We start from the raw sequence: 63,583 nt of genomic DNA, 5'->3' as shown, positions 1-63,583 counted from the left end.
AGTGAAAACAACGATGGTCCAATGATGGAGAAACCAGAATTGCCACTTACTCTTCGAATGAATGGGTTTATGCTTTTGTAGATTTGAATGAAAAAGCAACAGTGGTGATGAATGTGATTGTAATTTTTGAATGATTGGGTCTCTGTTTTTGAATCTGCGTTTCAGGTGTTGGCTTAGCTTTTAGCTTTGCTTTGATTAGAGGTCATACAATAATGGAGAAAAGGTCGTTAGTGCGATGAAGGTAAATGGATGTTTAGGTGTTGGACGGTGTCGGAGAAGAAGACATAGTACTCATAATATCATATTCAACAATATCATAGCAGAACTCAGAAATGCAATACTATATAGCAAACTTTTAGCATAGACAAATGGATAAAATTACCGCTTAGAGCTCCTAGCGTTAGCCGCTGGTGTCTCTGGTACCCGTGGATCAACGATTGTAAACTTGAAATGGTTGTTCGTTCCTCAAGATGAAGATCGGAAATAAAAGCACCAAAGATGATGATTGTCCACTCCAGTCAAGATAATTTCCTCTCCTTTTTTTTCTCTCAAGCTCTCAGTGATCTTTTTCAAAACCTCTCACCCTCCTTTGCTTCTCCGTGCCCACCAAAATCTTTCTCTAACGGTTTTTCTTCCAACAATCCCCCAAAACCAAATCCTGCCCCCTCCACGCACACACCTTTTTTTTTCTCCCTCCAATCCAGCATACCCTCTCATCATCTTACACGTTTTTTTTTCCCTTTTTTTTTTCTTTTTCTTTTGTTTTCTTTTCTTTTCTCTATTTTCGTTTTCTTTTTTTTATATATTTTTTTATATTTTTTTTTTCAAAAAGAATATAGAAAATCAAATTAAATAAGATAATAAGAAACTAAATCATAATAAACTAAGAATAATAAAACAAAAATAACAAATAAAAATAAAATAAGACAAAAATAAAAATAAATCCTACTATTTAGTCACCCGGACGAAATTGGGTGTTGACAATAGGCCCTTGAATCGGTTCTTGGCTTAGGCATAAGTCATCATTCCCTCCCCCTTGAAAACGAATTTGTCCTCAAATCTGGATGGTCGACTTAATTTTTCAAAAATATAACTTTATTGTTGAAGAAAATCCTATCAATCTTGGGAGCATGCCATTTTTTAATGGCTTTATTTCTCTTGTAATCCAGATGAACTTCTCTTGGATCAAATGTCATTCTGCAATAGCCATAAAATAAACATTTAATAAATTCTGATTCCAGAGACAACTATATTAGAAGAAAGCCTTCTTGTTTTTTGGCTCATATCTTTGATAAAAGTTAGAAGCTCTTCTTTATGAATATTCTTGTGTTCATCTTGACTTTGTTGTTTCCTATGAGGCAACATTAACTCAAAATGTGACTTAAAAATTTTCTTGAGGAGTTTAAAGCCATAAATAATGAACTTGAAATTTTTTTCAAGAGAAAAATGAGGAATGAATGTTGAAGACTTCATGACAATGGAAGAAAAGTTGAAGGAATGGACAACTCCTTTTAAAGTTGTAATTGTAGGAGTGGAAGATGCGTTCAGTAGCTCTGCCTCCTTGAATAAGATTTCTTCCTTTTCTCTTTTATCAATTTCTTCCTTCTCTCTCATTTTTTTTTTACTTTCTTACCTTTGTCTTTTCTCATTTTCATCTTTTTCTTTCTTTTCTAGTTCTTCCTTTACTCTTTTATCTTGCTTCTATTTAAACTTTTGTTCTTGCATTCATACTTGATCCTCAACTACTTCAGATGGTGCCAAAGGATGAAGTACAAATTTCTTAACTTTTTGAAGGATAGTAATTTCATTAGAAAGAGCATTATGTATAGTTTTTCCATCAAATTGTCATGGTCTCCTAATAAAATATGACAAGCCTCCATGTAAACTACATCACATAGAACTTCATCTTTTTAGTTTCCATTTGAAAATTGTACTTTCACTTGATGTTTAATTTTGATATCCCCATCTCTGTTTAGCCAATAAAGTTTGTAAGGTTTTGGATGAGGTATTATAGTTAAATTTAACTTTTCAACCAACTTAGTGCTACAGTAGTTACAACAAGATCCATTATGCATAATGAGAGAACAAGTTTGTTTCGAATTTGACATCTTGTGTGAAAGATGTTCTCTCTTTGGGATATGTGTAAACCACTTGATTGATTGCCAAGTACTTTCCTTACTATGAGAAGGTTGCCTTCACAAGGATATGTGTCCTCTCCATGGGTTTCTTGATATTTCTCACTTTCTCTCTTACTAGATGCAAACTCACCATCACTGTTATAAAGATCAATGCCCCTCATAATGATGGTTCTTTTGGTGGGACACTAAGCTGCTATGTGTCCTTTTCCTAGACATTTAAAGCACTTAATATCACTAGTGCGAGTGTGTGTACATGACTCTTCCTTGTCCTTCTCATGTTCTTTGACTAGGCCTAAAGCTCTCTTTGTCATAAGAACTAACGTGAGCTTGAATTTTCTTTAAAGAAGTTTTTCTTAAGTTTTGTTGTTCTACCTTGATACATATTTGAACTAGAACATTCAAATCTACATAAGTTAGAAGCTCAACTCTATCTCTTATGTAAAAGTTAAGACCACTTAAAAATCTAGCCAAGGTAATCTCTTTCTTTTCAACTATGCTTACCCTCATCATGTATAACTCCATCTTTTGTTTATACTTTTATGTTGAAGCCTTTCGAGTTTATCCATGAGCTTTCTATTATAATAGGGGGCAATATGTCTCCTCCTAAGGGCAGACTTGAGATCATTCTAATATTCAATAGAGGAGTCATTGTGACGACGCCTCTCTTGGACTAAAGAAGTCCACCAATACATGGCATACCCTTGGAAGCTAAGGGTAGCCAAAGAAACCTTCCTATCTTCACTAACTTGGTGGCAAGCAAAGATTTGATCCACCTTTATTTCCCAATCAAGGTAAGCTTCTACATTATCCTTGCCATGAAAGTATGACAAATCCACTTTGTTTTCTCTTGGGTGGGGGGCAGTTCTCTTCTTTGCCTTCTAGAGGAAGAAGGTTGGTTGTAATAATCTCCTACTCTCAAGCTTTCTTGTTCAAATTGTGATTCCTTACTTCTACTTCCCCATAACCTCTCCTTTTGAATTTGTTCTTCTATTAAAACCCTTAGGTCATCTTGAAGGAGAACAATTTGCAATCATTTATCAATCTTGTCTCTTTTTCTCATTTTCTCCTCCTCCACTCTCCAAAAGTTAAGTTCTCTGAGTTATTTAGAAATTTCTTTAAGGGTTATAGATTTATGAAAGTCACTTATCCTTGCAGAATTACGCCAAGACATCTTTTAATTTCAAAAGTTTTCTTGACTCAAAAGGATTGATTATAAGTTTTCACCGAAAGCCAAATCCTAGGTAAGAGAGGTGAGTACAACACCACTTAAAAACCAAGTGTTACCTAACAAAAATTGTCTTACGCTACATGTTTTTATCACTTTTAAGACAAAATTACTTTTGAGTTCAAAAGATGGACTCAACATAAATAAAGAACAAAGTTAAAAAGAAACTAGACACCTAATTTCAAACCCCTAATGTGATAAGGATTAGAGTTTAATCTCTTGTAGCCTAAATTACTCTAAAATGTGAAAACAAAATCACAAGCAAGTTCGATTTCCTAAGGTGAGGCTTGAAACTTTGATTTCAAGACACACTCACCATCTAAGGTTCAACTTTAAGCTTGCAATTACACATAAATGGTTCAAGTGAAGGAAGAACACCAAGGATTCTCCCTAACACTTGATTTGGAAAGTCCTTGTTACACAAAAATATCAAAAACAAAAAACAAAACAAAACCAACTTTGTAGCTTAAGAAAGCACTCTCTCGGTCAAGGATGAAAGGCCCTAGGTTGCCACACACGAGTCTCGCAAATGCATTTTTTTATGGTGTTTGTAACTCTTCAAACTGCCTCACACAGATGTAACACCAATTCTCAAAACATTATTAATTTGTAGTAGGTTTTCGCTACTGCAACCACCAATTCGGAGAGTGAAAACCAATCTCCACCCCTTAAGATGCTACCTTAGGTTTGGACAACTGGCAAGCACCAAATCTGCACCATAAAGAGGTGAAATAATACCACAAACCAAGCCAAAAGTGACCAATGGGACAGTAAACCGAGAAGAAGAAATAAAGCTAAAACAGATTTTTACAATTGACAAAACTAGAATTCCAATAAGGACAAACAATGAAAAAAGGAATGTAAGGAAGTTAGCACTTAATAAAAAACGTAGAATGACTCTAGAATAGATGATAAAAGAAACAAAACTAACTAAAACAAAGAATGACAGAAAATGCACGTTGGACTTGCCGTTTTGACGAGATAATGGCNTTTTAGCTTTTAGTGCAATGGTCAAAATTTGATCCACTGCAAATTGCAATTTCTAGTCAAAGAAATCCACTTAAACAAGTCCAAATACACTNGTTACTGCTACTGCAAGTCAGAATTACACATTCTAATGACTTTTTCCAATTCTACTTATGTTGTGACTCAATTTCGAACGCCTTCTTTTTTTCATTAGAATTCAACTAGAAAATTCATATGTTGTTTTTGACTTTAACAAGTAGTAACATTTTATTTAAAGATATTATTTCTGTAGAATGAAATTTAGAAAGAAAGTTTAGCAATGACTCGAAGAAGTTTGGATGTTTAGCAATGATCTAATGCTAAAACAACATGCACACACATATTAGACACTTGCTAGGGTAACTCAGTTTTGGTGAAAACTGTTTTTAACCAATTCTACTACAAGTCTTAAAGCTACCGAGATTTGCTAGACAATTCATTGCTTTTATGGCATGCTTAGACTACGTGGAAGCAGATAGAATGAAGCATGAACTGAATTTGAATTTAGCAGATCAAAAACTCAATAGAAAATTGAAATAAAATTTAGCAAATGCACCAAATAAAACATGAAAGCTTATGATAGCCTATCATAGAAGCTCATTCCATAGCTTATTTTTAATTAGACAAAACTTACACCATATCATTCTTCAACATTAAACCACAAATTAACAATAGAAGTAGTTTTAAACTCAAAATTAAGAACAATTCAGCAATGCATCAGATTACACCTATACACATGACCAAGACATGGCANAATTTGATTCAAAATGAAAATGACTCAATACAAGTGATTTCACCGAATAAAATAAAAAATTTAACTTGAATCAAGGCATGAAACACTCAACCAAGCATAAAAAATCCTATTTGATACAAAAGCAATTAAATAGTGAATGAACACTTAATACAAAAAGATAAGACATAAATGTGAAGCAAACAACACAGATTGTGAAGAGAACTTATTTTAAATGCGTGGAGCTCAACCAAAGCTTTGAATACCCCTTGATTGAAGTTGCGGAATAACACTAGAAGGGGGTGAATAGTGTTTTGGAAAACTTTTCGCTTGTGACGCTTAACAACTTTGGTAGTGGCTGGACGATTTATATTAGTTGTTAAACGCTTGACAAATAAAATGTTGTTTGAATCAAAATGTTTAAAGCTCAATGCTTTTCAAGCTCTTAGAAGAATTATTGCAGCGTTCAAAACGAATAACTCTTTGAAGGAAAAGGCATTTGGTAATAAAAGCATTTAAAAATGGTTGACTTTTGTGAACATCTACAATGTTTATAAGTAAGGAGTTTGTGCAGTTTAAGACAATATGCACGTAATTGTTTTATACCAGTTCACTTAACTGAGTTACGTCCAATTCTCTTTTAAAAACATTTTAAAGGGTTTCACTAGATTTTAAATGAGGTTACACTTTCAGTATTGGCACCACTCTTGGTTTCCACTAGACAATCCACACACAATAGGCCTAAAAACATACAATCACAAACAACAAGTACAAGAAATATTCAAGTAAAACTAACAAAACACTGAGCATAAGAGTCGATCAAGTACGACTTACCTCACAATGAACATTGTCTAAAGAACTTAATGTGCAAAATATAAGAATATACTTTTATCCTAGAGGACGACATGTAACTCTTAAGAAGAGTTATAATACAAAAAGTATCACGCAACTAATCAATACCGCAAGAATAAGGGTAATTTGATAAGACAAAGGTCAAAATCATTTAGCAACTTCACATGTCTTGAGGACTAATGAACATTCGTTAAGCATAAAGATATTTAACAAAGTATTATCTTTTTGAAATCCATAATGTTGAATGAAAAACACATTATAAATAAGCCATTGAAGAAAAAGATTTAGTAAATGCACTAGTACATAAGTAGACACACTACTAAACGTATTCACAACTGAATGCGTCAACATACTAAATGGGACTCTTGTTAAACGCACTCATGCTATACCTTTGTAAGCAAAGTTAGACGAGATCTCACTATGATTTATAAAATGATGTTTTTGGTAAAAGTACTAAAGGTACAAACATTGTTCCCAAAACACATGTTGAAAGATATCTCATTAAATGCGTTCTTGAATCAAAAAAGTATTTACTAAACAAGGCACCATTAGAAAAATCCCTTGGTATCTTCGCTCAATAATACCCTGTGCTAGATGAAGTTTTCATCCAACAATGAAACTCTCATGAACTGCTTCGTATCTTCGCTAGAATGCTTGAACGATCAAATGTTGATTGAGCAATGGAATATTTGAAATGTTTATAGTTGTTTCGAACACACATTAAATGTTATTAAATGCAAAACATCTCAAAACAACAAAAGGGATGAGAAAAATGACATATGAGCCTGCATACATATCTACTCTACTTTTTGAATATTACCTATGTCAAGCATCCACCTATTATATCAAATACAAGTCAGAAATGGATGTTAGAAAAAAAGAGGACATTTGTGGAATGATCTTCTCATCAAAAGTTGCATCAAAGAGATTGTACAATTTACTTTTGATAAAGTACTGAAAAAGTAAGTCAGCTCTGACAAATAGACCTCAACCTTTGATAACTACCTATGATAAAGGCTATGAAGAGCTAAAAATAAAAAGCAACCATCGTCTAACAGCTAAATTATCAAAAGGCTTATACATAGAAGATTTTTGAACAAGAAGAGAGAGAGGATGGACACTTAGGGAACATAAAGAAAAATCATCCTCATGGAAAGATCGAGAATTCTCTCAAAGTTGTTTAGAATCAGAAACTTTCTTTTGTAAGAAAAGAGAGAGAAAATTTCAAGAGTCTAATAGATTGAATTGTATTGTAAGAAAATCCTCTTTGTAAGAGTAATCGTCTAAGGACTTTTAAGCGATCTGTTTGATTTCAAATTCTGAAGAGAATTCAAACACTTAACACTTACATCGGTGGGGTTAAACGATAACTAGACGAGTTTGTGTAGTGGAAACCAGGAGTAGGTGAAACTCAACTAGACAATGTATCGGGAAGATACCGGGAGTGTCTAGGGATACCAAGAGTGGTGAAGAATACTGCATAACCAGAAGTGGGTGATACTCGTCTCCAGTCACAGTAACGAGTTATTAGGTTGACTAGGAAAACTAGGAGTAGGTTAAACTCAACTAGATAGTGTATCGGGAAGATACCCAGAGTGTCTTGGATATTAAGAATGGTGAAGAATGCTACACAACCAGGATTAAGTGATACTCATCTCCAGAGGTTACTAGGTTGACTAGGAAAACCAAGAGTAGGTTAAACTCAACTAGATAGTGTATCGGGAAGATACCAAGAGTGTCTAGGGATACCAAGAGTGTCTAGGGATACTAAGAGTGGTAAAGAATACTACACAACCAAGAATAGGTGATACTCGTCTCCAGTCATGGTAACAGGGTTATTAGGTTGACTAGGAAAACCAAGAGTGAGTTAAACTCAACTAGACAATGTATCGGGAAGATACTAGGAGTGTCTAGGGATACTAAGAGTAGTGAAGAATATTGCGCAACTAGAAATGGGTGATACTTAGTTCTAGTCGCAGTAACGGAGATTACAAGGTATGACTAGTGCAATAAGGAGTGGCAAGAATACTCATATGTACTTCATTGAAAATCTAGTAGAACCTTCTAAGATATCTTAAAGGACGATTGGACATAACTCAATTGAGTGAACTAGTATAAAATGTGTATGCTTAGTGTCTTCGCCCTACAAGCATTTTATCTACAACTATAACATATACATACAAAACAAACAATTAACACACACACACACACTCATCATTAGACGCACCTTCCCTTGAAAGTCTCTTCTCCTAGACGTTCACTAGTGCAGTCAGGGGAAACGACAGCGGTTGTTTTCGCCCTTTGGCAGCGGTTCTCAAGCCGCGGCATATTCAGCCGCGGTAAAAAGTCTGGGACTTTACGCCGCGGTTGTAACCGCGGTAAAAAGTCTGGGGAATAGACCTCGGTTCCTAACACACCCGCGGCCTAAACCCCTGTTTTTTAAAAAAAATCGTAACATTATATGCCGCAGTTGGAACCGTGGTAAAAAGGCAGGAATAGACCGCGGTTCGTACCACAACCGCGGCCAAAAGTCTATTTTAAAAAAAAAAACGGGGAACTTTCTACCACGGTTGTGGTAACAACCGCAGCATATTCTCCTGCAGTTTTTTAAAATAGCAGGTCTATTTTTGTGATATCCACTACCACAAAAACATACCTGTATATGAAATACATGTTCAAATTCAATTTCAACAAATCAAACAGATGTTCAAATGTATTTTAACATCACATAAAGTATAAAGTGTAATAAAATACAATCTAATAAAATAGAATGTTTAAATTTAATAACTATGACTTATTATATAATCTAATGAAATATTTTGCAGCAGCTTTCCTCATGAATGATAATGACTTCTCAGGAACTGGTGTAGTAGTCTTGAACCTCTGCACAAGACAATTGATATTAATTAGTGTATATGAATTCTAACTTTTGGAAAAAATCAAAATTTGTTAAAGTTAAATATTACCGTTTCCCAACCTCTTGTGATATGGGAACGAACAATGTGGGTCATCCAATACATTACATAATAATCGTACTCATATGACCCATTCTGTCTGTTACACTACAATATATGATCACAGTTGTAAATAGTTAGTGAAAAACATTAAAACAAAACAACTATAAGAAAGTATGGCTTTAGCATATGTCAAACCTTGAGAGAAATCCATGCAATTTTTCTACTATTAACAATTGATCTCCCANCCATCATCATACTTGCTGGAATAGAACTATATATAAAAAAGGTTTTAGCATTCATTTATATAACAAAGAAAGTCCAAAGATTGAAGTTCTTACCAATCAATTGCTTGTCTGAGATGTGTGGGAGGAGGCCTGTGCAATGAGCAGAACCACAAAGCATAACTCTCTTGTATAGTCATAACAAGAAGCTGCCAATGGCGCCTGAAATTCATAATAACTTAACTATTATATATTAAAATCACATATGAAACTTTATTATGTTAACAAAGTTCAATTACCCGGATATATAAGGCAAAAAATATTTAGGTCGCATTCAACTTTCTCCCATTCAAACAGTTCACACAAGGACATCTAAACTTCACTTCATCATCACTTCTCCTCTCATTACGTTGCGCAAATTGTATAAATTCCTCTACACCTCTCTCGTACTCAGTACTAATACGTGGCAAATTAATCCAATTTCGATCCATTCCTAAATATTACAAAATTAAAATTATACAATTTTCTATATAAAATTATAAATTCAATCAAACAATCAATTCAGTCATACAATCAATTAATAATAAGCATTTAAATGATCAATTCAAACATTCAATGACACATAATTACATATATTCAACATTAAAAAAATCAAAAATTTACAAAAAAATTTTAATAAACACAACAATAGGAACCTGAGAGAGTAAAAAAAGAGCCAACAACAGTGAAGATAAGACTATCCAAATTTTGGAACACAACAAAATCACAATACCTACACACAAATACAACAAAATGTAAGTCTCATCATACAAAAATTTATCTAAACAATCAAAAACACGAAAAAAAAAATGAACAATTAAAACATATGAAAGTGTGTGGGTGGTGTAAAACATAGCGCAATTGAAGAAGGTAAACTTTAATAAAATTATATATAGTATATTAAAAATATTACAGTAAAAAAAGATTCTGTAAAAAAAATAAATTATTGAAATAAAATAAAACATAAAAAAAAATCCTATTTTAAACTATTTATGATATTATGTATTCTATTTTTCTTAAGGATTTTATAACTATTTATATATATATATATATATATATATATATATATATATATATTATAATAGATTATATGACACACAGGTATAGTTTTATAGCCGTGGAGGTGTATCAATATTTGAGTATAATGTGAGAAAAAAGAAAAGAAAATAATGAGCACTTGATTGAATATTGTTGTTTGTGAGAGGCGGCAATGTTATTAAATGAGTTGGAATTTTCTTGCATATGCATAGTCAATCAAAACCACTTGCTGAAGGTGATTTGAATATTTGATATATAATAAAAGGAGTGACTTGAATTCCATCAAGCACCCCGGCACATGTTACTTTTATACATTTATATTTAAATATCATAATTTATTAAATTTTCAAGATGTTATTAAATTTATTATCATATTTAAATAATTTATTAAATTTTTATTAAATATGTTATTAAATTGAATTGACGAGATAAGAAGGTTATGAATTGAATTGACGAGGAGTATCTCTAATTGAATTGACGAGATAAATTGCACTGGTAAATTTGTCGTCCTCCAAATAATACCCTAAAACACAATCCTAAAACACAACCATATTGCAGATACCTAAAGAACTAATTATCGTCTTCCAAATCCAAAAACACAATCCTAATTCCAAAATCATCAAAACGCACAAGAACTATAAAAGATGCACACAACGCACAAGAACTATAAAAGATGCACACAGTTTCCTACGTTGGCTCATACTATTAATCAAAAACACAATCCGATTCCAAAAGCAAAACAATACACAGATTGATTACTAAATCGCAATAAGAATCAACCATGGAAACAGTGACAGAGAGAGTGATAAACAGATTTTAACACTAAATTGATGAATTGATGAACATACCAAACAGGCGCGGCGGAGAAGAACAATAGGCTTTGGGGGAGAGGAGGGCTTCAGAGAGAATATGCACAGGCACAGGAGAGAGTATGGGTTTGCAGAGATTTCGTGTGGAAGAAAACTGTTCACGGTAAGATTTTTTTAAACCTACTAAAAAGATACTACTGCGGTTCAACAAAAACCCGCGGTAATATAGATGTACAAAAAAAAATCAAAAAGTTATCTCAAATGGCAATTTTGTAATTTTCAGTCACCTTTATGTCGCGGTTCCCAATAAAACCGTGACCTATTCTTCTCCAATTTAATTTGAAATACGACGCTCAACTGTTCATTTATTGCATGTGTGCCACGTGAAGATGTCGGAGGGGTTTTATGTCGCGGTTCTGTTCGTAACCGCGGCTTATTCCCCTACAACTTCTGAAATTTCACACGTTATCAGTCCCTGCAATAAATTGGCAGATGAATAGGCTGCGGTTCTATTAGAAACCACGACCTATTCTCCTGCCAATTTATTGTTTTCTCACGAGGCGTCAAAGGCATATGTTTGACTGGGGAATAGGCCGCGGTTCTCAGTGGAACCGCGGCCTATAAGTTCGCTTTATTTTCAAAAATGCCACCGCCCAGTATTATGCTGTGGTTTCTAGTGAACTGTGGCATAATGTGCGCGGTAAAAAGCTATTTTTTTTACTAGTGGTTATAGAAGAATAACTAAACAATCAAGCTATAAATGCTTCTGTTAGAACAACGTCTTACATGTCAGGTATTTTGTGACTCATGAGTATCCTCCAATCTCTATCAAAGGTTGTCAAATATCAATTCTAAGATTTCTAGAAACATTATTCAACCCCCTTCTAGTGTTTCTCACTACTTCATCACCTATTCCTAGCTGTGCAGTATTCTTCGTCACTCCTGGTAACCCTAATCAATTCTGGTAACACTTGTTACTCTGACTAGTTGAGTATTAATATCACTCCTGATTTCCCTAGTCAATCCTAGTAACACTCATTACACTGACTAGAACCAAGTATCACCTATTCCTAGTTGTGTAGTATTCTTCACCAATCCTAATCCTAGTAACACTTGTTACTTAGACTGGTTGAGTATTTGCACCACTCTTATTTTCTCAGTCAATCTTGGTAACACTTGTTACACTGACTAGAATCAAGTATCACTTATTCCTGGTTGTGCAGTATTCTTCACCACTCCTGGTACCCCCAGACAACCTCAGTATCTTCCAAATATGTTGTCTAGTTGAGTTTCACCCACTCCTGGTTTCCACTAGACAAACCCGTCTAGCTACCGTTTTACCCACCGAGTTAAGCGTTAAGTGTTTGAATTCTCTTCAAAATTTGCAATCAAATAGATCGCTTATAAGTCCTTAGACGATTACTCTCATGGAGAGGATGTGTATACAATACAACTCAATCTAATAGACTCTCGGAATTTTCTCTCTTCTTACAACAATAAGCTTTTGATTCTACGAAGCTTGAGAGTGTTTTCTTTTCTTTTGAGCTTTGATTTTCTTCTCATATGTTTTCTTTCGTTTTAGTGTGCTTATTCTTTTGTTGTTTTCTTCGAAATTCTTCAATATATAGGCTTCAAGAAAATGTCCATTAGATAATACTTTGCTTTGATCTTTGGATCTTGTTAGCCTCGTCGTAAGTAGCAGTTGTTGGTAAAAGTTAACTTGTCAGAGCAGACATGCTTTTTCAGTACTTTCTCAAAAGTAGGTTGTATGAACTTTTTGGTGGACTTTTGATAAAGAGAACATTCTATGAATGTCTTATTTGTCTCTAATGTAAACTTCTGATTTGTATTTGATAGAGCAGGTGGATACTTGACACAAGTAATCTGCACAAAGTAAAGTAGAGTAGATATGCCTGCAGACATATATGTCCCTTTTTCTTATCAGTTTTGTTGATGATTGTACTAGGGCAACCTGAGTGTTTTTTTCTTAAACATAAAAGTGATATGTGTAATATGGTTTGTTCCTTCCACCATATGATCGGTACACAATTTAATACATTTATTAAGGTCATTCGATCAGACAATGAAGGGGAATATTTTAAGACTGAATTAACAGAGTTCATGAACTCTAAAGGCATCTTCCATCAAACTACATGTCCTTATTCACCACAAAAAAAAAAATGGAGTGCTGAGAGGAAAAATAAACATATATTAGAGGTGACAAGATCATTTTTTATAGATGGTAATGTCCCATCTCATTTATGAGGTGAGGTTGTGAGCTCTGTAGTTTACTTAATTAATCGAACTCCTTCTTGTGTGCTTAACTTTGAAAGGCCTTTAGATGTGTTGTCTGATCATTTTATCCTTCCTTCCATAGTTTATTTACCCCCTTATTTTTTTGGATGTAGATTACTAAGAGACGTTCACACCGGTAGCCAAGCTCAATACTGTAAGAATACTTCTATCTCTAGCAGGAAACCAAGATTGACCTTTTCTACAATTTGATGTGAAAAATGCTTTCCTACATGGAGAAATCTTAGAAGAAATTTACATGGATTCTCTACCAGACATGACAGATTCAATTGGAATGAGGGTTTGCAAATTAAAGAAGGCTTTATATGGATTAAAACAATCCCCGAGAGCATGGTTTGAAAGGTTTACCAAGTCTATGAAGACTTTTTGTTATAGAGGAAGTAACTTTGATAACACCTTATTTTTTAAGAGGGGAAAAGGAAAAATTATGGCTTTGATTATATATGTAGATGACATGATTGTTTCAGAAAATGACCAAGATGAGATTTCTAGTTTACAATAATACCTTGCATCTGAATTTGGATGAAACAACTTGGAAACCTCAAATATTTTTTGGGTATTGATGTAGTTAGATCAAAACATGATATTTTTATATGTCAAAGAAAATATACTATTAACTTACTATCGGAAACTAGGCTGCTTGGGAGCAAATAAGTTGATACACCAATTGAACAAAATCATAAACTCTTTCAATGCTTAAATTCAGGAAGCATAGAGAGAGGGAAATACCAAAGGTTGGTAGGAAAATTAATTTATTTATCCCATACACGTCCAGATATTACCTGTGCAGTGAATGTTGTTAGTCAATTTATGCATGACCCTCAAAAGCCATATAGATGCTCTTGAGAGGATTTTGAGATATTTGGAAAAGGAATTTTGTTCTCAAATCATGAAAACTTAAGGGTATACTGATGCAAATTAGGCATGCTCAAAAGATGATAAAAGATCTACCTCTATATACTTTACTTTTGTAGGAGTAAATCTTGTAATTTGAAAGAGTAAAAAACAGCATGTAGTAGCAAGATGTAGTGTTGAAACAAAATTCAAAAGCATGACACTAAGTGATGTGAATTTTTATAGATTAAAAATGTATTATTAGATTTGAGTTTTAAACCAAATGAAATTATGAATTTGTATTATGATAATACATTGTTCATAATTATGTGCAATATTATAAAACAAAGAATGTAAGGATTGATACGTAAGAAGTTCAAAAAGACTTTCCGAAACACATCGTAGATTATGAAAAGTTTGTTTCAAAAATATCTTCCCAAAATCTTATTTCAAAACAAATTTCGTTTGGTAATTTTGTTCCATAAATCTTAGTCTAGAAATTTCAGATAACTTTAATCACTTTTATAAGGATAAAATAATATTTTGAAAATTTGAGTAGTTGCAAGAAGAAATTGTGAAAGTGCGGATAATAAAAGCCTTAATCTAATAAATGGTTAACGTTTTTGTATTTTTTTCTCCTTTTTTTTTTTGTGAAATCCTCTTGCTTTTAAAAATTTAAGAAATTTAATTGAAAAGGATTGATAGTAAAATGAGCGAAATATAAATTTGGATAATAAATTTTAAATTATAATAATTGTGTGATAAGATGTGGTATTAAGTTTTAGTAATTGTTATTATACTTTTTACCAATAAAATCAGGAGAACTGAAAAGGCAAAGGAGTATCCTCATATTATCCTTCCTTGGCAGTAGAAGAAGACATGAGAGGATTGTTTCTCCCATGGAATCCATTGCGCTTCCACACTCTCACTTTTACATCCCTTCCAAACAGAGCCTTAACCCTCTCAGCTTCCTTGGAGTCCCTCTCTCAGGTGAGCGCGCGTGAGAGGAGGCGCGAGAGGAGCGAGAGAAGAGAGAGAAAGAGCGGCACCAACTGGAGGGAGGAGGTGGAGATGAAACTCATCGAGAAGCCGAAGAAGAAAGGTTCGTGGATGGACGAACTGAACCTGGACAACCTCGCCAAGTTGGGTCCTCAATGGTGGGTCATTCGTGTTTTGAGGATTAGGGGTCACGAAATCGCGCAACTCCTCGCTCGCTCCCTCGCTCTAAACTACCCCGACGTCGAATTTAAGGTAAGGATGTTGTCTAGATAAATAAGGTTACGATTCTTTATTTCAATTATTTGTTATTTTTTTTAGAACCATATCTTCGGCACATGAATGCATGGAAAAAGTATCATGAATAAAGCTTGAGAGTGAAATAAAAATTGTATTCTTTTCTATTCGAACGTTGTATTTGTGTTGTGTATTTTTTTAATTAGAAACCTTTATTTTCTATTAGAAAATTAAATAGTTTTGTTGTATGTGTTTTTGTTGACCATTTGTCAAAAATTTTAGATTCATTTTGATGAAGTTTATGTTTTCTGATAGAAATTTTATTGAGATTACTGAGTATAAATTTTGTTTCTTATTTTTAAATTGTTAATTCAAAATAAAGAATCTTCTTTGACTTATCAATCATTCATGATCCTAACGTCTTCTGATCTTCTGCCATTTCTAGTTTTTCTTAATTAGTTGAAAATTGTTAATAGTGATCTGTTTCCCTAATCCTTGATTTGGAATTTATCAGTACTGGTATCTATGGGCCTTGTTGACTCTGTTTGAGAACCTGGCTAACCACTTTTCGGGAATCTCCCCTCTTAATGTTTTTTTTTTCTCCATCAACAACCCGAAACTTGGCTTGAGAAGGCTGAGTCTAGTACTAGAGTCGTTTGGCTTGTTGGATAACAAAATATGTTTAAAGAATTTACTATAATTATAACAATTTATAAAAGGAGGTTAAAGTCTTGAAAATAATGTTTTAGTACTTAAAGGTTTAAGTGTATATTTAATGACATTCATGAGTTGGATTAGGAAGTTCATTTTAAGAATTTCATGTATATACACTGTTTTACTGTGTTAATCAACTTGAAATTATAGTAGGTTTGATTTTTAATGTAGCTATTGTAAAATTTGTCAATCTTACTGTACATATTATTACTGTATGGACAATTTACGATTTACTCTTATTTAAGTAAGCTTCTTCATGAAAATTGTTGAAACACTGTAAAACAGAAGAATTTACAAGAAGGTTTTTAAGTTGCATACCTAACTTCAAATAAGTTCTCAAAACTCAGACGATACTTTCAATAAGCTTCATAATTAAGGTTGTAAATACGTATTAGTTGATGTGTGTTTCTGTAGAAATATGTATAAGGCTGTGAGACGTACCTTTTTGATGTGTTCTTCTTGCCTATCGATGTTTGAAGGACATATTAGAAAGATACGTCTCTCAACCCTATATATCCCTACGGAAACAATGTGTTTTTAACAAATTTAGTTTCTCAAACATATTCCTAGGGTTAAAAATAAAGATAAAAGTTAGATATAGTTAAGTGCTATGTGTGTGCCCTTTAATTTGAATTAGAAATTCACTTCAGTAGAATATATGTTGATGTTTAATGTGAACCTTTATTACACAGACTATTAAAATGAGAATCTCATTCTTATTAGCGAACACCACAAACTGCTTAAAGAGTTGTATCGAAGTTTCTCCTAAGAATATTAGCTAACACATGCTGCGTTGCAGATTTTAGCTTGAACAAGTGGTTCTTAGATTGCAGGTAGTTTTTATAAAAACTGTTTCTAGGCTCTTTTGTTTGTTTGAATGAGTTTTAGAGTGTGGCCATGGTAGTTGTTGGTGTTTGTGGCAAACATCACCACCAGCGTAGTAGATGAAGATGAAAATAAAAGTTAAATTGAGGAGTGACAAGTAATGTTTCATATCAGGTTATTGTATTTATTGATGTTGTAGTGTATGGTTTTAGATATATGTTCCATCCGTCAATGAGAAAAGGAGATTGAAGAATGGTTCCTACTCTGTTAAACCAAGGCAATTGTTCCCAGGATGTGTTTTCTTGAGATGTGTGATGAACAAAGAATTACATGACTTCATAAGAGAGTATGATGGTGTTGGAGGATTTATTGGTTCCACAGTTGGAAACACGTAAGCATCTGCTGCTTGTGCCTTCTGTCTTTTAGAATTTTGTTGTAAATCTTTGCATGAAAGGTTGAGTTCTTGTGCAGGGCAAGATGTCTTCAATCAGTTATGATAAAGAGAAATGACTACAATCTGGAAAAAATTCCTCACAAGAACCATCTGAATGAAATGTCTATTTTAATTCCCTTTGTTTACTTGACAGGTTAATCAATGTTGAAGTATTGTTTTTTAAAGTTACACTATACTGAGAAGGTTTGAAATACGAAGTCTCTGAATAAATTTTCTCCATTGTACTTAAAAAATAAGGAAAAATGGAATAAATTCCTCCATTGGAATGTACAGGAGAAGAAAATAAAAAAGAAAAAGAAAAGAACTTTCTCAAAGTTAAAAGTAACTTGTTAAAATTAACTTATGCACAAGTTAAACGAAGTTTTTTTTTTTTTGGATAAGCTAAATGATTTTAACATCCCTAAAAAGCTGATTTTACTTATGCAGTGGTGAATCTGATAAAAAAACATATTTATAAACTAATTTTAGTTTATTAGTGAAGCTTATTTCATTCTTTTAGTTTTTTTATAAGTGTTTGAGTAAACTGATCATAACAATGTTATATTGTTTTTGAGACCTATTCCTGATTAAGTTATGATGAGCTGAGTAGCTAACACTTTCTAAGATTATAAATTGTTGGTGCCTTTTAAGTATGCTGTATACGTTCTAAGTTCTAATTAATGATTTCAGATGTTGAAAATATCTAAAATCCAACGTCTCTAATGCATATTTTTTCCTGTTCCTGTTTAGTATGATTAAAAACTCTTGATTATTTTCACTTTTGCAGAAAGAGACAGATCAATAGACCTAAGCCATTATCTGCCGAAGATGTGGATGCAATCTTCAGACAAGCAAAAGAAGAACAAGAAAAAACTGACCAAGCTTTTGAGGGAGAAGAGAAAAGAGCTGCTCTAGTCTCTGGGATTCGTTATACAGAATTGGAACCCGATGATGTTTTGAATGCTATTGTTGATACAAAATCTAAAGGGAGGCATAGGAAAACTTCTGACCAGGTCACAGTCAAAGAGGCCTCTTCTAATCGAAACAAATATAAACTCCTTGTTCCAGGTTCCACTGTTCATGTTGTATCTGGAACCTTTTCAGGGTTTACAGGCACCCTCAAGAAGCTGAATCGAAAAACTAAAATGGTGAGCTTCTTCCTTAGCAAGCTTAAATTGGCATAGGCAATTTCTATTCTGGACATACATGCAAATTTATCTCATTAAAATTGCTAGAATGCTGTTATGAAGTAAAACTGACTGTGCAAGCTGTAAATAACGTTTCAATTTGTGGGTCAAATAATTATGCCAAAACAATTTCTCACTTGTTTGTAGACTTAAATAGCCTTCTTCCTGCAGGCTACTGTGCATTTCACTCTATTTGGGAAAGAGAACATAGCAGACATAGATGTTAATGAAATTGGTCTGGAGACAAACCGTGGCCTGTAGGGTTTTCTCCCCTGATGGTATGCTTCCATAACTTTGAATTAGTGGTATGGAGAAAAAAAAAAGGCTTTGAGGAGATGCACACTGAATGCCCTTTTGGCCTTTTCCGTTTGCAGATGAAGCTGGGTTTTTATATGGAAATATAAGTGTATCTTATATCTGACCAGTGCTTGCTTGTGTATTATGATTCTTGAAGTAAAGAAATTTGCTGTTAGTAGCTAAGCAGGACGAATGTGGAGCTTTTTTTTGGTGCTTCATTCCCAGAATTGAAATCTGATGAGATGTCTATGCACTGGAGGCCAAAAATTTGAGGTTTGTAGTTGAATTATGGTATTTGTTAATGCACATTTCACAACTGAATCTCTCTTTCCCTCTGGCTCGTAAAAGGGATTCATAATTTGATATCTTGAATGTGGTGATTTTTGAGTTAAAAAATCACCACTTTAAATGAAAACGAATTAGGATGACATGACCTAGTTTTCTTATTCATTGTATGTGTATGTTACTTTAATTACTGTATGAAAAAGCAATAAAAGTAGTTATTCTGAGTTCTGGTTTATCCATTGTCTTGGCATTATTTCCTATTTAATGCCTTAGGTTTAGTACCACTTCTAATCAAGTTGGTGTTAAATTATAATACCTGATATAATGTATTTGATCTACAGTGGATTATCTATTGCTATGAACATTTGTTGGTTTTCTCTCACACAGGCTCCATAATAACATTCTCATGTGTATAAATATCATTTGCATTTCGCCCATCGTTTTTAAGTTGCATTTTGCCAAGTCAATATTATTGGAATGTTGGTTGTTGGAATTCATCTCTATGAAGAGAACAATTTTATCAAATGTATCACTTGAATCAATTATCCTTCATAATGTTTTCATTTGTCCATGTTTTGAAAATCACAATAGTTGTTGAATTTAAAATTCAAAACTGTAGTGGTTATGGTTCAGTTGTTTGATCTCTTACATCAAAGTTTTAATTATTTTCAGAAAAAATATCATCCCCAAAATAACTCTATATAATAATTTGATTGTTTGATGTACATTTGTATGATTCTTTACCTTGAATTCAAAACCTTTAGCGGACCTAAAATTTGTATGTGTTATTGTTTTTAGTTCCAATATATGCATTGTTTTACCAAGCATAAGCGACTACACGATGAAGTATAACGTGTTGTATTGTATAGAATAAAAGGCGTTGCGATTAGGAGAAAAGACTTTGACCAATCAGACTTCTTTTATAGATATTAGTCATGGACAATGATATTTTGACAATTTTTTTTTAACAATTTTTTGACAAGAGGATATGTGTTATCATTTTATTGGTCTGTTTGAATTTATGTTTAAAAAAATATTGGAAACGGACCAATCATAGATGATCACGTATGCGTTGTCAAAAAAGAGTTTTTAAAGAGATTTTTTTCATTGGTTATTATGGGTAGGTTTATTTAAAGCCTCTTAAAATGTTAATTTTTTTTAAATTCTAAAATTCTAAAAGTAACTTTCAATGAAATAAAAACTGAAACGTGACCACACATTTCAGAGGTGCAATCGAGGATTCATGTCGTGTTGTATAGAAATCACGTTCATTGATATCAACCAGTAAACTTAATAAATACATAAGAGTTTTGTCTGCATCGTTAACTTGATTAAACTATTGATTGTAACTTCGCTTGATAACTTTTTCGAACTAAAATATGTACTGAATGGTAAATAAGAAAAGGGATAAATATTATTTTAGTTTCTATTTTTGTTTATATTGTTTAACATGAGACTTATGTTTGTTCGGATGTTTAATATGGTTTTTATTTTGATAAATTATGTTTAATTTAGTTTTTATTAATAATATAATTTAAATTGTTAATGAGATGACCAGAATGAGTTGTGTGTTAATTTGTGGGTTTTTTTTTATGTTTTTTAAAAAAGATTATTAAATTTTTTAATTATAAAAAAAGTTGTTCACGTATCACATTATGTTATGTGTTAAGTTAGTGTTAATGTGTCGCGTAAAGTTAGTATGTGAAAAGTTAGTATTAATGTTTTGTATTAATTCAGTTTCAATTTTTAATTTTCGTTAATTCTGTTTAACTTAGTTATAAATTTTATTAATTTTGTTCAATTTAGTTTCAATTTTAAATTTTAAAAGAATTTCTTTTGTATTTTTTAAAATTAAATAATTTTTTATTTTTAAAATAGAAGAAACATTTTTCATTATTTTTAAAATTAAAATTAAAGTTTTTTATTACTTTTAAAATTAGAAGGGAAAGTCTTCACTATTTTTAAAATTAGAAAATAAATTCTTCATAATTTTTTTTATTTTTCTAAATTATAAAGAAAATTCTAATTTAATTTTATAATTAGAAGAATAACTCTTTATTATTTTAAAATTAGAAGAAATTTTATTTATTATTTTTAAATCAATTCTAATAATATAATTAGAGTTCGTTTAAAAATAGTGGAAAAAAATTTAATAAATGAATTTTAATAAAAAGTAAATTTGTATTAAATTTAGAAAGAAACAAAACTAGAATTGAAATAAAATTAATAAAAATTGAGATTAAATTGAATAAAATTAACAAAAGTGACTGAATTGAATATTGACTCATTGCATTAATATTAACATGATACATGACATAGACATGAACATGTGATACTAATGTGAGTTGATATAGATAATTTCTATTAAATTAAGAAAAAATAAAAAAAAATGAAGAAAAAAAAGAAAACCAACATGACAGAGTTCATTTTTAGTTAACAACTTAGATTGCATATAAAAATATCAAATTCAACATAATTTATAAAAATACAAACTAAATTGAACATTTGAAAAAAGAATATTTAAACCAAAAAACTAATAAAAAATAAAAATAAAAAAATATTTTTTAAAAAAATTAAGAAAACCGTGAATGACACATAACATACACTATTAATCTTCCATTAATAATTTATTAATCTTTCATTAATAATTTATATAACGTGAAATGGATCAAATTAAATATAACCTATCAAAATAAAAATCACGTTTAACATCCAAACAAATTATATTAAACGGATCAAAATAAGAAAAAAAAATATTTAAACCTTTTGATAAATGTTTACCAAAATGGGGAGTAATGTTGAAATGATTAAGAACCCAAGTCATTAATTGGTCATGACTAAACAATTACTATTTTAGATGGACTAAATTTGAAGGTGAATGAATGAAAATTCAATAGCTTTTAAATACCTTTCACATTGTTGGCAGCCTGCTGTACGTCTTTTATGACAGTTTCTTCCAGTAACTTCACTTTCTTCCTGTATTTTCTTATAAACAAAATTTTATACTTATACTGTACAATTCGAAATTTTTAGATTGCACAGTTCAAAATTAAAAATTGATGTAGATTTTTATTTTATGTTTTGAAATACAATTTTTTTATTCTGGAAAAAACATACATTCCAACACATAAAAGTTTATGGGAGTGAATGTTGAAATTATGAAAGGGTAAAAAGAAATAGCTTTCAACAATTGTTGTCATATGTCCTTTCCTTATGTCCCTTGTATCTCTGGTTGGATTCGAACTAATAAAGTTCATCTGGGATTATGACTTATGACAAAAAAGAAGAGAAAGCAAAGTGGAGTATTTTGTTATTCATCATGTAAGTAATATACAAATCCTTTTGCAATGCATTTAGATGAGGTTTGTAAGAGAAGTAGTGGCCATATTGCCATACTGTTAGTAACCTTCGGTAGGACTTAACAAGATACCTTAAAGCTGACAAAACAATAACAAAATTTCTCAAAACATTTATGAAAAGCAAGAATTTTTAAAAAGAATATAAAATAAATTTAAAATATTTTTTAGAAGAAGAAAAGAGAAAAATATAAAACTAAGAAGAGAAGAGAATAAAAAAAAAATTGATTTTTGGTGTATTTTGGAATGAAAAAACTCTCTATTTATAGAACTTAACTTTGTAAAACGTTCCAAAACCAACCTTTAACTTTTGCAATATTATAACAGTTCAGTAGTCCCTGCGTTTTCTAATGCTTGGTCTTTAGTGAGTGAGTATTTAATTTTGGTTATAGTTCAGTGATTCTGGTTCTAGAATTTGTTTGGATGATCTTTTGGAAACCTATGCATCAACTGTGTATATTGGAAAACTAGTAGTGAAACTCCACTAGTACTCGGCCATCGAAATCAAGTGTGGTCCTATTTGAAAGTAAAACACCGTTCAGTTGTTATCATGTTAAAAATTTTATTATGTTCCTTCTCTTCTCTATTCCTTTTGGATGGAAGAACTTCAGACGATATGTGTGAGCTTGATGAGCAATAGCATGAATGTTCAATGCATACTCTCTTCCTTCTCTTCTCTTCTTTTCATTATGCTCTCAATTTCATTTTTCTTTTTCTTATTTCATTTCAACCTCAATTGTTTCAACCTCATTTCTTTTCTCTCTTTCTTTTCTTAATCCCATCTTGGGCATAATACTTTATTGCTCTCTTTTTCTTTTCTCATCTGTCTCCTCCTTCTTTTATTTTTGTTGGAAGCATCAACCATTATAAGCTTGAAGATGAGATGAGGTAAAGTCAATGGCTGATGATTTTTCTTGAGCTCATTCTCTTTCTCTCTCTCTCTCTTCTCTTCTTCCCTTCCTTTCTTTTTCATTCTTTCTATATTTTTTTCTTTAATCATCCTTCTACATTTTTCTCAAAAGCAACAACTTTTTCTTTTTCAGTTGATCTTATTTATATAGCCCTTTTGAAGAAATGACCGTTGGATGTGAAGTTGACCTTTTGTAGGTTTCCTAGTGCTTTTTGGTAGATGGTCACACTCACTTGTATTGTTATGTAGAGGTACAATGCTTTATCATATCTTGGTTGAAGAGCAACTTGTAGGACATGTTAGAGTAGAAGTTTATACTTAGAACATTTTTAGAACGTTCTTTACTTCTCTCAATGTCTTTATCCACGTTTGCGATTGTTCTGATTAACTTATTATGTAATTCTAATTTGCACATTAAACAAGGACAAGGTATATAAGCAACACTTTTACAATACATCCATTAAATAACATTAAATGTTTTAATCGTTTATGTTATCTTGCACTATATGTTCAAATCATCTTGTCATACATTGTGTAAATACATATATTAGTTGATCACAACATTTAGACAATATTAAATAATATAAGGCAAGTTGTTATTCATTGACGATGTTTTTGCTTTAGTTTTCTCTCCTCTTGTAGCACTGATTAATTGTGAGACATCAACCTTTAGTATTATATTTTTTCTTAAGAGTGAAGTGTCATTCTTTAGACTTAAAGGTATATCCTTTTGTTTTGCGCATATGTCCTTTAGACGATGTTGTAAAGCATGTTTTATTTGATAGACTTTTGCTCTCATTGCTTTACAAGGTCCACTTAGAAACTTTTATGTCCATCACTATGTGAATGTATATGTATCTTTAAGCATAGTGTCTTGACAAGTATATGTAGGCTTTTCCTACTGATCAGACACCTTCCCAAGAATACGTCATGTCATTTTAGCTTATCTCTTTCACTATTTAATATTTAAGTGACTCGTGTAGCCTTAGATATAACCTTTGACTTTTACTCTGATTTGGCTTGACACTTAGATGTTTCGAATCTTTAGACATTTTTCTCTTTGGCTTCTTTTTCTAGTTAAATGGGCATCTAGGTGGTTCATTTGATGGGTGCTTAGAGGATTCCATGTTGTCTATTATCTAGTGTTCAGACACTCTCTCTTATGACCACCCAAGAAGGGGATTTTATTCTCTGCGTGATATATCTATATTCTTTTCTTTTTCTTAGATATTTGATTACTCAAGATTATTTCATTTAAAATTATTTGTTAAGCCTCAAAACCAAAGATGCTTTAGATGATTCAGTCTCTTTAGACGATCTTGTTTCAACAAGATGAAGGTACCACCTTCCATCTATTTAATTTAGAGTTCTAGAAAGAATGTTAGTTCTTCCATCATTGACATCTCAAATTATCCCTGCATAATACTTGCAAACCCGTCACATAGAGAATCATTAGTAGATCCAAAAATAATATCACCAATATACACTTGAATTAGTAGGATATATTCTCCCATTCTCTTTATGAATAAGGTTGAATCAATTTTTCATATAGAAAAGTCATTTTCCAATAAAAAGTTGCCAAGTTTTTCATACCAAGACCGAGGGGCTTGTTTTAGTCTATACAATGCTTCTTAAGTTTATAAATATGGTTTGGATATTTAAAATCTTTACAATCAGGAGGTTGCTCAACATAGACATTTTCTTTGATAAAACCATTTAAGAAAGCACTCTTAACATCCATTTGATATAATTTAAATTTCATAAGAGATACATAAGTAAGAATTAAGCAAATAACTTCTAACATTGCAATAGGAACATAGGTTTCATCATAGTCAATACCTTATTCTTGACAATATCCTTTTGTAACAAGTCTAGCTTTGTTTTTGGTAATATGACTTTCCTCGTCTAGCTTGTTTCAAAACACCCATTTTGTTCCAATAACTTGATGTTTTTCTTTTCTAGGAATGAGTTCCTAAATATCATTTCTATTAAATTGATCCAGTTTTTCTTGCATTGCAACACATTTGTCATCTTGGAGAGCTTTACCAATATTCTTGGATTCTATCTGAAAGACAAAAACTACTGTCATGCAAAAATTATTTAAGTTTCATCTAGTGGTTACCCCTTTTGACATGTCTTCTACGAGTATTGATATTACACGAAGCTATTGATAGCTTTTAGGAACATCTTCTTGTAGAGGAGAATTATCAGTTATGTACATCTCTTCATCGCCTACAAGTTGTTTATTTGACTCAAGAGATTTCTCCATATACACATATTCTTCAATTATTAATATATATTAATTAGATTACAACACTAGTTATTAAAGTTTTGTGTCTCATATTCTACGTGGTGGAGATTGATCTTTGAGTTCATGTCAAGTCAATTTTCTTGTGAAATTTTTGTATTTGATTAATTAATAAAAATATATGGTCTATATATTATTTTATGTAATGAAATAAATAAATTATATTATAATTAAAATTTATGATAAAGAAATATTATTAAATATATAAACTATAATTAAATTTAATAATTTAGATTTATGTAATTCCTTTTAATTAAAACATAATTATTGAGGCGTGTCTGTCTTGTATTCAATTTTGTGGTGGTTGTAGCTTCTAGTCGATGTCAAGTCATCGTTTTTTTTTCCTTCGTCTTTGTATGTTTAATTAACTATTGATATTTATTTTAATTAACTAAAATCGGTAATCAATAAACATTTTCATTGTATGTTTTATATTATGATTAAATTAATGGTAAATATAATTGTTTTAAAATATATTTGTAAGAACATGAATATATATATATATATATATATATATATATATATATATATATATATATATATATATATATATATATATATAAATACCAATATGTTAAAGAAAAGGGTAAATTAGAGAGAGAAGCTTTTCCTTATTTTATTAAATGTATAAGCAAAGTAACTTTACCAAAATTTCTGATCATTTCTTCTAAAAACTCATTCCCTCTCTAGAAAGCTTCTCTTCCTTCTTTCTCTATCTTCTCTCTACCATATCTTCTCATTTCACCGTTACATTGTTGATTAGGTAGTGTTCCTGCATTCTCGGAATCAAGGGCTCTCTAACCATCCGATTGATTTCTGATTTTAGTGGGTAAGCTGTTCTTGCCCTTTTGTCACTGTTCTTAAACCTAGACATGCAACCTCTGCTGGTTGCACGTGTTTGATGGTTTCTTTTTTCTGTTTTATGCTCAAACTTAGTTCTAAAAGCAGTTTCTATCACCAATTTGGTGATTTTGTAGGACCTTGTGATTTTCGCTGTGAGAGGTACTGTTAAGGCATCATCAATCTACTGTTCTGTTCAAACTCTAAGGTAAGGGAAGCTGGGTTTTTATTTTCTGTTTAGTGAATTATAGTTGCATGACTTATAATTATGTTTGAAATTGTGAAACAATGTGTATGTGAAACTGTTTTGGTGTCCTATTGTTGTTTGAGCTGAGATTGGATGAAGTTATATGTTAGAACATGTGTTACTTGATGTGTGAATTATGGGACTGTGAATCTATGATTTAGAATCTGGTATGGGCAAGGTGTGATGTTGTATTTGAGTGTTTGAATGCAATGAATCATGTTATGCAGGTTGCTAGACAAAAAGTTAAGTTGGTTATGGTGTTTAGGCTATATTGGAGGAAGTGAGGTAGTGGTTTTGAGAGTTAGGGGTCATGGACTGAATTAGACGTGTGAAACAGTTTAGGTGAGTTAATTGTGACTTGTTAGAAGTGTTAAAATGGGCAAGAACTAGTTTTAAGTGGTAAATTTAGATTTAGGCCTCTAGGTTAATAAAATTGAAGTTGGAGAGTGTATATAAATGCATAAATATTAGAGAATAAGATTAGAAAGGGTTAGAATCATTTAAGCAAGTTCAATTAGGCTTATACTACGATCTATGATCATTAGAAGTTGGGCAAGAGGTTTAGAACGAGTTATGGAGTGGTGATTGCTTGAAATCTGCAAAAATTCGTTCTGTAGATTATGCAGAGTCGCATAGCGTACCCTGTGCACTATGAAAATTTTAGCTGAAAGGCTTCCCTGTTAGGAAAATTCGCTCAGTGCACCAAGGGTGGTGCGCTGTGCGAATTTATGTTGTCATGCCTTGCCTCCCCTGTCAGAAAAATTTGCTCAACGCACCAAAGGTGGTGCGCTGTGCAAATTTTTGCTGTCTTGCCTTGCAACCATGTGCGTTGAGCGACTTACTTCGCCCTGGTTTACCCTTTTCTTTTTTTTTCTTGGTTGGTTGATGATGTATGATACATGTATGGTTTGATATAGTATTCAATGTAATTATAAAAGGAGAAATGGTATGTTGATGCTTTAAACTGGATAGATGTTGTGTTGAAAGTAATGAAATGGAGTATGAAAGTAAGATCTCTTGGTGAAATCACTTTAATGTTTAGAATGAATATATGAGACTTTTTCATGGGGGTTATCCTAACACTCTAATGGTCTTTCATTCTCCCTTAGAGAGGATTGATGCATGTGGTGAGAGTAGTAGGAGGTCCTAGTGTAGGTGTTACTTGGACGCTTATTGCGCGGTAATAGACTAACCTTGTGTGTGGTAAGGTGAAACCCATTGGCAATGACTTTGCAAAGCAGTAGAGGCCACCACAAGTGCACAACCCGCCCTAGATCGATATTCATTCTAAGTCTGGACGTGTCTAGTCATGTGTTATAATATGATATGATGATTTACTTACATGCTTGTATGACTTGTGATTTTATATGTCAATCTTATAGAATAACATGTATGCTTTTCAACCTAGCTTATCCTTGTTGTTTGTGATTGTCTTGTATGTCTATGTTCTTCCTTTTGCAATGATCATCTACTTGGATGTGAGCAAAGGTAGATGAGATGCCTTTGGAGCAAGCTTTGGAGGGAGATGAGGCACCCCTAGTTCTTAGGCTTCTCCTTAACTGTAATCTTTATATTTTGAAAGACTCCTATATATGTAAAGTTTAAATTTATGGTCAATTTTGAATGACTGTAAACTTGTAACTCTACTTATATCCTTAAACTATTCTGTTGTATTTTAGATTTGTAAAAGAAAATTCATATTATGAAATTTTATTTTATTTATGTTTAATAGGTTCGGAGGTTCCTATATTTGGGGTTTGTTTCAATTGGGTCCTCCAATTTTGGAAGTGATCAATTGGGTCCCTAATTTGGTCAATTTGATTCAATAATAGCCTTTCCGTTAAATGCAGTTAACGACGTTAACTTTTTTAACATGTGGCAAGTTGAGCCATCCAGATGGCACCGTTTGAGTTGTATAGGTGGATTATAACATTTTTAATTGTTAAATATATTAATAAATGAAAATATAATTAGAAATTATTAAACATATTAAATTATTAAACATATTAAAGAAATGTTTCCTATTTTGGAGTAGCTCGTATCTGAGAAATTAGAGAAATCTACGAACTTAGGATTCGTTGCTAAAAATGGTATTGTGCTGACATTTGGGAAACATTGCTTTTGCGTGAGAAATTAGTTAGACATAAGCTTTCGTCTTCTTTATATTTAAAGGTCAAATCCCTAAATTAAAAGGATGTGTTAGGAGATCGAGCTGTCTTTTTTATATTTAAAAGTCAAATCCCTAAATTAAAAGGATGTGTTAAGAGGTCGAGCTGAAGAAATATGAGACATTTACCACCCGCGACTTTATAGTTTATAATATTATGCAACTTTATTTAATTAATTATAATTACTACTTAGTTATGTTTAGCTTGAATTCTTCTTTACGTTGATTATGACCTTTTGACGTCAAATCATCCTTCTTAGTTTTTGGATGGACTTTGATGTTTTGAGCTGTTTGTTGATTCTCAAGTCGTCATTCTTTACTTTTCTAAGTCTTTATATGGTTTAATAATAATTAGTAAGTTAATATATATATATATATATATATAGAAAGTAAATAATTTTAATGCATAAAACGTATTATAAATTAAAATTTATTAAAGATGTAAATTTAATGTATTCATCATATTTTTCTCTTAGTTTTATAAATAATTTATAAGATGTAAATTTATTTTTTATTATAAAATAATTATTGAAGGATGTTTGTTTTGAATTGTACTTGTGGATGAATGTGACCTTTCCGTGGATGACAGATCATCTTCTCTGAATTTTACTTCTATTTTAGTAAAAGTATACCACCATATTTATTTATATTGTTAAAATAGGTATTAAATAAATATTGTAATTCAAAATTTATATTCATAATTCTTTTTATAGGAAAAAGTACTTTTGAACATGTAAATTGTTTTAGATTTATGATAAATATTTTATGTTGATGTAATTTCAAAAATTATATGAAAATTTAATTTAAAAGTAAAATTAAAAAGCATCAAAATAAATATTGTGGAATAAACCATCTTTAAAAATTTTCTCGTCGAAATTACTACTCTATTTCATATATGAAAAAAAAAAAAGAATGGAAGTATTTTCGTTAGTTTTTTTAAGCCCGTCTTTTAATGTTAGAATTGACTTAAACGTCTTCCATGCTCCAAAAATTAATAAGCAACTTGAGAAAACTTATTCGGGGACTTTGTCATTCAAATTTAAACTTAATTTCACATCATATTTTTTATTTTTATAAATAATTTTTTCTTTGATGAGAAATTAGTTTTTAATAAATTTAAATTTTCCTCAAAAAAAATTACCTCACAATTTTTAATTATAAAGAAGATTAAAAAATAAAAAATAGTATATTACCTCCGTTTTATTAATTTTCGGGTTTCAACTTTTATTTAAAAAAACTATAATATGCTTTCCTATTTAAGGGATGAAGACCAAATCCTTTATATGGGTGAAGAGAAAAATGAAGAGTGTTGTGAGATTGCGTTTCCTCATTTTCCTTTTATTGGAAGTGGCGTGGTGTGAAGGATGTTGGAAGGAGGAGCGAGAAGCACTTTTGGGCATAAATTCACGTTTGAACTCTCCTTTCTCTTGGGACACCGACACAGATTGCTGTGAATGGAACTATGTGCAGTGCAACTCCTCCACAGGAAGAGTGGCTCAACTAGATCTTACTGATGGCTGGAGGAAATCAACAAAAAAATATATTAATTACTCAGATCTTTCTATCCTCAAAGATTTGAAGATTCTCGACTTGTCATATTCTCAAATAGTTGGTTGTGAGGGGAATGGAGGTATTAATTCCTGCAACTTCTATGTCTTCGTCGCTCTAATTTCTTACTCGTTATTTTTTTAAGGGATAAAGATACTTACACAATATTTTTTGACAATATTTGAACATCATTATACGTCTCATTGTGTGATTGGTTTCAAATGTTTAAAAAAATGTTGTCTATGTATCATTATTTTTTTCAACTTTATTTTTCATATTGTAGAGTTGCCAAATCTGGAGGTCCTCGATGTTAGTGGTAACAAGCTGTATAATGCTTCGACCATTCTGTCTTGTTTGGACGGCGTTCCATCTCTTAAGTCGCTTAATTTAAAATATAACAGCTTCAGTACATCTTCAATAAACCAAGGTGAGACTAACAATTTATTATTTATTTTAAGAAATGACAACAATAATATAAATCTTCTAATTTTTTATACTATATTTTATTTTTCACATTTGTTGGCTTCCTTCACAACTTTTGGTTTTAATCAATACATGTGCATATACATAAGCTTTTGAAAGTGTGTCACCAAAGCTGCCCAATTTGGAGGTGCTGGACATAAGTCATAACTATTTGACTAATGACCTCTTATCATATCTGGAGGGATTCACATCTTTAAAGGAACTTAATTTAGCTGGAAATCAATTGGGCCCGGATCTTCACATTGAAGGTATTACTTGTTTTTATTGTAATGTATATATATATATATATATATATATATATATATATATACTTAAAAAATAATACTTTAACCCGTATAATTGTTTTATATTTATTTGCCACTATTAATTTTTTTTTATACTTATAAGTTATTTGTGAATCTTTATTTCTTTATCATATTCTTAATAAAAACGTTGAAACTCTTTTCTGTAACATCATACATGCTCGAAATGATTTCTGGTTATTATTTCTGGCTTTTTTTTCCCTACGAAAATGGTGTAAGTCAGACAGAGAGAATTGAATTTACATTAATTTCTTCAATCTAGATAAAGTGAACTTTTAGATGTTTAACATACACTATAGGTTTTGAAAAATTACTTTCGGTTATTTGAAAGCAAACTAGTTTTGTAATGCTTCTATTTCAACAGTGAAGAAAAATATAACCCTTCACGAATTGTAGTTTGATTAATTCTTAATTTATGGCTTGCAGGATTATTGACTATGTCCCGTTTGACAAATCTTGATTTAAGCGATAATAAAATTCACTCTTTCGTGACCCATCAAGGTATTTAAGAAATAAAATTAAAAATAATATATGATCTGTTCTCTTTAGCCTAATTAAAGTTTTATGTATATACTTTTTAGTTAATTTAAGTTTTGTATGACTTTCAGGTTCAAAAAGTCTAAGTAGATTGGATGTTCTTACTTTAGATGGAAATATGATGGATGGAGACATACTAAGGGAGTCATTACAAGCTTTATCATCATCCATTAGGAAGCTTTCTATGTGTAATAATATATTTAAAGGATCAATTGTAGCTCGAGGTAGTAATATTTATGATTTTCACAAGGTAATTTAATTCTCTGATTGCTATATCATGATTCATGTCATTTTTTTTTTATTTTGTAGATCTTCATAATTTAAGAAATCTAGAATATTTGAGATTGGATGGAAGCAGCAACGTGAAGAATGAATTTTTCAAAAGTATTGGCAATTTAACATCCTTAAAAGTTCTCTCTTGCAAACTGTCATATAAATAACACTCTTCCTACTACTGGTAATTATATCATTGGCTTGTCTTTTTAAGTTATTTAATTAACATATATGTTATGCATTCCTAGTTTAGTTGAAATCTTTATATCTTCATATTATAATCCATGCAAAATTATCTGTTTTTTTTTTTTTTTGTCAAAATTTCATATTTCAGATTGGTTTAAGTTGAAGAATCTTGAAGAGTTAGATCTAAGTGAAAATCTATTTGTGGGACCACTCCCTTTGTCTTTCTTAAATATGACATCTATTCGGAAGTTGGAACTTTCCCGAAATCAATTTAGTGGAAAGTTTGATTCTAATATTGCTACTCTTACATCACTTGAATATTTTGGTTTTACAGAAAACCAATTTGATGTTCTTGTTTCTTTTAGACCATTTTTCAATCTCTCAAACCTGAAGTTCATATATGGTGAAGGAAACAAATTCATATTGGACTTACAACCTAGTATGCAAACTTGGATTCCTAAATTTCAATTACAAGTGCTTAGTTTGTCGTCAATGATTGTTACACATTCTCTTCCGTTCCCCAGATTTCTTCTACATCAAAACAATTTGACTAGCTTAGATTTCAGTAATTATTGGTTTGAAGGAGGATTTCCTCATTGGCTGTTAGAAAACAACACAAAATTGACAGAAGTTCTTTTGAGAAACTGTTCTTTGAGTGGTACTATGCAACTACCATTTAGATCCCTTCCTGGGTTACAGAGCCTTGATGTGTCTGAGAATACCATAATTGGTGAAATTCCAAGCAAGAATATGAGTTCTGTTTATCCAAATTTGGTTTATGTAAACATGTCCAGAAACCACATCCAAGGTTCAATTCCTCGTGAATTAGGCCAAATGAAGTTATTACGTGAGTTGGATCTTTCATACAATCAATTGTCTGGAGAAATATCAGAAGACATGTTCGAAAAGGACATGAACCCTTACGATAGAAACCAACTCTCATACCGACTCTATGTCTTGATGCTTTCAAATAACAGGTTTGAGGGACCCTTTTTTACAATACCCACTGATTTACAGTACTTATCATTGAATGATAATAATTTTAGTGGTGAACTTCCGAGCAACATTTTTGACATATCCATCATTTCATTGGATGTAAGCAACAATCATTTGGTAGGAAAGATTCCAAGCTTTGGTAAAACAATTTCAAATTTGATGGAACTTCGTATGTCCAATAACAGCTTTGAAGGATTCATTCCATTAGAATTGGCACAACAACCATATCTACTTTATTTAGATCTCTCTCAAAATAATTTGACTGGCTTTGTACCATCATTTCTGAATTCTTCTCTGAAATTTATCCATTTGAGCAATAATCATTTAATTGGAGTGTCCAAGAAAATGTTCAATGGAAGCTCTCCTGTAGTGATGTTAGACCTTAGCTACAATGAACTATCTGACAACATTCAAGATATGATACAAGACCTTAGTCATTCAAAGTTGAATTTTCTCTTTTTAAAAGGTAATCACATTACTGGGGATATACCAAAGGAGTTATGCCAGATGAAATATTTAACCATGTTAGATCTTTCACACAATAAATTTTCTGGAGAAATACCCTCTTGCTTTGGGATAATGCCTTTTGATAATAATAACCTTGATTCATCATTAAAATTACTCAAAGGAAGCTTCTATATTGACTTACATGTAACGGAAGCCACATCAAGAAGAACGGCTGTACCTCGCGCACCAGTATCAACAAAGCAACAGAAAGTGACAGCAAGTTTCACTTCAAAAAAAAATACCTATATTTACATGGGAAGCATCCTTACTTACATGTGTGGAATCGATTTATCTCAGAATAAACTGAAAGGAAATATCCCATTTGATATTGGGAAGTTGACAAGAATCCAAGCATTAAACTTGTCTCATAATGATTTAACTGGACAAATTCCAGATTCATTCTCAAATTTGGTTCATACAGAGAGTTTAGATCTTTCTTTTAACAAGTTGAGTGGTCAAATTCCTCAAAAACTCAATAATCTAACATTTCTTCAAGTATTAAGTGTGGCACACAACAACTTATCAGGCCCAATTCCTGAAGGAGCTCAATTTAACACATTTACTAATACCAGCTATGAGGATAATCCATTTCTCTGTGGACCTCCGTTAGCAAAGAGTTGTCATCAAGCTCCTACAATTATTCCACATAAACCAAATTATGAGGACAGATTGATAGACATGTATTTCTTTCGTGTGAGCTTTGTTGTGTCATATACATTAGCATTGCTAGCAACTGCAGCAGTTTTATACATCAATTCCTACTGGAGACAAGTCTGGTTTTATTAACTAGTGAGTTCAAATTGTTACTATTTTATTGTGGATAACTTTTGCAGGTTTTGTAATGCTCGCAATATATAACATGTATATTGTAACCATTGGATATTTGTTTCGATGTGAGTCATACATGTCTGGCTTAATATAATAAGATGAAATTTAAATTTCTATATTCAATAAATTGTTGTTCAGGAATCAATATTTCCTTTTTAGTCTTTTACGTTCTTCATTTATACTGTCATGAGAGAATTAATTCTATAATTCTATAATTGTGTAAATCTATATTTTTATACTTTTTTAATTTTATAATTTTATAATCTTATAAATTTATAAATTCGTAATTTCATAATTTTATAGATTTATATTTTTATAATTTTATAAATTTATAAATTTATGATTTTATAGTTTTACACTTTTATAATTTTATGATTTTTACTACAAGAAAAAACAATTTTTAATGTCAATTATATAAGAACAATAAAATAATAAAGAATAATAGTAAATTTTAAAAGGTAATACTCGATTATTTTATTATTGAAAAGTTATATTATAAATAAAATATCTATTAATGGAATTTCATCTTATCAAAATCACCATCTCACTAAAACTCTTTTTTAAAAACTTTTCTCTACTTTGTTATATCTTTGATCTTATCTTTCATCTGATTAAAGATAAAAAAAATCATAAGAGTAATCCTTTCAGAGAATTCTATACATACAACCAATCAGAATTCAAAACTGAATAACTTCAATTTTTGTTTCCTTTTTAGTTAGTATAAAGTTTTTAGTTGCATGTGACTCTCTCATCAGACATATGTAACTCAAAATAATTCAAAGTAAATCTTTGTTTGCTTGATCATAATGATGCATTATGATATTTTAATAAAGTTTTCTTTGTATAGTTAGAAAATCTTGTGAGAACTAAAACTTTATAATCAACTTGTTAGTCAAGGTTTTTATTCTAGGTAAGGAAAGCTAGTAAAATTGTTTTATCCTTAATTATGTTATGGTTGGTGTGATATGTTATGTTGAGGAAATTTTATGTATAATTGAATGATGAAGTATTGAAATAATGTATGAATTGAGTTTTTGATGAATGAATATGTCTAAGATATATTAGATTGGCTAATTGAAGTTTCCTAAGTATCAATCTATACCATTTTCATGTAAGAAAAAGGATAAAATAGCCCAAAAAAAAAAATTCAATTGGAGCATTTTTAAAGCCTTTTTGCCGATATAAGGCTAACAAACCAAGGTCTCCCCCCTAATGTTGGATAGGAAAAATCTCGGATCAATCTAAGGACTTGGTCCGTATTAAGTCTTAAATTTGTTAAGCTAACCTAGGTTAAAAAGACAAGAAAATAATACAGTAGGGGAAAAAATAGAAAGGAAAGTACAAAGAAAATCAAATTGAACTAAATGCATGTTGTGAATATGTAAAATGCTGAATTATGAATGCAAATGCAATGCATGAATCGGGATTGATAAATAAAAAATGCCAGAAGCACTGGTTGAAACTAAATTTGGCAGCAATCGAAAGTAATGTGTGACAACACTACTTTAGGATGCAAGTAGATGTCATATACTATAATGTTGATGTGCGAAATGGAATGTTGTGGCTGGAATATAAAATTGATGCAGGATGTGAAAACTCTATGGTGTAATGAGTTATTATGCATATGATCGTGAAATACACCCAAATTATGCATATGATTTCAGAATTTATAATCCTATGTGACAGAATGCATGACAGATGTTTTTTATGCACTTTTTCTGGAGAAAACATAACCTGAATTCCTAGGATGCTAATTCACTTGAAATGACCTAAGCTAATGTAAAGGTGTTATTTCCAAGCAAATGAGGTAAAATGATCAAGTGATGAAATGCATAGTGAAGATTTGCCTAATCAGAATTTGAATGACAACAAACCACATTCTTCAAAATGGCCTCTGGTTGCACCCACTAGTTAGCCCCTTGTAGGCAGCTTCATCTTCAAAAAGACACTTTTATTTGTTAAAAACACCTAATTAATTTCATTTTTACTAAAATCCTAATAAAAAATTAACCTAATTCTAAAAACTTAAAATATAAAAGAAATTAAAAAGGAATTTTTAGCACAGAAAAATCAATTCCAGTAAGCTCTATTGGTCCCCAACACTCGGCGGTACCAGGGACTGAATTTCAATTCCTTGAAGCTCTAGTGGTCTAGTCGGGCGCCAGACTTAAAGCTATGAGGCACTAGTCTTTGCATTGGGCACCAATAAGGTGTGTTGTCAAAAGAAGATGATGATGGAGATCATTCGTTAGGATTAAATTTTGATAATGACAAAAAGTAAGACTTGTAAATTATTTATGTATATGATAAAACTTTTGTAGTTACTCCTATATTAGTAAATATTGTGTGTAGGACTTAATAGAGAGAGTCACCTAGCAGAATGTACAAAGATCAATTAGGAAAAACAAATTTCAATTTTTTTTTTGTGGTAATTGATTATTTAGTTAAAATCAAGTCTTTTAAAAAGGAATTATGTGATAATCGATTTTTTTGTTTGAATAATTGATTATCATGGATAATTGTGACTTAAAAATTTTCAAATGTATATATTTTTGGGAACTATTTTCAAAAGTAACATTTCAATAAGAGGTTTAAATATGTGATTTATAGAGAAACTCTGAGTTTGTGAAAATGGATTTTGAAAAATCTAATGTTGATAGAGTAATAACTTTTACTAAGTGGGTTCTTGGGTGATTGAGTATTGTTATTTTTGTTAGGAGAAGTTGTTCATCCTTTGTGTGACTTAAAGGAGGTGATTCATTCTTTGTGTGGTTCAAGAAATGTATCTTTCATCTCTTTTATCTTTCATCTCTAGTGTCTTCAAGAGATGTGTTTTCTAAACCTTAAACTATTTCTTCTACGTTTCTAAGTTTGATTTATTTTAGTGTTTAAGTTAATCTCTCTAAATTGGACATAAGGTATTTTAATCTGAACTAGTATAAAATACCTTGTCTAATATTCTCTTTCCTTACACTTTTTAAATTATTTTTGTTATTTGTGGAAAATTTAAGGATAACTAATGATTGCATATTTATGCCTACATTTTAGATTTAATTTAAAATTTTAATTGAAAGAATTGTGCTTAAATGATTGATTTGAATAAGATTTGTTATGAATTGACTTATCAAGTTTGGGAATTATAAAACGACGTAAAAAATGACTTTTAGTTGCATAAATTATTATTTTTGGATAGTCTAATATTTATTTGTGGAGCTAAAGTTAGAGTTTTATTCATTTAAAGCGAGAAATTAAAGGGTGTTGCTCCCTCCACTTCCCCAAGTGGGACCTGCACCTCCCCACTATTTTAATTTTCAAAAATATTTTACACCTCCCTACTATTTTCTTTTATTCCAAAAATACCCTACACCTCTCCACTATCCTTAACAATTTTTCTCTTTCTCTCCCTACATTAATGGAGCATTTACATGCTGGAGCATTTACATGACTCAAATTTGAACTTCTGATATATTTTCTTAAATAAGTTTGATTTGATTCAATCTTATTTTTGTTGTTGAATATATTTTTTTCTTTTCAAATTACTTAATAAATGGTAAAATTTTGCTCTAAATTTCTAGAAATATGTTTATATATATGTGTATTTTTTTTACATATAATATCTATAATTTTTAACATTATATTATGTTTTAACTCATCGACATGTTTGACTCAAATAAATTGAATAAAATATTTAATTTATTAGATAAATAATATAAAAATATTATTAAATACTTAAAATATAATAAAAAAGTAATTTGTAAAAATTTAGAATTTATTTAGTTCTTTCGTCGTTATAAAGTTAGCATATAATAATAATAATAATATATCACTATTTACTATTAATATTATTATGTTTATTATTAAAAGAAGGGTGTTGCTCCCTCCACCTCCCTAAGTGCTCCTCCACCTTCCCATTATTTTCATTTATTTCAAAAATATTCTACACATCTCCACTATTTTCTTTTATTCCAAAAATACAATCTTTCCCTTTCTCTCTCTACATTAATGGAGCATTCACATGGTTCAGATTTGAATTTGTGATATATTACAAAATATAAAATTCAAAATACAAAATATATTACAAAATATTACATATATATAAACATTTTTCTAGAAATTTAGAACAAAATTTTACCATTTATTAAGTAATTTGAAGAAAAAAAATATATTCAACCGCAAAAATAAGATTGAGTCAAACTTATTTAAGAAAATATATCACAAATTCAAATTTGAGTCATGTAAATGCTCCATTAATGAGCCATGTAAATTCTCCATGTAGAGAGAGAAAGAGAAAAATTGTTAAGGATAGTGGGGAGGTGTAGGGTATTTTTGAAATAAAAGAAAATAGTTGGGAGGTGCAGAATATTTTTGAAATAAATTAAAATAGTGGGGAGGTACAGGTCGCACTTGGGGAGGTGAAGGGAGCAACACCCGAAATTAAATTGTCAATTTGCAAAATAAAGCCCAAAATTAGAATTTTATAAAGGAATACACAAAGAGCTGAACGCACCCTTGTTTTTACAAATATACACCCCTTTTTCAGCTAATGGGCCAAACAGTCACCCTTTTTTCCTACACCCTCTAAATTTTCCTACACACACTCCTCCTAAATCAGACTCCACCAGATCATGACATGTGGTAATCCTAAACTCTAAGTGTCATCCAACCACATGTTGCCAACTCATCACCCTTGCCACATCAGCCCTACCACGTCAACATCTTCAACCTCCCATCATCCCGCAACAAAAACCCTAGCATCATCAACGACCAGCCACCGGACCATCACCTTCAACGTGTCATCTTCTTTTTCTTCTTCGTTGGCACCATGTTAATCTCCATCTCCATCATGAAACCTACCATCGCACCTAATGAACTTGCAAACCAGAAAACCACCATCATTACCAACCTCTCGCGATGCTCCTCCATCACCAACCTTAGGCCACCATTCTTGTCATCACCTGCAACGCATACCTCGACCAAGGAAAATCCTGAATTGTGAGTGTCGCGATGAACCCTAAATTGTGTCGTTGTTCATCAATCTTCTTTGCGAGCCAGATGCGCCATCACCACCACGAGCCAGATCGACATTCGCCTTTAACCTCATCCAAATCGCTTATCCATTTTTCCAAAAACCCTAGTTGCGTCTTCTTCCTTCTCCGCACCTCCACTAAATCGCGTCGTCATGAAGCCACTATTAAAGACAAAATCGTTTATATGAACTAATGATCTCATGTTTTGAAGTTTAATCAAATAACATTAAAATGGGTTAATAACCAGAAAACAACCTCGGATAAAAGCACAAGACTTAGAGCCTAAGCCTCAAATAAACAATAACTAGAAACTGAACCCAAACATAGAAAAACATAGGAAAACACTCAAGTCCTTAGAATTAGAAAAACATATAGGCTAAAACACCCAGACGCATGACTGAACGATGTCTTATATAAAAGCGTCCAAGAGAGATTGAGTTAAGCGCTCAATGCTTAAAATACCTACATTAGGTATTTGGCTTCTCCCGAATTGGCTTAACAACCCACCTATTTTTTTATTGAAATCAAATTAATTAAATTAATTATTCAAAAGGGACAACTTTTACTTCGTAGTAGAGCTTTTCGTGTTGCGTTGTGCTAGCGTCTACCCAAAAGTTCCCCTCTGCTATATACTTTTGTTATATGTAGTTTCTTGGTCGAACGGTTAAGTATGTCTCATTAAACTAAATTGACAAAATTTTATGCTTGATAACTTAGAATATATAACAATAGAGTTCTTTTGTTTCATTTTCTTTTATATTAATTGGTTGAATTATTACTGTTTTAATTAGATCAAAATAACATGTCATAAAAATCTTAGAAGGAGAGAGTGAAAAAAAATTAAGCCAATGAGTCAACCAGTTGAATTCAAATTTTTTTCGACTCACTAATACATGAGTTGGGTTGAATTGGTTCACTAAGTAGTCAACCCATGTTGAGTCGAGTTGGGTAGAGCCAGATTACCCATTTTAACAACTCTACTTACATGTTATAAATGAAAACTAAAAGGTTAATAATATTAAATACAATACAAATCCATGATTAAAAAACATATAATAGTTAAAAGAAGTTACATCACATTTATTTATATTTAATTATCCTGATAATCGTATAGTTGTCAGTAAAATTAGTTATTGGTTCCGTGAATCCGGTAACAGGAAAGAAAAGATTTTAAATATCATTAATATATATTTTAAATAATAAATAATTAATATTATATTGAAAAGATAAATTTAAATGTTATTAAAAGGCTAGGTGGGTGTCCGTCCAGTTCACCAATCACACTAATATTCTGATTAAATAGCAATTCAAATTATTCGGTATGCTATTATATGGTTATTTAAATATAATTATTGACAATAACGTTGCAACGCGGAAAGTCCTGGTACTATGTTACACCCATATGTATTCTCACAGATTTCATTTGACATTTTAAGCGAATATTTTTGAGATGTTTTCTATTCAAAAAAAAATTCTGTATATCATCATTCTAAATCCATTTTATATTAAATTTAAGGGTTAAATATGTTTTTAGTCCCTATACTTTGGGACGATTTTGGTTTTAGTTCCTTTTTTAAATTAAGGTACAATTTAGTCTTTCAACTTTGGAAAACTCTGGTTTTAGTTATTTTTATCAAAATTTTTTAACTTTATTTGTTGTTTCAAATGCAAAAATGTGTCAAAAGAAGTAAACAATCCAAATGCTATAATGAAACCTACTTGAAACAGCAGATAAATTTTAAAAAAATTGATAAAACGGACTAAAACCAGAATTTTCTAAAGTTGAAGAATTAAATTGTATCTTTCGAAAGAGGGACTAAAATCATATATATAGGGACTAAAAGCATATTTAACCCTAAATTTAAATTTCTTAAAATAAAATCTGATATTTAAACAAAATCACATAAAATATCAATGAGTTATATAAATAAGTCTGTCTTAAAACTAAAATTAATATACATATATTATTAGCGTATAAAATAATAGAAAAATTATAACAACAACTATATTTTAACTTAACAGAATAAAATAATAGGATGAAAATATAAATATAGTACATAATAAATAATTTATTTAATTTTTACTTTTACAATAAATAGTCATTTAAAAATAAAATGTACTTGATACAATTTGATACTACACGGTTACAAGTAAGTCAATTTCCATTCGACCACAAATTGGTATGATTCTAGCCAAGCATAAGTCAATCAATTCCTTTTTATCACAAGCTTACTAGCTTTTATCCAGTTACAAGTTGGTCACTTCCTACCTGATCACAAGTTAGTCTCATGTTACCCGACCACAAGATTACCAATTCCTACTAAGGTATAAGCCAACATGTTTTTACTTGGTCGTAACTTGACCTGTCACATTGATAAAGATACAAATTTTCTTTGTTTTTCTTTACATTTAGACTACAGTAGAGGACGACTATCGAATACTTACTGCCAATATCATGTTTCATAAATCGAAGGTTTACTACAACTATTTTACTAAAGTCTTTAACATGCCTTTAAGTCATAAGAAAACTCTGGGACTAATGTACTATACATGGCTTAATGTTACACGACCACAAGCTGGCCAGTTCCTATCCAGGCACAAGCTGGTCAAATCCTACCTAGCCACAAGTTAGCCAGTTCCTATTAGGCCATAAGTTGGCCAATTACTACCCAAGCACAAATGGGCCTGATCCTACCTGAACACAAGTCAGCCTATTCCTACCAGGTCACAAGCCAACCTACTTGGCCTTAACCCGACTTATGGTACTCTAATAGCGTATTATTCTTTAACTTAACACATTCTAAATCAAACAACTAACTCATGAAGTAAATAGGCCATAGGTCCACCCAAGCTCATGTAGGTGATGACCCACAAACTCATAATTATCTTATAAATAGTACATTCATCAACGTAAATAATTTACGTTCATATTCGTAACATTAATTGCTACCTGACGCACCCGACTAACTTGGGCTTTAAAGCGTCCTTTGCAAACACTACCATCAGTCCATGGAGCACGAGTATTGAGAGGAGGGCAGAAGGAAGAACACTTGACGCATGGAAGAATGGGGTAGTTCATGTAGCTCAGTTTCTCAAAGTGTAATCGACTTAGTAAGTACAATTAACATACTTGAAATTTCATTGATAAAGATACCAATTTCCTTTTCTTTTCTTTGCATTTACTTTGCAATACAGGTAAACTATTGGATACTTACTATCGGTATCATATTTTGTAAACTGAATGTGATCTACAACTATTTTAGTGAAGTCTTTCACATTTCTTTAAGTCGTGAGAAGATTGGCGGGGTGATGTACTGTACACAACCTGATGTTATTTGGCCACAAGTTGGCCTAGTCCAGATTGTGAAGACAAGATCGTTTGAGAGAAAGACTAGGATTGTCTAAAGCATCTCTAGCTTTGAAGTTTAAAAAACAACATTAAAGGAAATAGTCTTAGGTAATCAAACATGGAAAAATACAAAAGATCACAAACACAAAGAAAAAATTATAATGATTATAAAACGTCTAAACACTAAAAATCAGAAAATACAAAAATACCCAATGTCATAAATAAAAGTTGAATATAACATAGGAGTACAATGTCTACATTAGAAGCATCAATATGTAAGGCCAAATCTAAGTAAAATCAAGATCACATCTAGAGCTACATAAAACAACAAAAGAGATAAGTTGAAAGAACATAGAAAAAACCTACACACAATACGTTTAAAAATATAAAATCACAAGAAATGAATATAAGAAATGTCAAATAAAACACTAAGGGTAAGAACCTTCAGGGTGATACTTAGTTCTAGTCATAGTAACGGGGGTTACTGGGTTTGACTAGTACAACTAGGAGTGCTAAAAATACTCATATATTTCATTGAAAATCTAGAGGAACCCTCTAAGTTATCTTAGAGGAGAACTGGACGTAGCTCAGTTGAGTAAACCAGTATAAAATGTATGTGTGTGATGTCTTAGCTTTACAAACATACTATTTTCAAATACATTAGATGTGCGGAAAGTAAATCACTTATTGTACAATATGATATCAGGGCCGAGCGGTTGCGATATATCTTATGAAAGATATAAAATAATTAAGAATATCTTATTAAAGATATTGATAAGCAGAATAAAATAATCAAAGAATAATCAAGAATATCTATTTAAAGATATTTAGTAACTAACCATATTTTCAGGTAAGTCTGTTTATATTATATTATGTTTATATTTTATTGGGCTTATATCAGTTTAAGGTCCATGAGACAAATTATAAATAGAGAGTCAGGGCCACAAGCCAGGTAACTTCCAATCATCTTCCAATCCTACTTCATTCACATTCAAGTCATATTCTCAAATACTCAAATAGTGAAAACCCTTCGCTAAATATTCAATTAAGAGCCGAGGCTCTTTAATACACGCTTGACTTGGGCGTCGGAGTACCTTTTGCAGGTACCTCCCCCTCTCCGTCGGGAAGTCGGACAAGAGGTCAAAGCTTGAATATCACCGAACGGCCAAGATTGCAGGCGATCGAGCGACAAGGAAAAAAGAAGACAAGCGAAGAACCCAGATCAAGCATCGGAAAGCGACAAAGCCACGTCAGAAAAGTTAGTGTCTCGGTCCCCAAAAATATCTACCGAAACATTTTGGCGCCCACCATGGGGCCAAGCGGCAAACCCAAATGGCGACCATGAGGAGCATGGAAGAACAACAAAACACCAGAAAGATTATCAGAAACAAAGACAAGTGTTCGGTCTCAACATCACTATTCAGATCAAACCAGAAACTTTCATCAAAGTGAAAACTACTCTACAGGAATCAACAAGGTACTCGGCCACTCGGCCTCACAGGTTTTCAGCCACTCGGCCTCACAGGTTTTTGGTCAATCGGCTTCACTACTTTACAGGTACCTAGCCATTTAGTCCCACATATCTCGTCTACTAGGAGGTTCTCCAGGAACTCCTGGGCCACGGACGATCATTCACGTCTACTGGGAAGTTCTCCAGGAACTCCTGGGCCATGGACGATCACTCACGTCTACTGGGAAGTTCTCCGGGAACTCCTGGGCCACGGACGGTCACTCACATCTACTGGGAAGTTCTCCGGGAACTCTTGGGCCACGGACGGTCACTCACGTCTACTGGGAAGTTCTCCAGGAACTCCTGGGCCACGGACGGTCATTCACGTCTACTGGGAAGTTCTCCAGGAACTCCTGGGCCACGGACGGTCATTCACGCTCCCCAACACAACCTCCCTCAAACTCATCAGTCCTATAGTTAACCTCGGCTAAAACCGAACAGTTAACTCGGACTTGGGGGGCATAATGTACAATATGATATCAGGGCCGAGCGGTTGCGATATATCTTATGAAAGATATAAAATAATCAAGAATATCTTATTAAAGATATTGATAAGCAGAAGATAAAATAATCAAAGAATAATCAAGAATATCTATTTAAAGATATTTAGTAACTAACCAAATTTTCAGGTAAGTCTGTTTATATTATATTATGTTTATATTTTACTCTGTTTATATTTTATTGGGATTATATCAGTTTAAGGTCCATGAGACAAATTATAAATAGAGAGCCAGGGCCACAAGCCAGGTAACTTCCAATCATACTTCATTCACATTCAACTCATATTCTCAAATACTCAAATAGTGAAAACTCTTCACTAAATATTCAATCAAGAGCCGAGGCTCTTCAATACACGTCTGACTTGGGCATCGGAGTACCTTTTGCAGGTACCTCCCCCTCTCCGTCGAGAAGTTGGACAAGAGGTCAAAACTTGAAGATCACCGAACGGCCAAGATTGCAGGCGATCGAGCGACAAGGAAAAAAGAAGACAAGCGAAGAACCCAGATCAAGCATCGGAAAGCGGCAAAGCCACGTCAGAAAAGGTTAGTGTCTCGGTCCCTAAAAATATCTACCGAAACACTTATCAACGGGCATTCCTTCATCTAAGAGTTATTTCTCCTAAACGCAACGAAGATTAGTTAAACACCAGGACTATAAACGTACCTATTAGAACAACGTTTATAGGTTAAGAATTTAGTTACTTATGAGGATCATCCAATCTCTTTCTATGGTGGTCAAATATCATCTCTGAAAATTATATACGTAAACATTATTCAACCCCCTTCTAGTGTTTCTCGTTACTTCAATACCTAGCCATAAGCCGGCCAATTCCTATTTGGCCACACGTCGGCCTGATTCTACCCGACCATGAGTCGGCTAGTTCCTACCTAGCCACAAGTCGGCTTAATCCTACCTAGTCATAAGTTGGTCAGTTCCTATTCGGACACAAGACGGCCTGATTCTACCCAGTCACAAGCCGTGAGTTCCTAACCGACCTAAAGCTAGCTTGTTCCTTCTGGATACAAGCTAACCTTTTCTTACCTTACCACAAGCATGTCTATTTCTACCTAGCCCTAACCTGGCCTATTCTTCTTTAATTTAGCACATTCTTAATCAAACAACTGACTAGTGAGGTAAATGGGTCACGGGCCCACCTAGGCCCATATAGGTGAGGACCCACAAACCCATAATTATCCTATAAATAGTACACTCGTCGAGGTAAATAATTTACATTCATATTTACAACATTAATTATAATCTGACATATCCAACTAACTTGAGTGTTATAGTGTTATTTGCAGGAAAACCACCATTAGTTCATGGAGGACAAATATTAAGATGAGGGCGAAAGGAAGAACATTTAACGCATGAAAGATTAAGGTAGTTTGTGTAACTCATTTTCTTAGGATGTACTTAACATCGTAAGTACAATTACTATAGTTGAAAGTTTATTGATAAAGATACAAATTTTCTTTGATTTTCTTTGCATTTATTCTATAGTACTAGACAACTATCGAGTACCTGCTACCAATATCATGATTCGTAAACTGAAGGCCACCTACAATTATTTTATTAAAGTTCTTCACATGCCTTCAAGTCATGAAAAGACTAGGGGGTTGGTGTATTATACACGACCTTATATTACCCGACTAGTTCCTACCTAGCCATAGGCTGACCTAATCCTACTTGGAAATAAGTTGGATAGTTCCTACCCGACCACACGTCGACCTGAGGCTATCCAACCACATGCCAACCAGTTCCTACCCAGCCACAAGTCGACCAGTTCCTTCCCGGCATCAAGCCAGCCAGTTCTTACATTCCCAAATGTCAGCTTGATATTACTCGATCATAAGTCGGCTAGTTCCTACCCGACCACAAGTCGGTCTGATCCTACCTAGCCACATGTTGACCTAATGTTACCCCAACCACAAGACGGTTAGTTTCTACCCAGTCACAAGCTAGCCTGATCTTACCTGGCCATAAGTTAGTTGGCTCCTACTTGGGCACAAGTCGACCTAATGCTACCCAACCACAAGTCGACCCAATGTTATCCGACCACAAGTCAACTAATTCCTACCTGACCAGAAGTCAGCATGTTCCTACCTAGCCACAAGTCGGCTTTTTCCTACTTTGTCGCAAGCCGACTTGTTTCTACAACCTGGCATGTCATACTCTAATGTCGTATTATTCTTTAACTTAGCACATTCTTAATCAAATAACTGACTCATAATGTAAATGGGTCATGAGCCCACTTAAGCCCATATAGATGAATATGCACAAACTAATAATTGTCCTATAAATAGTATATCTATCGAGATAAATAATTTACATTCATATTTATAATATTAATCGTTATTCGATGTTCCTGACTAACTTGGACGTTAGACTGTCTTTTGTAGACAACTAGTCTATGAAAGACGAGTACTAAAAAGGGGACAGATTGAAGACTATACAAAATTAAAAGATTATAAATACAACATGAGTTTATTTTCGTTTCTTTATGCCGATTTTTGTTTTTTAAAGTAATGATCAAAACTAATTTTTCAAACTCTTCATACTGTCTATTTTTTTTTTTTAATTTTAAGTCATTTTCTATTATGTACTCCACTTTTTTTTAATTAACAGTTTTAAATGCTATCTTAAATTTAAATATTTTAAAATAATATCTAAAAATACAAACAAGTTATATAAATTAAAATTAATATATTATATATAAAATAAAAATTACACTAACGATTATATTTTACCTTAACAAAATAAAATTACATGAGAGGATGCACTAATACCAAGTTTGTCGCTAGCATAGGTTTTGGAAGATGTTAAAGCAAGTAACCTTTGTATGCCAAAATAACTATAAAAAGAGATGCATGATTGATCATAGGAATAAGTTCCTTGATGGCGATTTTTTTATGTTAAGAAATAAATTGAATGCACCCACCAAAGACATGAAGAAGGAAAAGGTGTAGGTGAATGAAAATATCACAATAACTAACATAATAACATAGCATAATTGTTGGTTGAGTTTAGGAAGAAGACAAGATTTGTTTGAAGCGTGAAGATGGTTCGTTAGGCCATGCCAGAGTGGGCACGACGCACAACCACAACTCACTCATATGCCCCACTTTCTCCTTGTCTAACGCAAAACGAGAAAAGTGTCTCGTGAAGTCGAGGGTCTAACAAGATAATACAAATTATTACCAGCTCCTTTCTGCAAAATAATCATAAATAACTTGTTAATCATAAATCAATAAAGATATTTACACAACATTTTTCATACAATATTTGAACATTATCTACGTGTCATTGTCCAAAATTATTCCACAATCAATAATAATTATTATAAACACTATCATGGACCAATCACACGATTACACATAGACAGTATTCAAATGTTGTCAAAACAATGTTGTTTAAGTATCATTATTCATTATAAATAGGATGACTGGGTTTTCATTTATTAAGATTTACATAACTTTATTATCAAACTTTATAAATAATTATTAGAATGAATTAGATTTAAGCAGTTTGGATTTGAATAAATTAAGTTAAAAATATAGAAATTTTTCATTTTTTTTAATGTTGGATTTGAGCTACTAAGTTATTTGTTCTTTTTATAACATAATTTAGTTAAATTTAAATTTCATTTCTTAATACGGTATTAGAAGGTATTAGAATGAAATTAGAATTTATCATAACAATATTTATTGGACAACTTATTCAACTTATTATATTTGTTATTGAACTCTTATCAAACTATTCATTAACGTCTAGTCTCATGTTTGAGATATGTATATCTCGATATGAAGAATGTATTAAAAATCTTATATTACTTAAAACTAAGAGCAATTTATAATATATAAATTATTTCACTTTATAAATTAATTTTACGATATTAAATTAGGTTTAAAGTCGACTTCTTAATAAACTTTCTCTTGTTCAAGTTTTTTCTTCTTTTCACCGCTTGTCTTTGGGATTTCTCCTGGACCAGTACATTCTCACTCATAAACTTCTATCACTCGACAAATGTGTAATTTTCTGAAAGCGCTAATACATAAACAATCACAATTATACTTGTATCACTCAACAAAGCTATTGGTGAAAAATCACTTTCTTTCTGCTACTCTCCGTCACATCAATTACCTTGTCTTAATTTTCTTCTAGTCAAATAATATCTTTGTTGTATTCAAATAATTTGTCGCATCATTAAGCGAGTTATTTAATAATTGCATTATTTAAAATATATAAAATATGTTATAATAAGAACGTTACAGGGATACAATATTAAAGTTAATGTTATAGATATTAGCGAGATAAAACGAGGAATCTACTTGTACCACCAAGACCAGAAAAGCACATTCACAATTTATGGAGTGGTCCATAAAGAACCCAAAATTTAGAAAAGAAAAAAAAAATAATTTAAACCAGTTTTTATGAACGAACTTATTTATGGCTGTGATTGTGAGTTCACATGGAGATTATTGGAAAAGGAAAGCCTCAAATTGCAAAAGAAAAGAAAACAAAAATAATGTTTTGTTTTTTAGAAAAATTGCTTTTTATTATATTCCCTTGGTCATCCGCCACTCAGAAAAAGCGAACCACCAAGTTGCAGAATCCAGTAAAATGTATTAAATTTTGCTTTCTTTCTTCATCTGCTTTCTTCTTCAATCTGCCCCTAAAAATCACAGATTCTACCTTTTGATGCTAATGGGATCAACCCACCAACCCTAGAGTCTCACGCCAGCAAGATTAATTCATTCATCTCAAACCAAAAACCACCCACTTCAATTATGGCAGCACCTTCTACTTCCAATTACTTCAGGGTCTTCACTTTCTCCATTTTATTCTTCAAAACCCTAGCATTTGACCCGATTCCTTTGTTTTCTTACGCTGAATTTGGTAAAGATCTGAAATTTAAGCCCAACGTGGCCCTTTTTGGTAATGCAAAAGTTGTCAATGACGGGTCTGGGATTCATTTCTCTGGTTCTGGGAGTTCAGACACTGGGAGAGTCATGTACAAGAAACCCATCAAGCTTTTTCAAGGTAAGCCAAGACAATTAGTGTCAATTTCTACTTACTTTGCATTTTCAATCTCAGTGGACATGGGAGGTGGTTTGGCTTTTGTTATGGTTCCAAAGGGTTCTGTAAGTGATGTGTTTTATCAAAGTTCTTCTGGGTTAAATGATAGAAATTATGAAGTTATTGGTGTTGAGTTTAGTGCTTCAGGGGGTGGTAGAAATGGGGTTTCTTCTGCTTGTAATGTGACCATTAATGTTGGTGGTTCAGTTGTTGCTAAAATAAGTAACAAATTGGCTTTAACAAGTGGAGAAAAGTTGCATGCTTGGATTGACTATGAAGCTAGTTCTAGGCGCTTAGAAGTTAGATTGAGTCAGCATGGAAAATCAAGGCCTTCTGTTCCACTGCTATGGCGCTCAATTGACTTGTCAAATGTGTTGAAGGAGAATGAAATGTTTGCGGGTATTAGTTCTGTGAAGGGGAATGATTCTCAAGCATGTTTTCTCTATTCATGGAGCTTTGTTCTGAGGAGTTTTCCACATTCAATGCATTCAGAGCCTCTGGATCCAAAGGTGTTTGTTAAAAGCACTGAAAGTCCGGTGGTTAAACAAAGGAGTGATTGCTTCTTAAGAGTTCTTGCTGCAATGATATTTGGTACTGGATGTGGAGCTTTGACAGCATTTATCGTGCTTTACTTATGGACCATCTTTGGTAATAAACGTGCAGTAGTGCCAGAGGAGACTGTTATGCAACCTGTAGATGTTGAGTATAGGAAAGTCAAAATTGTTGTAGATAAAACCATCCAAGACAGTAAGAATTAGAACCTCGTGAGGGAAGAGGTTGGAAGCTTGTGTTTATAAATTAGTTTGTCTTGTATTTAGGTTTTGCTCTATTGTAGCAGTCTTGGTAAAGATTGCTTACTTTTGGTTTTCCTGACGTCTATTGTTTATCCAACTGTGTTAAAGATTGCTTAGTTTTTTGAAAAATGCCCAATTTAAGGTTATTAATGAACTATATGATGTTGCTTACATTGATTTTGTTGTATGAAGATATCACAGTCAACTATGCTAATGAATTTCCTCGGGCATTCTTTGGTAATGAACATACTTCTCTTACGACTTTCGGTTACTTTCCATTCAAGAGAAATTACCCCTTCTTATCCCACCCTCTACAAAAGTAGCTTTTTGCCACTGTATTTCAAGGGTCTCAAATATCTTTAAAAGAAATGGTTTCACACATTTTACAGGATATTGAAGTATCTGGTCTTTTGAGAAATTATAAACTGAGAATTTAGAACACTCATGCAGTTTGAAATGAATGTTATGATTTGGTGGTATAAATAACTGTATTTTAAGATCGATCTTTCAAAATATCGAATATCTTCAAAAGAAGTATAATAGAGGACGACAGGGTAGGATAAAGTGGTAATAATAGCATCTAGTGCTAAGTATTGGTTGCTGAGTTGAGATGTAATTTCAGAGCTGTCATACAATTCAAACACGCAAAGCTTTTTCTGAGAATCATTTACTACCCGACGAATTTTCTTGCTAACATATTTTTAACAAGGTAGCTCAAATTTGAATTTAATCATAAAGTAATCTTTAATTAGAATTGACTTGACAAGGACTTCAAAAAACGCTCCCACCTTTTTTCCCCCACAAGTTTCAACATTCATTTCGAACTTACCACAGCAGTATTAACCAGTCTGAGTTGGTCGAGTAACCTTTTTAGGAGCAGTAAATAGTGTCCCATTCATACAGCAGAGTCATTCATATGCATATAACGTGCAAGGTGCTAACAAGTTAACACTAATTATCGATATTACGATGGATTAAAATATGAAAGCAATAGCGGCTTTATATTGTCTTTCTTCCCTACCAACAGGTTACATAAAAACAGAAACAAAAACATCAGAGCCTGTTTGATATAGAACAGTAACAAACTTAATCGAGCCGGACCGGAACCATCCCCTCAAAAAGGGACAATTAACCGGCAACAGGAAGTTGCGGCATGTTATGCTATTCTTCATTTTCACCGCATTACACTAAAATCAAAATCACATTTCATGTGCATACTCTTCCTCCTCCTCTTCCTCCTCATACTCATCATCCTCAGCAGTGGCATCCTGGTACTGTTGATACTCCGATACAAGATCGTTCATGTTGCTTTCGGCCTCAGTGAACTCCATCTCATCCATGCCCTCACCAGTGTACCAATGCAAGAAAGCCTTTCTCCTGAACATAGCAGTGAATTGCTCACTCACTCTGCGGAACATTTCCTGAATAGAAGTAGAGTTGCCAATGAAAGTAGAGGCCATCTTCAAGCCTGTGGGGGGAATGTCACAAACTGTGGACTTCACATTGTTGGGAATCCATTCCACAAAGTATGAGGAGTTCTTGTTCTGCACATTGATCATCTGTTCATCAACCTCCTTGGTACTCATTTTGCCTCTAAACATGGCTGAGGCAGTGAGGTATCGGCCATGGCGAGGGTCAGCAGCGCACATCATGTTCTTGGCATCCCACATTTGCTGTGTGAGTTCTGGAACACTCAGGGCCCTGTACTGCTGAGAGCCACGGGATGTCAATGGAGCAAATCCCACCATGAAAAAGTGGAGGCGGGGGAAGGGAATGAGGTTCACTGCAAGCTTTCTCAGATCAGAGTTAAGTTGACCAGGGAACCGTAAACAACAGGTGACACCAGACATGGTTGCTGAGATCAAATGGTTCAAGTCACCAACTGCACAAGAATGTAAAAACAACACGGTCAATATTCTCGTCAAACAATAGAACACAGGCTAAAATTAATTGTAAACAGGGTTAGGTGGAAATTGTAAAAGCTTACAGCTCGGAGTTGTTAGCTTGAGGGTACGGAAGCAAATGTCGTACAAGGCTTCATTATCTAGCACCATGCACTCATCTGCATTTTCAACAAGCTGGTGAACTGAGAGAGTAGCATTGTAGGGTTCCACCACAGTATCAGAAACCTTAGGAGAAGGAAAAACTGAGAAAGTAAGCATCATCCTATCTGGGTATTCTTCCCTTATCTTAGAAATCAACAGGGTACCCATTCCTGATCCAGTTCCACCACCCAGTGAGTGGCATACTTGGAAACCTGCACCAAGGAATAACATCAACAAATCATTCAATTAACACCACGTTTCAAAAATCACAAACAATTCCCACTTCAGAAATCAACACAGGAAAAAAAAAAAAAGCCTCAAAATAAACACATCCTTGACTAAAAAGAGGAATAAACCACAAAAACCTCCATTCAAGGTTCGCCTACAAAAACAAAAACAAAATAAACCACCCTCGCCTTACCATCAAGAATCAAGTTTTTCCTAAAGTTCCAAAATCAATCACAGAGCACATCCCAAGCCGCCACATGAAAAAAGCAACATGCACATCCAAAAAATCCTCGCGAACACACTCCACTAAAAACCCAACAAAAAATCAATAACAAAACCCTAAAACCCTAGGTATAAAACAACCCAAGCACACTCATTTCAAAACCACCCACAGAACCCCCAACCCTTCATCATACCAACAGCAGACCAAAACCCAGACTCAAATCCACCAGCAAAACACAAGAAAGCTTAAATCTTTAAACACAAAAAGCACATACCCTGCAAGCAATCACAGTTCTCCGCCTCCTTTCGCACAACATCCAGCACAGAATCAATCAGTTCAGCACCCTCGGTGTAATGCCCCTTGGCCCAGTTGTTCCCTGCACCAGACTGCCCAAAAACAAAGTTGTCGGGTCTGAAGATCTGACCGTACGGTCCAGACCGGACGCTGTCCATGGTGCCCGGTTCAAGGTCCATGAGAACAGCTCGCGGCACGAACCGGCCGCAACTGGCCTCGTTGTAGTAAACATTGATCCTCTCGAGCTGCAGCTCCGAGTCCCCACCGTACCTTCCAGTGGGGTCGATGCCATGCTCCGCACAAACCACTTCCCAGAACTTGGCACCGATCTGATTACCGCACTGGCCACCCTGAATGTGAAGGATCTCACGCATCTTGTCTAGAGAAGGAAGAAAAAATTGAAATTGGAATCTGAAAGAGATAGAACGATAGTGTTTTGGGTTTTCGAGTGGGGACGATGCGGTAATAGGCGTGAGAAGATTCTTTTTTATAGAAAAGTTGGTGGCTTTTTGTTGCAACGGTTAGATTTTGAATAGGGTTGGAGAAAAGGATGAGCTGTGACTTCTTTTTTTATTTTATTTTTGGGTGGGAAAAAGCTGTGTAAGAGAGAGGGTTTTGAAATTTGAAATTTTGAATGTCCAGCTGGAGTTACTGTTTTTGTGGACCTTTGTAGGAAAAAAAATAAAGTGTAAAATAGTTATAAAAATTTATATTTTTATATTTTTCAGAAAAAATAAAATAAAAAGTAAGAAAAGGTAATGTGAAATGAATGAATGTAAAAATAATATTTGTATTAAATAATATTTAAAAAAAATGAAAAGTTTTTCTCTCTTTGTGGGATGAAAGGGGTGACAGTCAAAATCTCTAACGGTGGAGTCGTTATAGAGATTTGAAACTTTTGGTTTTTTATTTCTTAAACATTTAAATGGTTGAGTAATTTATTTGTGCGTTTCGTTACTTGCAAAAGGGTGTAAAGGCACGAGTCTAATTTTGCGGAACGTTAGTCTCCTTTTCTAAACTAAAATAAGATTTTCTAATAGATTGATTAAAATTTTGTTTTTCCACTTGTAATATGATGACACTATATCATTTTTGAATCAATTGCTATGATTAGATGACCATTGTCTATTCCATCTTATTTTCTACCTAAAAATTCATTATTGTTCCTATGAAAATCTGCTTTGTCCTAATCTTACTGGAAGATAAAGTATATCACTTTTTTATTCTTTTATTATTGCAAACATTAATAAGTAGATTTTATATTAAAAGAATATATTTTTTCAATGTCAAATATTAAAAGAATTATAATTATATAAAAATTAAAGAAAAATATAAAATTAAAATAAGTAAATATCGTATAGTTAAAAAAAAGTAAAAAAACAAAAACAATTGTCTTCAAATCAAACCACGATCAAAAAGTTATTATTAATTTGTTACATAATAAAATAAAGATGATAATGAAAATCAGTATCGAAGCAAGAATAAAGTCATTCTCATCTTATATTTAAATTAAAAATTAAATAATATTTATATCCATATTTATTAAGGGTGGAAAAAAATTTGGTGGATAAAATTTAAGTTAAATATATGTTTTAGTCCTCATATTTGTGTTCAATTCTTAATTGGGTCCTCATGTTTTTTTTGTCCCAATTGCATTCTAATATTTGTAAATTTGAGGTAATAAAGCTCTCTCCGTTAACTAGTCACTGACGCCGTTGACACTATGCTGATCTGTAAGAGAGATTTATTATTTAATTTAAATGAGTCCACGTGGAATTTTTATTTAAAAAAAATCATTTAAGTGACACGTATGTATTATATTTGTAAAGCAAAACTGCAAGAGAGAGTTTTATTTTATTTTTAAAAAAAAAAACGGCCCAAAACTTAGGCCCAGGTTTTGTTTAACCTAGAATTCCCCTTAGGGGTTTAACTTTCTCACTTCATTCTAACATTCCTCTCAACCTCCAGAGACCAGGGTCTCTCTCTCCCTTTTCCAACCAGACCTGCACTCTCTACCACGCCCACCACGTCACCAGCGACAGCAAACGTCACTGGAATCACAGCCGGCCACGACGTCACCCCCTTTTCCTTCTCTTCCTCTCACGCTAGCCTAGGGTTGGAGTCTTCCACCCTCGAACGTCGTCTGCCACTATTTCTCCATCACCGTCGTCATGAGTTGTCGCCACAGAAACGCGAGATGGGTGCCGCTGGTGCCACTGACTGCCGCTGGGGTCGCCGTCGTGTCAGAATCCTCTCCTTCCTACGTCGCTTCTCTTCTTTTCCAGAAACACCAAAAACTCTTAGAGTTTCCCTGCCCAAACAAAGGAGGACAGCCTCTTCCTTCACCTTCAGTTCCTTAACGTGCTTTCGGGTTCATCTCCTTTTCATTTCACAACGGTCACCACAGTTTCAATTGGTCAGGGCTACCTTAGAGGACCAACTTTGAACGAATTGGCATAGGATCTATGATTTGATTTCTGTTTGTTTGTTTGATGCAGGTGAAAGATGATGTTGGGTTGTTTGCTGTGATGATTTTGGGTTGTTGGTGGTTTTGGGTTAATTTGAGAAGGAAGAGAGGTTTGGGTGTTTGATGCTCAGCTTTTGGCATTGACGTTTCTGGTGTATAGGGTTGAGTGAAACAAAAGCCATCCGATAAAATCGACCGCGACGGTGGAAACACGTGTGATAAATCTCAATAGAAATGGTGGTAATCAGTGATGATGATGCTCGACAATGAAAAGGAAAATAGATTCACAGTGGTAACAATCTCAAACAAGGTCACAGTGAGCATACAACTTAACAACCACATCAACATATAGATAATGCCATAAGCTGTTAAAATATAATACATACGTGTCACTTAAATGAATTTTTTTAAAATAAAAATTCCACGTAATGGACACATTTAAATTAAACAATAAATCTCTGTTACAGATCAGCACAATGCCAACGGCGTTAGTGACTAGTTAACGGAGAGGGCTTTATTGCCTCCAATTTACAAATATTATGATGCAATTGGGACAAAAAAAAAACATGAGGACCCAATTGAGAATTGGATACAAATATGAGGACTAAAACATATATTTAACCTAAAATTTATGACGGATAATTGATACTAGTGAGTATTTATTATACGTGGACTCGAATAACGAATATTTCAATATTTGTTTATAAATAGGTCAGATGTAGATAGTATATTACTCGACTCGTATATATTCAGTACCTACAAAAAATAAAAATAATAATTTAAGTTATATTTAATTTAATTTAATTTAATTTAAAATAAAATTAATTTATATTTTAGTAGATTAAATTTATTTAAAATTAAATTTTAATTTATATTTTATTTTATTTATATTAAATTTAATATTTGTTTTTGTAATTTCATTTAAATTTTATTTTAAAAATGTGTAAAATATATTTATTTTTTATATTTGTGGGTATATGTGGGTTTTTTAAAACGGGTACCCGAGCGGATTGCATGTGGAGTTTTTATTTTGTGGGTTGCAGGTAGACACTCTCTTTACCTGAACCGAATCATTATCATTCCTAATACTTATACTAGTATCTAATCAATACAAATATTCCTTGACAAAATTCAAACAAGCTTGAACAATACTCATAAAATAGATTCATTTGTCATCTCAAGCCAATATCCAAAAAATAGTTTATATAAATTTTAATGGTTATTTTTTCGAGGTATAGGGTCTAGGTCAACTTCCACAATATATGTAACAATCTAAGGGGATTCAAGTGTTGTCTTTCACTCCAAATTTGTCGTAGTCATTCGTCCAATACCGTTTAGAGGGCACCTGCAAAAGATCTTTTGATGTCAAAGTTAGTTTGAGTTTGATAGTTCAGATATTAAATACGTAGTAAATACAATTACCTACCTCCTTATCTCACATCTTTATTGATAGATTTCAGTGAGCCTTTGATTAATGATGACCTAATTATTATCTAATTGGTAGTAAATTGTAACACCTCTATTGGGATGCCACATGTAAAAGAATACTTGTAGGGTACGAATTGTACATAACATTCTCGTCCAAATAATTTTTTTTAACATTTTTTTAAAACGCGAAAGCAAAACCATAAACATATCATAAATTCGTACATCACAACAAAACAAAACTTATTTATTCTTTAAAATACTAAAATCAAATTTTCATAAATAAAAACAATAGAAAAACCCCGACAAATTTTATTCCCCGTCTCTCTCATCGAGCTACTCCAATTCAGCCTCATCTGCAACACCATCTACTCTCGTACAAGTACGATCATTGCAAGTGGAACCATAACTACAATATACAAGGGTGAGCTACCAAAATTATCATATATATAACATGACATAATCACATTACACACAAACTAACAAGCCATAACATCATTTACATAACACAGTATAAACACATTAGACATAGACCAATAAGCCATAACACCATATCTCGACGCAAAAGACAACATCACAGACAAGATAGACCTTTCATACACCTATGTCGTTTCCTTGTATTTTTGTCATCATAACATGTTCTCAATATCAATTGTCCTTTGATGGACCAATCATTTCCTTGCATTTCATCATCACAACCTATTCTCAGTAATAGGCGATTTGAGTCACCTTCCATCGCAACTTCAGACCTATCTCCAATGACTCCTCAAGATGCATTAACCAGCACAGGCAGTGAAAAGTGGATCAATGAAGGGAAATGGTGAGAACTAGCAGTGGAACTGATGTTGTTTGGTGGCTATTTGGGATGGGTTAGGTGCTTAGGTGGTGCAGCTATAGCTCAGACGACCATCCATCACGGAAGGAAGCTATAGGGGTGAATGAGGAAGTAGTGAAATGACTCTCGATGTAGAGAAATTTGTCTTGAAGTTGCATAAGAAGAATTTCTCTCTCATATATTCCAAAAGTACCTTTGTAAGTGAAGCTATGTGAATTTATAATAGATTCTCCTAGCTGTGTACGGTGTTAATGCTTGCCACTAAAGATGGATCACAAGCCACGTAGCAAGGCATGAGAAGTGTGATTAATATCTAGAAGAAGCACTTAGACATGGCAACTAAGACGCGAGCGCTGAGTGTAAACCCTGGAGCGTTCAGCACTGCCCGATTTAAAAATTCTAAGTTCTTCTATCCTTCTCCATGGACTAGAATGTGTTGTGGTGTTCCTTCTTTTTAGGACTCCAAAATCCAATTGAATGTGCAAAGAGTAGGTGTCCTTCTTGAGGAAGCTCTTCAAGGTCTTGTTGTATTTTCTTAGCCATGCCACTGGTGATGGGTCCTTGATTTGGCATTGTGCTTGGGCCCTTTCTATCACAAGAGCAATCCCAACTCTTCAAACCTGGCTAACCCCGCACAGGTACATAATGCACAAATTGTTGATGAACCTAATTTTTAACACAATCTTCAAGTATAGATTAATAAGAATTAATATAGTCCAAAGTCTTAAAAGAATCCTTGATTTGTAATCACCAAATGAAGCTTTGATTCTACAAGAATGTTTCTTGAAATCACTTGTAATCAGAACTCAACAAGAATGTTAGTATTTGAAAATTGTAACATTATTGAAACAGGTTTCAAGTCTCATATAGATAGGATTTTCAGATCCTATCGTAGAATAATCGATTATGTTAATTGTATAATTTGTTATGCTTTCCTCTATGTTTTAACAGATTATTCCATGTATGTAATTAATTATTTAAACTTTTAAGCCTATTATTGCTTCTTTTAACAGTCTTAATAGATTAGGCTATTGTGTAATGGATTAGACTATGTTCTCTATTTTAATAGATTATCAAACTTATGTAATCGATTATATTTACACTTAATTAACCATATTAGTAAACCATCTATCATCCTTAACAGATTATCTCACTTATATAATTGGTTATGGCTTACTCTCTGTTTTAATCAGTTATGAACTTATATAACAGATTATAACAAAGTAATTTGCCCATGTTAAGCTCTCTAAGTGTTCTGGCTAAATTTAATAGATTATATACATTATGTAATCGATTATTTATACTAGAAACTAGATTTCTAATTTGTTTTAGACATGATTAACTCAACATCAATGGATTCAATCATCTAGCACAATCATGATTAAGATATAAACATTTGTTATGCCATTTTGTTGTTCAAGAAACCATTGTTAATCATTTAACCAATCATCATCAAAAACTAAGATATAAAGAGGTTAAGCTCCCTCTACCAGCAATCTTGTATAAGTTACCTTGCCTATCAGCAATAAATACCAATGAACTATTATTATTTAGGACTTTACATTGGCCTTTTTCAAATACAACCTTATATTCACTGTCACACAATTGACTTATGCTTAGTAGATTATGTTTTAGGCCATTTATTAATAAAATAATATTAATAGAAGAGGAGAGGTTTGTACCTATCTTTCCAATTTCGATAATTTTTCCTTTTTGGTTTCCTCCAAAGGTGATTGATCCTCCTTTCTTGCTCCTCAGACTTAGGAACACACACCTTTCTCCTGTCATATATTGTGAGCAACCATTGTCTAGATACCATGACATGTTTTTCTCTTATGATATTAAGCAAATGTACAAGAGAAATTATTTTGCTCTTATGTACCCATATTGCATTGGATGCTTTCTTGTTATTTGTATACATCTTCTTCCGCACACTCAATCGATTTAACGAATTGTTGTATCTTAGGTGAGAAGCGCATAAAATTTTGTTTTGTTCTATGTAGTGGGGGCGTTTACTCTCTAAGGATAACACTATGTGTGCCTTAACCTAGACTATTATTACTCCTTCATTTACTTTCATTTTATATTTTTATTCTTTGTTATAAGAATTGTTGGGTTTGATTAATATTTTTTATTCATATCTTTAATTTATTATTATTATTTGATTATTTTTTTCTAACATTTTTAAAGAGAAATTTTCATTATTATTTTAGTTTATTCATTATTATTCTTCTTATTTTAAATGTACCTTGAGTATTAGAAAATGGAAGTATGACACATTTATGAGAGAGTCCAATGAATTAAAGTTGTCTTCTAGATATTATCTTATTTTAAATGGATTTTTTCATGTTGTTGAATTTAGAAAAATCATATAAGTACCTCCTTGTTGTCGAACCAAATTACAAAAAGTTAGGTTTTAGTACAATATTGTTGTTATTTTTGCATGTGTTTTTGTTGGTAAAGGATATATTTTCCATGATTTGTTCAAGTTAAGTGTTATGTCTTTATCTTGTAATAAAACATTTACTAGTTCTTCTTTATTTATTACAAATGTTGAGAAGTTTGGTAAGAGACCATCGAACGATAAAAATTTTTGAGGTACAAAACTAATTAAAAAGGAAACTGATGAATATATGTCTATAGAAATGAATGATTTTTGTGAAACTCATGGTATTACTAATTAAGTATATAGTGTCAATCTAATGGTGTACAAAAGGCAAAATAATTTTTTTTTTGTTTGATATGGTAAATGTTATGCTAGAAGTTCTAGCTTACCAGTATTAAATAAATGTATACTTCTTATTTCAATATATTATAACAAAAATGTTAATAATATAACAAAAAAACACGATTTATTGACGGACATGATATAGAGAATAAAACTTGAAAACACTTTTTATGAGCTCGTGATTTATCGTTTATTTCTCCCTACAAATAGATGTAATTTATAGGTAGAAGAGTAGTAAATACTAGTAAATTGCAATAAACATAATAGTAATTTGCAATTAAGTTAAAAACCATTTCTCCCTATATAGCATTTTACATATAAAATTAATATTGCATAAAAACATTAGAAATAATATGATTTTATTTTAATTATTTGTTTTTAAATTATATTAAATATTTTTAACAAAAACGAAAATCATGGATATGTTATTTTAAATCTAAAGTGTAACATCCCAATTTGGGATCACATGATTCGGAGTAAAAATTTTAAAATTTTAAAATCATATATCATTATTACATCCAAAATCTCAGTCTTTACAATTAACCAAAAATAAATCATACTCTTAATTAATTACAAAATAAAACGTCAAATAAAATTATTAATTAAAAAACACAACCTTAAGTTTCCCAACCCTCCACATCAACTCGTCACTTTAATATACATTTATATCACATATCACAGTTGTTAAGTCTTTATCACACTTTTATTACATCAAACAATTATCAATACACAAAAAGACTATAACAACCAATACAACAAATCTCCATACATTTCTTTAACTTGAATAAGGATCAATCACATTAGCTCTATGCCTATCAAGCAAAGGCAATGCAAGTCTTTACCAGCCACCATTTTATAAACTTATGTTAACTTCCATACTTCACGGTTATTCCTATTTACCAAAACAAGTTGATTTGAGTGGTCCTCCACCATAGCTTCAGACCTGTTTCCCTTGTTCTTTAAACTGCTCACTAAATACTAAGCTCAGTGATAAGACATGAGAGAAATACTTAAAGTTATAGTTAAGCAAACACAACAACATATTCATACTCCAACATACAACTCACAACAATTATTATAAACATTAATATTAAACATATATTATGCACACAACAAAAATAAAACACATAAACACCTATCGATAACAAGAAGCTCTAACCAATGTGTTATCCTTCATTTTTATAATAATTATTTTTTCTTATTTTAAATAACGACTCTCATGACTACCACATTTTTTAGATATTTAATTTTTCTAGGTCTTACATGATACAAAATAGAGGTGAACAGAACAAACCTGAAACATTTAATTTTTTTTTTAAATATTAATAATTAAAAATGAATTAAGAACAAACATTAAATAATTGCTTTAATTATGAGTCCTGAAATTGGTATTAAGCCAAAAATAAAATATACAATGATTAACAAGGATTGATTTTTATAATTATTATTTTAACATGTTTTTTTTATCTCTTATATTTTTCTTATCATTATACCGAAGTAAAAGTTTCTTTATTTATAGACATCTCAATTTAATTCCTATTTTGAGAAATTTGATGTAATGAAATTATTTCTATTAATATTATATTAACAATGTTAAAAAAGTATCACATGCCAATTCTTGTTTTTTTTTTTTATATATTTATAATTTTTTTTAATATGTTATAATATTTTTTTTATTTAAAAAAGAAAATGAAAACGTGTCCCTTATCAAGCTAATGTCATGGCAATAACAATGTGATGTTATAGTAACAATGTCATATGTCATTGTCATACGAAGTCTCGTTGCCATATTTTCAATTTGATGAATGTAATTTTATTTTTATCAATTCAGTCTTTTTTTTTTTAATTAAACAATTTTATCCTTCTTCAAATTACAACCAAATTTAATTTTTATATATATTATACAAATACTGTTATTAAAATTGATATTTTATTTAAATATTTTAAACTATATTAAGTTTATTTAAATTTATATTTTACATTGAATTTTTAAAATTCTTTTCAAATTTTAAATTTATTTGTTTTAAATTGTTACAAAATTGTTTCCAAATTATTTTAAAATTTTATATTTGAATTTATAAGACTTTCATTTATAAACCACTTAAATATTTGTATAGAAATTATTAAATTTTACACATTTTAAAAATATACAATTATTTGAAATATAAATTCAAATAAATGATATTAAATTATGATGTAATAAAATGTCAATACAAATAAAGTTGAATGTAAAACATAAATTTTAAAACAATAGAAAGGATGATAAATTTATTTTATTTTATTATTAAATCAAATTAATAATCAAATTTAGTGTCGGTTAAAATTAATTTTAAATTTTTTCTATTATTATTTTCTATTAACAACTTTAAAATAATTTTAAATAGAATTCAATTAAAATATAAATTTAAATAAATTTAACCTTGTTAAAAATGTTTAATAAAAATATCAATTTAGTTTT

At 31.9% G+C, this 63,583-nt stretch overlaps 3 protein-coding genes and 1 pseudogene across 3 annotated transcripts; 3 read left to right on the top strand and 1 right to left on the bottom strand.

The window, feature by feature from the left end:
* Positions 1 to 14,968: 14,968 nt before the first annotated feature.
* LOC106774330 (transcription termination/antitermination protein NusG) lies at positions 14,969 to 19,517 on the top strand. Its single transcript, XM_014661285.2, has 5 exons — positions 14,969 to 15,412; positions 17,146 to 17,324; positions 18,154 to 18,514; positions 18,725 to 18,831; positions 18,928 to 19,517. The coding sequence occupies exons 1-4, from the start codon at positions 15,041 to 15,043 to the stop codon at positions 18,812 to 18,814; spliced, it is 1,002 nt and encodes a 333-aa protein (XP_014516771.1). The 5' UTR covers positions 14,969 to 15,040; the 3' UTR covers positions 18,815 to 18,831; positions 18,928 to 19,517.
* A 10,737-nt stretch (positions 19,518 to 30,254) lies between these two features.
* Positions 30,255 to 34,719, top strand: LOC106773024 (annotated as a pseudogene).
* Positions 34,720 to 49,565: 14,846 nt separating this feature from the next.
* Positions 49,566 to 51,071, top strand: LOC106773532 (lectin-like protein LEC). Its single transcript, XM_014660218.2, has one exon. The coding sequence runs from the start codon at positions 49,798 to 49,800 to the stop codon at positions 50,842 to 50,844; it is 1,047 nt and encodes a 348-aa protein (XP_014515704.1). The 5' UTR covers positions 49,566 to 49,797; the 3' UTR covers positions 50,845 to 51,071.
* A 754-nt stretch (positions 51,072 to 51,825) lies between these two features.
* On the bottom strand, positions 51,826 to 54,155 carry LOC106774069 (tubulin beta-2 chain). Its single transcript, XM_014660899.2, has 3 exons — positions 53,651 to 54,155; positions 52,868 to 53,137; positions 51,826 to 52,762 (listed from the first exon to the last, which is right to left on the bottom strand). The coding sequence occupies exons 1-3, from the start codon at positions 54,042 to 54,044 to the stop codon at positions 52,080 to 52,082; spliced, it is 1,347 nt and encodes a 448-aa protein (XP_014516385.1). The 5' UTR covers positions 54,045 to 54,155; the 3' UTR covers positions 51,826 to 52,079.
* Between the last annotated feature and the right edge of the window lie 9,428 nt (positions 54,156 to 63,583).

Source organism: Vigna radiata, chromosome 9 (genome assembly GCF_000741045.1).
Source record: "Vigna radiata var. radiata cultivar VC1973A chromosome 9, Vradiata_ver6, whole genome shotgun sequence".
Lineage (NCBI taxonomy): Eukaryota > Viridiplantae > Streptophyta > Magnoliopsida > Fabales > Fabaceae > Vigna > Vigna radiata.
This window is presented reverse-complemented; position numbering and strand designations above follow the sequence as displayed.

Excerpts from the sequence above, each read along its gene's own strand:
- LOC106774330 (XM_014661285.2), top strand. The coding sequence starts at position 15,041 with ATGAGAGGATTGTTTCTCCCATGGAATCCATTGCGCTTCCACACTCTC. Across the intron at positions 15,413-17,145 it reads ACCCCGACGTCGAATTTAAG|ATATATGTTCCATCCGTCAA; the intron begins GTAAGGATGTTG and ends GTATGGTTTTAG. Across the intron at positions 18,515-18,724 it reads TGAATCGAAAAACTAAAATG|GCTACTGTGCATTTCACTCT; the intron begins GTGAGCTTCTTC and ends TTCTTCCTGCAG.
- LOC106773532 (XM_014660218.2), top strand. The coding sequence starts at position 49,798 with ATGGCAGCACCTTCTACTTCCAATTACTTCAGGGTCTTCACTTTCTCC.
- LOC106774069 (XM_014660899.2), bottom strand. The coding sequence starts at position 54,044 with ATGCGTGAGATCCTTCACATTCAGGGTGGCCAGTGCGGTAATCAGATC. Across the intron at positions 53,138-53,650 it reads GAACTGTGATTGCTTGCAGG|GTTTCCAAGTATGCCACTCA; the intron begins GTATGTGCTTTT and ends TCCTTGGTGCAG. Across the intron at positions 52,763-52,867 it reads CAAGCTAACAACTCCGAGCT|TTGGTGACTTGAACCATTTG; the intron begins GTAAGCTTTTAC and ends ATTCTTGTGCAG.